The 70,609-nt window shown below is 32.1% G+C and overlaps 8 protein-coding genes, 1 non-coding gene and 1 pseudogene across 12 annotated transcripts in view; 4 read left to right on the top strand and 6 right to left on the bottom strand.

The window, feature by feature from the left end:
* The window catches only part of LOC18038005 (POC1 centriolar protein homolog A), a 4,012-nt gene extending 2,211 nt beyond the window's left edge, over window positions 1–1,801 (top strand). Inside the window, exons 6-8 of the mRNA XM_006431029.2 lie at window positions 110–152; window positions 572–825; window positions 1,301–1,801. Of these exons, the coding sequence (XP_006431092.1) occupies window positions 110–152; window positions 572–825; window positions 1,301–1,706 (703 nt within the window). The 3' untranslated portion in view covers window positions 1,707–1,801. The remainder of the gene's footprint in view (window positions 1–109; window positions 153–571; window positions 826–1,300) is intronic.
* Window positions 1,802–4,786: 2,985 nt separating this feature from the next.
* LOC18038895 lies at window positions 4,787–7,255 on the bottom strand. The gene is made up of 2 exons (XM_006431028.2): window positions 6,316–7,255; window positions 4,787–6,221 (listed from the first exon to the last, which is right to left on the bottom strand). The coding sequence occupies exons 1-2, from the start codon at window positions 7,177–7,179 to the stop codon at window positions 5,061–5,063; spliced, it is 2,025 nt and encodes a 674-aa protein (XP_006431091.1). The 5' UTR covers window positions 7,180–7,255; the 3' UTR covers window positions 4,787–5,060.
* A 3,485-nt stretch (window positions 7,256–10,740) lies between these two features.
* On the bottom strand, window positions 10,741–12,528 carry LOC18038894 (AP2-like ethylene-responsive transcription factor At1g16060). Its single transcript, XM_024182659.1, has 7 exons — window positions 12,299–12,528; window positions 12,117–12,199; window positions 11,903–12,000; window positions 11,727–11,800; window positions 11,581–11,631; window positions 11,408–11,484; window positions 10,741–11,309 (listed from the first exon to the last, which is right to left on the bottom strand). The coding sequence occupies exons 1-7, from the start codon at window positions 12,526–12,528 to the stop codon at window positions 10,741–10,743; spliced, it is 1,182 nt and encodes a 393-aa protein (XP_024038427.1).
* Window positions 12,529–15,774: 3,246 nt separating this feature from the next.
* Window positions 15,775–21,872, top strand: LOC18039832 (FACT complex subunit SSRP1). The gene is made up of 16 exons (XM_006431026.2): window positions 15,775–15,928; window positions 16,541–16,726; window positions 17,181–17,286; window positions 17,530–17,666; window positions 17,903–17,986; window positions 18,074–18,168; window positions 18,291–18,399; window positions 18,617–18,703; window positions 18,783–18,875; window positions 19,032–19,229; window positions 19,305–19,450; window positions 19,596–19,743; window positions 20,087–20,185; window positions 20,269–20,448; window positions 21,183–21,261; window positions 21,380–21,872. Exons 1-16 carry the CDS (start codon window positions 15,875–15,877, stop codon window positions 21,505–21,507), a joined length of 1,929 nt encoding a protein of 642 aa, XP_006431089.1. The 5' UTR covers window positions 15,775–15,874; the 3' UTR covers window positions 21,508–21,872.
* Window positions 21,873–23,036: 1,164 nt separating this feature from the next.
* Window positions 23,037–25,212, bottom strand: LOC112097420 (annotated as a pseudogene).
* Window positions 25,213–29,871: 4,659 nt separating this feature from the next.
* LOC18039831 (probable pectate lyase 19) lies at window positions 29,872–32,016 on the bottom strand. Its single transcript, XM_006431025.2, has 4 exons — window positions 31,766–32,016; window positions 30,907–31,558; window positions 30,550–30,792; window positions 29,872–30,386 (listed from the first exon to the last, which is right to left on the bottom strand). The coding sequence occupies exons 1-4, from the start codon at window positions 31,951–31,953 to the stop codon at window positions 30,162–30,164; spliced, it is 1,308 nt and encodes a 435-aa protein (XP_006431088.1). The 5' UTR covers window positions 31,954–32,016; the 3' UTR covers window positions 29,872–30,161.
* Window positions 32,017–34,664: 2,648 nt separating this feature from the next.
* On the bottom strand, window positions 34,665–34,771 carry LOC112097464. The gene has a single exon (XR_002904996.1). It is a non-coding gene; the product is annotated as a small nucleolar RNA R71 (small nucleolar RNA).
* Window positions 34,772–35,618: 847 nt separating this feature from the next.
* On the top strand, window positions 35,619–36,836 carry LOC112097419. Its single transcript, XM_024182658.1, has one exon. It carries the CDS (start codon window positions 35,619–35,621, stop codon window positions 36,834–36,836), a length of 1,218 nt encoding a protein of 405 aa, XP_024038426.1.
* A 4,423-nt stretch (window positions 36,837–41,259) lies between these two features.
* On the bottom strand, window positions 41,260–43,403 carry LOC18038004 (probable pectate lyase 19). Its single transcript, XM_006431024.2, has 4 exons — window positions 43,154–43,403; window positions 42,295–42,946; window positions 41,938–42,180; window positions 41,260–41,774 (listed from the first exon to the last, which is right to left on the bottom strand). Exons 1-4 carry the CDS (start codon window positions 43,339–43,341, stop codon window positions 41,550–41,552), a joined length of 1,308 nt encoding a protein of 435 aa, XP_006431087.1. The 5' UTR covers window positions 43,342–43,403; the 3' UTR covers window positions 41,260–41,549.
* A 16,773-nt stretch (window positions 43,404–60,176) lies between these two features.
* LOC18039116 (nucleosome assembly protein 1;2) lies at window positions 60,177–65,773 on the top strand. 4 transcript variants are annotated; one of them, XM_024182462.1, is made up of 18 exons: window positions 60,177–60,626; window positions 60,719–60,762; window positions 60,879–60,929; window positions 61,166–61,258; window positions 61,509–61,593; window positions 61,697–61,758; window positions 61,855–62,039; window positions 62,195–62,318; window positions 62,396–62,436; window positions 62,668–62,752; window positions 62,873–62,938; window positions 63,477–63,569; window positions 63,984–64,071; window positions 64,174–64,235; window positions 64,340–64,524; window positions 64,637–64,718; window positions 64,837–64,880; window positions 65,367–65,773. In XM_024182462.1, exons 1-18 carry the CDS (start codon window positions 60,590–60,592, stop codon window positions 65,479–65,481), a joined length of 1,542 nt encoding a protein of 513 aa, XP_024038230.1. In that variant the 5' UTR covers window positions 60,177–60,589; the 3' UTR covers window positions 65,482–65,773. The 4 variants fall into 4 exon arrangements, with proteins under 4 accessions (XP_024038230.1, XP_006431083.1, XP_024038231.1 ...); XM_006431020.2 differs by having other exon boundaries at window positions 64,637–64,745; XM_024182463.1 differs by having other exon boundaries at window positions 64,637–64,737; window positions 65,367–65,388.
* Window positions 65,774–70,609: the final 4,836 nt, after the last annotated feature.

Here is a 70,609-nt window from a genome sequence, read left to right as displayed (position 1 = left end):
TATTTTATCAACTCAAGAGGCTGGTAACTGCCTCTAGTTTGTTGGAGCGCCTTGTCCTCAAGGTTTATCATCACTATACTGATTCATGTTTTCATTTTTCTTTTTCCAGGCACAAATCTTTTCTTTTGGTGACCATTTCAAAAGATTCCAAGGTATTATTCACATTTCTCTTTCCTTTATGAACTACTGTCTCTCGTAATTTCCTTATTTATTTTTTACATCCGAGGACTGTACAGTCAAGCGTATAATTCTTACTGCATGGATGAATAAATTGTGCCTTCTCCGTATCATAGCTTACTGTTATGATATGGCTGGAAATTTATTCCATTCTTAAGTTTGCAAACTATTTTCTTAGTTGCTTTTGTGCCATTAATTCATTTATATGAATTGTCAATTCCAACTGAAGTTTTTTTTTTTTTTGGTGAAATAACGATTGCATAAATATGATTTGTTTGACTAAATATGTCGATAAAGTTAAAAAAACAAGTTTCTATGTTTTTGAGTTTTTTGTTTCCTAGTATTTTTCTATTTTGTTATTAGCTTCTTGTTTGATGAGCTGAAATCTATATAGGTGAGGGTTTGGGATACATCTACATCATCTGCTGTTCGTTCTTCATGTTGTGTGGGAATGACTTCTGTACCTGGAGTACCAGTGGACATGAAATGCCATGAATCAATGCTTTATATTGCTTCTGGTTCCTCTGTTGTAACAATTGATTTGAGGACAATGCAAAAGGTTATGACTCCAGCAATCTGTAAACCAATATTGCACTCCTTTTCAATTATGCCCTCAAAGTCCTTGATCTGCACCGGCGGAATTGGCAAGTAAGATAGTTTCTAATAAGATTCATATCTAGTTTCTTTATTATGATTTTTTCAGTTCACTTAGGTCATGATTGAATAATGAATACCAAATAGTCTTCATGAAAGTACCTTTATATTCGTTTGATGCTACAAATGGAAATTAATATATTCTAAAATATGACGATTCAATTCATTTCCATGGATACCCAAAGTCTGAAATTCCTACTTGTCGAATCTAATAATAATAATAAATTTGCTGTCAAGCTGTGCAGCATCATAAGGCACCACTGGAATGGACAAAGTAACCAATTAGTTCTACTTAAGTACTTCTGCATTGAGACTTTGCTCAGTACAATACAATTACTTCATCATATTTTTCTCAAATAGGCCTTGCTAATTGCCATCTTGGAGATTTTGTAACTTTGTGTTTGGAAGATAATGTTACCAGATTTCAATGTTAATTTAGTCTCAGAAAAACATATGCTTGATACTGCAGAGCAATGACATGGGATATTAGGAGAAGCCAGGATGCAGTAAAACCACAACCGATGGCTGAGTTGGATGGACATGTGGGTTCAGTGACACAATTGCACATGGATCCATACAAAATAGTGACAGGAGGGCGAGATGATTTGCGCATCAATATATGGGAGACGGACACTGGTATGCTAGCAAATTCCTTGCTTTGCGATTATCCTGAGGAAGCAGATATCAGCACAGGGTGTTCGGCCATGGCTGTTAGTGGGTGTCGAATTGTGACTGCTAGTTATGGTGAACCCGGACTTCTACAGTTTAGAGATTTCTCTAATGCTACTTGTCCTGTTTTGAAACATGAAGTTCAAAATGATTCAAAGTTTTGGGGTCCACAATGCTATAGTGACACTGATTGCTCGGATGGCTGAACATATTTGCCTGTATTGCTAGAAAGGATTATTTGTATCAAATTTTTTTCTTTTTCCTATTAATAGTGCAATTTTGCTTGTGTTTCATTGAGAAATGGAGAAGATTTCTGTACAATACATCAAGTTGCACCCAAGTTTGCCCAAGTGATATAACTGCCATTGCTTTATCATACGTTGAGCAATACAATGTGAAATTCAATGGAAGACAAGATCCAGATCAAGAAAGTAAGGCCAGAGATGAAATTGGAAGGCTTCATAGCAGGCAGGTTCAGATGCTTGGAGAGTCCTCTTCAACCTTACTCAATTTGATCCTTTGAAATGCCATTCCCTCCGGCACATGGGGCAATGAGCTTCAGGAGTTTGAGAATTTACCCATTTCACGATGCACTGAAGATGGAACGCATGGTTGCAAGCACCTCAAACTGCAAGGTTATGACAGCACACAACAATCATCAGTAAGATAATAACCAGTAATCGTTCGTGTACCTCATTGGAATTTGAAGTTAACTAAATGGAAAAAACTGATCAATGGTCAAACTGTAGCACATTAAATCAATTGAATGGCAAGAAGTAGCTACTTTTTTATTTATGTTGTGTTTACTTGCTGGAGTGGGAGTGAGGAGTGTGGATTTCTCCCACTCCAGCGTTTACTTACTTAAAATGGGGAGGGATTGGGAGTCCCACTCCATGGACCCCACCCATTTTTGGAGTGGGGAGTGGGAGTGGGACTCCCATTGGGGGAGGTGGGAGTGGGAATCCACTCCCACCTCTCCAATTTCTACCTTTTTTTTTATATTTTATGTTTTATAATTAATAAAATAAATAATATTATATTTATTTAAATAATAATATTATATTTAACTAAATAATAATTTACATTTATTCTAAGTTAAAATTATTTTAAAATAATATTATTATATTAATAGAGAATTAATAAATATAATATTATTATATTTATTTTAAAAATAATAGTACTATATTTATTTAATAATAATAATAAATACTTTATTCTAAGAAAATATTAATTTTGTACTAAATAATATTATATTATTATTTTATATAATAATAAATTTAATATAATTATATTAAATAAAATAAAATAACATTTCATTTTATATTAAAATTACAATTAATAATTTATTGTTCATAATTAAGAATATTAATAATTATAATAAATTTACAAATATAATAAAATAAATATTATTCATTAAATATATTTTTTATTAGTTTTGTAATTAAAAATTATAATTCTTTAAATAATGATAAAATTGTAATTTGAAACTATTTACTCCCAATCCAAGACAAAGTAAACACATAAATTGGATTCTGATCTCTATTCCATGCTTCCATTCTAGTGTAAGTAAACAACCTACTTCCACTCCCACTCCACACTCCCAATCCTAGGATTCCCACTTCCCAGGATTCCCAATCCAATCCAAAAAATAAACGCTACCTTAATGGGTAATCATCACCAGGGAGTTTACAATCAGGACAACAACCATCGAAAGCCATCCGGCAAATTCCACATGTTTCATCATGTGCATCCCACGTCCATGATGCAACAGCATGCCACCTAGTTTCACAAACCACAAAAGTCATGTCTGCCCTCAACGTGGAAACCAAGCTATGATATAGCAGCACACCAAGCAACAATATATGCAAGTTGATCAATGCTGTGCTGAAAATAGTTTGGATATGGGAGAAATGAAGAGAACATACTCTGGTTAAAGCCCGATGGGCATTCAGAAAGGAAGCAAGTCAAGGAGAAACTCTGGTTCTTTATTTATATATTTGACACACAACAAACGTCCTATCCAAAGTGATTGATAAAAATAATAATGTCATCCTGCAGCATATTAATTGAGCAAAAATCATCAATATTTTGCACTGAAGTATACGCCTAATTACAACCGCAAACTAAAAGTCTAAACAGTAGTCACAGAAGGAAAACTGTAATTAAACTTCTGAATATCAGCTTAAACACAAATATGGTGTTTGCTCAGCATAATCTTATCAACGCTTTACCAGAATACTGTAACTTCAGTAAAATTTCTTTCATGTTTTCTTATGCAGTACTAGTAAGGTAATATGGGATTTTCGTGAATCAATCAAAGCTTAAAATCAAATGAGCCCAACTAGCAACAATCCACAAGCTAGCCAATAAAAGTTTAAAAACTTCAGCAATCAAGAAATCAATCATAGTGACGATAAATATGTGAATCACTAAAAAGGATAAGCAAGATCTTGACTTTCATCTCCGTCTCCTGCAAAATAATAATACAAATGCTACAAATTCGTAACACAGTTCTTCAGGCAAAACAGATAAAATATTGACAGTAATTTGGTGAATTTTAAAAAATTTGTCATGTTGCAATACTAAGGCACAAAATTTGATCCGCATTAAAGAGAAATTCCATTCCAAATTCAAAATCTAGGGTTTGTGATTGAATTTTGGTGGATTCTAACTAAAAACACATGTTTGGCATTCAAAATGGGCAGCTCACTCGATCGGAGAGCATCAAAGCTCCACACTTTTCGTTTTGACGGCAAACTGGAATTATTTAGTATAAGCCCATTCTAATAAAGCCATGGCCTAAAGCTTTTCCAAAGGGTGGGCCTATTTCATGCCCATCGCAAGAAACCGATAGTGATTGATAGCTCCCATGCTAAATAAATTCACTCCCAAGTTTAGAACACTAAATAATGCACCATGTAAGATATATCAGGATGAATTTCCTGCAATTACAGCGGACATGTAGATATAGGTTCTCCTTCTGCAAGCCCAAATGGGACTTGTTCATGTAGTTCTTACGAAATAACTAGCTACTTGCATTCATCAATCAAAGCAGTGGATTGGACCTACAGGCTCAAGCTATTTCCAAGTTGGAAACCAAGATTCAACAGATTAATTTCTGTCATATCTGCTGCAGCAAGCTGGTACCATCATTGTTCTATCAATCATAGGAATTAGTTCTGTGATTTCTCATTTGTGGTGTGTGAGCTGAAAGCCAAACTAGCATCAGGTAGCTACCGAAATACACAAATTTCAAGAGTAAATAAATAGTTCCCACCTTCCAAGGATCTGATTTCAGTGAAAGGAGAAAAAATGAAAACTGCATTATAACCATCATAGATGTCCACACTGAACCACATGCATTCTACAAACATTCATCCAGCAATCATGAACTTACAACACAAACCTGACATATCTTAGAAGTTACAAAATAGTTTTGAGCAACGGACAGCTTGAGTCACATCAAATATTTTAAGAAACTTTGATCTTTTTACTTATCTCTCACAGAAAAATTGTGTGGTTTGAGCTCAACTATTAAAAACCTTTGTTCCTCTAAAGATTCAAAATTGCTTTCTTTTGTTTCTAAAGAGTTGGTCTCTTTTTGTATAAACATAGGAGAGAGCAAGGAAAACTACTGCAGACATTGAAATTGAAGCCCATGGAACCGGTGGGTCCTTGAAACAAACAAGTGATGCTTCCAATTCTTGAGTCGCATGGTAAACAAGAGAGTGCATGGTATACAGATCATGATCTGACGACCTCAAGTAGTACAACGCCATTTCAAAGTCCATATGCGATAATGCAGTAACTGCTTTGTCCAGCTTGTACTTGAACAAGTTCCACCTCTGAACGAAATCAAGATATCGATTCTGTTTAAGAAGTCTTCTCTCTCCACCATGTGCGGCTATGGATTCAAGAACATCAACAGCACTCGATATACTATAATTCAATGATGTCAAAAGAACATTCCTCCGAGCTGCATCCTTCTGTACAAAAGACAATGATGAAATCTCTGAAAACGGCCCAAATGGTGTCTGCCCAATACTCCACGTGTAATCCACTAAAGTATTGTTATGCATCGAACTCCACAACAAATGGGTGGGCGACACCCCCCACATGCTCTGCAGAATCGAACCAACAAGTGGTCGCTCCAGCTCCCTCGTATGCGTAAACACATGACGACCATTACAGCTATAATCACTCACAGTCTGAGAATTCCTCGTCCTAACCGCAATAACCATATCTCTAAATGCAACAGATTGGTGAAACCGGTCAAGCAACAACAGTGAATTAGAGTCCAAGTCAAACACATAAACAGGAAGGACCCGACCAGAATCCTCCTCAGGGATCCCTGCCACCCTCCTAAACTCCTCAGCTAACTCAGACATTATCTGATGCAATTTCTTAGAGTCCAAATACTCACTCACAATCATGGTATAATTATCAAACAAGAACCTTGACGTATATGAATTAATTGACTTGGAAATCGCAAAGGAACAAACAGAACAGTCAGCAAAATTCACCTTGTAAGTCCTGAAATTCAAAGACTGATCTCCCACCAACAACCCATTATCATTAGCCTCATCCATAAACGTCCTCTCAATCGATTTCCAATCCAAACCACTGGAATCAGCACCTTCCAACCCATAAATATGAATAAACTGAACAATCAACGAGTTTTCAAAATACACAGGAATCCTCAAAGAAGGCACAACGAGCACCTGAACGACAGCAACAACAACCCAAAACCACCATTCATTCAATAGAACACTCAAAACCAATCACAAAAACACTCAAAGGTAACAGCATTTTTACCTGATAAGCACTCCAAACGAGTGAAGCTAAATCAGCAAGCAACGCCTTTTGCGACTTGGGACGACCGTGAAAGGCCGCCAGAGGATGGAACTCGCCTTTGGGCAAAACCCCATCTCCGGATAAAGCCGGGCCATAATCCACAGGACCAGCACCGAGATCAATCCACACGTAACGTTCCTTACCAGTCCAGATACTCCCCAAACACTTGGTAAACCCCGGTGAAGACTCGCCGGGGGAGTAACTATAAGCATAATTCTTGGCCTTGGATCCCAAATTGAGCAAGTAAATGTAAATTCCGTTAACGTGTTTCTCCTTTTCGAAGTCTTGTTTGACAATTTCGTCGATAGAGGAGTAAGGGATGGAGAGGAGAGGGGAGCGGAGGGAAGAGGGAGTGGAAGCGAGGAGGGAGTCGAGAGTTTGGGAGAGGTGGGAGGCGAGCGAAGGGGAGACTGAGATGTCGAAGTGAGGGGAGTGGGAGATTGCGAGGGAGTGAGAGGAGGTGGTAGCGGAGGGGGAGATGACGTGGAAGCGAGATGATGATTGGGCAGCGGAGAGGTAGGAGTGGAGGAGGGAAGAGGAGGTGGATGGTGGGAAGGACGAGGTGGGGCCCACGAGGCGGATGTGGATGGAGATTGGGAGCGAGAGGGAGAGGAGGGAGTTGATGAGTGATGGGATTGGGGGAGGAGTGGCGGCGGAGAGGGAGGATTTGAGGGAGGACTGGAGGGAGGTGAAGGAGTCGTTGGATGAGTGTGGGTCGATTTGGGATTGCCGAGTTAGAAACGTGTCGAGGCCGGGGACTGAGGCGGAGTTTGTGGTGGTCAAGAGGAGGAGGAGGAAGAGGGAGATCGCGGTGGTCCAAGGCATTTTCGGAACTGATGACTGATCCCAGCTGTCGACGGTGATATATGCGAGAACAAAATGATACTGGGATCAAAGTCAAATCAATTACATTTACGTCCCATATTTTTTTATAAAATTACGAATAAACATAACTGTCATTTTCATTTACATATTGGTCCCTGGCACAGGACGCGTATGGTATACAGCAGGACCAAGGCCCCTCCATAGAAGGAGCCCGCACGGAAGAAAAAATGGAAGGGGCTAGGAGTTACAGATTATTATTATTATTATTATTTTTTTGGGCAAGCTTTGTTGAACCGTATGCAAAAAAGATGCATGTACGGCTCTGAAGGGATGCTGTTTTAAAATCATTATTTTCATTGTTCATTGTTGAAAAGTGGAAGAAGTAGATCGAGTAAAAACCTCCCCTTGTCATCCGCTCTTTTTGAAGTTCAGATCATATGGTTTTACAAAGTGTCTAAACACAATTCATTCCCGTTGATCAATCAAGAGCTTTGTTGCCACTCCTTAAGATTATTGTGGGCGTATTGTAGACAGTTTATGATACCCACAGGCCAATAATAGACCAAACAGTTTCATCATTGGATGAGAAATTATGATTAAGTTCAAAAAATAAGGAAAGAAATATATATAGAAAGATGAAAGATATTAATAGAGTCTCGTTCTATTAACATTCTAAGCTAGAAACTCTTGTTCTTACTTCAGTGCCGCCTATTCACCTTGGCTATAAAATCACGGGGTTTCTAGAAATTTAAAACCTGATTTCCTCTATAAATTCTCCAATTTAAATGGCATTGTATTTTGTTCCACTGAACCAATATCCAGGATCCATACGTGGACATTGCTTCGAGTGCAGGATTCTTATTTTGGGTCATAGATCGGATCCATAATACTCGTCTATTGACACATCAAGTATACATAGAGTTACGCTTCGATCATATCAATAGTGCTATACCCATAAATTTAAATATAAGTGATCAAATGTTTTATTAATAGGATGGATAATTTTGTGGGTAAGTATAAATTTATATATTATTTTAATCAATAATAGGATGGATAATTTTGTGTTAACACATGAGAGATCTCTATACTCAATTATAATATTTAAATGACGATCGCCCATTGAAAGTTACTATTCACACAATTGATACTCTTGCGATTGATACTTGGCCAAGAGTGTTGAAGTTTCTCTCCTCTCTCTCTCGATTTTGCTGGCTTGTTGGTATGCAAGCATTGAAGGCTTAAAGCTGCAGCAAATTACAAGAAACCAGAAGCCATAATAAGAGCTGAATAATAGTCCGATTATGACTAATCAACGTTAGAAATCTTTACTTTCTCTTAAGCATTTAGAAAATGTAAGATCATGCAGTTTTAAGCATAAATTATTTGAGCACCATTTTCTTCTAAGACAGGAAAAGAAGCCTCAACTTGTATCGGGGAACGGGACTTGCCGTCCAACCTTACCGGTCGCCCATGATGGTTTGACCTGATCAGATCCAAGTATGCAGTATTAGAGGGAAATTGATTTTGAATCAACTTCCCCAACCGTTGTTTAAATAAAAAAAAATTATAATATAACATTTTTAATCTATCGAAGGCAGAGACTTCTCCTACTTCTTTTTTAACTTCTTCTCTGATTCAATATACAAAAGAACATAGAACAACTCATTAAAAAGAGGGCATTTATACATTGGTATAGAAGAAGATTTTCACCTGTAATTTCTTTCCGACTATTTGCGTGATCCAACACTCAAATATTCCAACGCTTAATTTCTTAGAAAAAGGTATGGCTTCTTGAATCCTCATAATTTCCTTCACTTACCTTGGATAACATCCCCATGACGAGTAGCATAAAATTGATCTTTGTAGTAAATTACATCATCGTGCCTGTATATACTTTTAGTCCTTTCCAAACTCGGTCACCTGGCCTGGCTTTGGCACAGGCCTCTCTGTGACAGTATCCGTAAATAATCATCATAAGCACTGGTGCCGAACCCGAATCTGGCGGATTGGACGATGATGATGATGATAAAGCGCACTTGCGTATACATCGAGAATAGCATCTATAAATATCTCTATTCCAAATTCAAGGTCCTTAGTCTTGTCTGGCAAGGGTTTGATTCTATATTCAAATGCAAATTTCTTTATGCTTGGGAACTCAGGTTGTTGAAGTTGAAGAAGACGGGAAAAAGGGTGCAAAATACAGACTCTGAGATCAGGGGAATTTTTAATAAGCCAAGGAATCTGCTGACAACATTTGTATCTGAAATTGTTTTGCGGATCTGCTGCCTCTATTCTCCATGGAGTGCAAACACCAGCAAAAGATTCTAAATCCTCCCACATCTGTATCCCGCAGTATACCAATTGCGAGTTTCGGTTTCGGCCGTGGTTGTTATTATTAACTTTAATATTCTTATGCGGCAATTCCGGGCTTTATGTGGATTAGGAGTTCACTACTTGCATGCAGATTTCCAGTTGAATTTGGTTTCCGATTCCGATTTCCACTCTATATAATTAGAAAATGATGGTTGGACCCTAATATTTATTGCTCAAACAGTATGTCACATTAGGAATGACACAGTCCAGCTTATAAAGAGATGATGTTGCTTGCCCCATCAGAAAATTTCCATGCACAATACTTCCATATGTTTGTAGGACGAGGTAAGAAAGACAACCTGATAAGTAAATGCAAATATTACATGTATAAAAGTGCTTTTGCTTGGTCCAAGTTCAAAATAAATAGTCACAACTCATAATTTAAGATATAAACAAGTATTTATATTTTCTGACTTCAAATTTCTTGCTAAAGCATATTATAAGGGTATAACAACTAAACCATTAATTTTATTAACATTTGTTCAAGAATTTAACAAAGTTGTTGCAGCCATGCTGGGGGCTCTTATGAAGAAAGATTATTAACTATATTTTTATTTGTGATTTTGTTGAACTTAGAGATCAAAATGTTATTATATCCCTTAGCCAATTCTTCTTCTTGCATGCTCCTGGTTTCTTTCAGATTCAGTACAGTGTTTTGATAGGTATTAACTACTAATTAATTTGGTAATTTAGCACAATTGGAGTTAAATGTACAATTGAAAGAGTTGTTACTTGATAAGATAACTGAAAAGAATTGTTAATTTTGATTATTATTGAAGTTGTTTTGATAACAATGATGGAATTTTGAGGAAAAGTATTTCATCAGCAGTAAGAGTGTGATGGTGTCAAGTTGATAGATATGAGATGATAGAGGGAGCACATCTGCACATTGCATCGTTTCAGATGACTTATTTGGCGTTGCAAGTGCTTTTAGTTTTATTTATCTATATATATATATATATATATAGGCTTTCTGATCTGGAGGAAAAACAAATTCATCTCATGCTGGTTTGTTTACACAGCAGAAAAATCTAGGATTAAATTACAAAAAAAGGAGGGTCTTCCTCAAACATATATATTCAGAGAAGATTGCTTATGCTTACAAGTTTCTTACAACAAACCACTGCAAATATTCACATCTTAAGTTTTAAAACTCAAGTCGACAAGAAACAAAACATATTTTAAAATTCAAATAAAATGTTCTCTTTCTTGAAAATCTATGCTACCCCCGTTGGAAGAGCAAATGAATGGAAAATCAGCAATTCCATCATAAAAGATCCCTCCAAACTCATCATCACAAGCTGTGCCATGTTGATTTTTCTTCTCATCTCCTTCACTTTCATCCTCAGACACATTTGAATTCTTCTCCACCAGCTCTTTAAATATCGATGAACGAAGGAGCAGGCCTAGTGCAGATGGTGTTGATGGCTTCTTGTTATTGTTGCCTGAGTTGACAGAGACATTGCTTTGGAAACAATCTTCTTGCTTTTGCGGCGAATTCAGGAAATCTGCAGTAATTGGATTGGATTGGAAAAGCAAGTATTTTGGTTCTTCCCTTGGGCTGAAATCTGTTGGAGATGGCAACACTGACTGAGGCTCTGTGAGTGTGGGCAATTCATGACCAGCAGTCAGGATATTGTTTGTTCCAGGCTTTAACCATCTGATGTAAGAGCTCAAATCAAAGTTTGTCACAGCATTGATCCCTCGATACTCAATTGCTGCAATATCATAGGCTCGAGCAGCCTCCTCTTGTGTACCTGTGATTCGACAAGGTTTGTTGATTAAGTAAACAGAATCCTTCTGCTAAGTTAATTTTTATATGTTTGTTTGACAGTGCTATTGCTGTAACACTCACTGTAAGTTCCCAGGTAGAGGTATTTGTTTCCGAATACTCTCCCAATTCTTGCTTCCCATCTTCCATTATGATGGTGTCTGCATATGTCAGCAAAAATATCCGTCAGAATTTTCTTCACATCAGAAATATTTCAACAAGTTGGTTCATCAAAATATTAAGAACGTTTTGATTACCTTGCAACGCCTCTGTACTTGGATACACCTCTTGAAAAGCCACTACTTTTCCTGTCAAAAGTAATAAAAAATATTATTAATTTAGACAACTTTAACGAACACCTTGATATTAATCTATATACTTGATAAATAAAATCTTATGGTACCGTCTTAAAGAGGCCAAATACTCCTCCTTTGTTACGGTTTGCATGAACTCGATTTCTTTCTCATAATCGGATATCTGTTAAAATTATTGAGGGGCTTTAGAGACATGTTGATGTTATGTGTATGTTTTACTGAATAGATGCATATATAGCTCAAATGATTTTACAAATATTTGTACCGGAAAGTTGGTGAAGGTTGATGTGCCCCAATACTTGAGTGCAGCTAAATCATATGCTCTTGCGGCAGCTTCTTCTTCATCATAAGCTCCAAGGTAGACTGTTCAGTCCGGATAATGATGAAATAAAGTTGAAAGTTAGTATCGTGAGATGGAAATACAAGAAGAAGAGAAACGAAACCAGGAAAAAAAAATAATAATAATAGCGATTATGTACCTTGTTTCCCTTTCTTCTTTTGTGTGACATTCCAGGATAGCTTATCCCACAAGTGAGCTTCATATCGACCAGTCCAGCGATGCCTGTATTCATTTTCAGATAATTAATGGAGAGTTAATGATTTGCACACAATGGACATACACAAACTAAGTTGTACAAATGAAGCAATTTCTTGTTTCTACCTGCTGACTCCGCGGAATCTTGAACTTCTTTTGACAGTGGTTGCCGCGGCCCCAGAAATTTGATCATTCTGCTGCTGCTGACTTTGGTTATCATCGCAGCCATGTGAAGTCACAGCGGGATCTCTTCGCCTTCTTTTGACACATCTAGCTGACTGAACCTCGCCATCTACCACGACCAAGGCCCGGCGTCTCCCTTGAGTTTCTTCTTGTTTCACCATCATCATTTCCATCTCTTGTTTCCTTCTTTTTTCTTTCTTTCTTTCGTTCTTTCTTTCGTTTGTCTTTCTTTTTCTTTGGTTACTTGACCTGAACTGAGTTGGTGATGTGTGTATATATACAAGAAAAGTCTAGATTTTGGACTTTATTATTTTTTGTTTCAACTGACAACTATTTTCAAATTAAAACAATTTAAACGATGCTAACTAAGAAGATTAAGACAAATTGACAAGGTACATACAAATTTTAGATGTCCATATAATGTTTTTCTTCCCGAAGATCCACCCGTTCCATTTTAACTGATTGAAAGTTGTTAATTTCATTTGCAATTCCAATGGTTTACAACTGAAGTGCTTTTGGAGGTCAGAACAAACTGGAAGTGATCTCTGAAGAAATATCAATGACGTTCACTTGGTTAAAATTGCTTTTAAGTACTTTTATGAAAAAGGGTTTATTTAAAAGCACTTAGTTTTTCCAATCACCTCTAGTCAGTCTGATTAACTTTAGAAGCTGCTTATTTAAAAAAAAAAATAAAAATTTAGAAGCTGCTTTTTGGTTAGTGCTCGATAATGATTTATAAAATGCCAGCTTAACAATATAACTTGTCAATGAAGAAGCAATTCCAACAGTTAAGTCCATAGTGTTCAGTGTTCACAACATAACTTTTAAGTTTTCAAATGATCACCGCGTAAGCTTTCGATGAACATAAGCTATTTAATACACATCCGATCCCACCATAGCAAAAGCACTTTTTGAAAGATTGCTTGTGGAAATGCAGGAAACAATAAAAAAAACAAGGAATAAGAAATGATATCAGATACCGAAACGGACAAGCTTGCCTGAAACAAATTTAATCTGGCACACGCTGTCGAAAAGAACACTCCAGAATTACATGATAATAGCAATGAAAGAATCATTATAAAATATGGCACGTCAACGCGGGCGATATGAGACTGCAACATAGAATTTCTTGCATTCTTCGCCAGATTTTGTTTAAAGAACTGTCTGTTTCTTGGATTCGTTATGTTTGGTTTTGCTGAGTTTTTGTGGGCGGAAAATGGAGCTTCTTTCCTCCACGGGGGCTTATAATATGGCGATGTTTACAAAGGAATCAAGAGATATAATATTCCTGCAAACTGTTTGAACTGTTTATTTTATAAAATAAAATTATTTGGTGGAATGAACAAGAAGTGCTTTTGGAATTGTGTTGTGAAAGCAGCAGGTAAGCAGAAGCAGTCTTATTTGTTTTCTTTTGCAACACGTATCTAAATCTAACTACTGTTTTACTGCAATGAAAAAGAATAAATTAAGCACTTCGTCAACCACCCATGGATTAGAAACATGGTAGCTAACTCAGGGGATGGCAATGGGTCTACCCGCATCCATTTGATAGGAAATTTTCTCGTCACTCACCCTTACTTGCTGTGGGTTTGAACAGGTATAAGTCAGGATTCTCCCGTAAAAATTAGAGATGCCCATCCCCTTCCATTTTCTAACATCTGTATATATTTAAAAAAGAAAAAAAAATGATGCCTTAACAATTTAACTCTAGATGAACCTATAGCACTCTTTTCTAAAATATTTTAAAAAAAATTATTTTTTAATATTAGGTAAATAGTAATTATAATTTGATGATTATTAAGTTCAATTTTAACTATTGTAATACTAAATATTTGGATCGGAAACAAAAGTCTGACTTTGACACTTCCTTGTCCACCGTTCACTTCTTTCTACCGACCCTAGTTTGAATATTCTTTTATCGTCATTTGTTTTCAATTATGATAAGATTTTAGACGGTCCGGTAAATGGCTAGTTCATTATACAACTAAAATCTCCAAGTAAATGTTTAGAACAATATCATATTAGATGGTCGTTCAGATTATTGAGCTACTAAGAGTTTATGTTTATGTTTTAGGGTTTAATATCCATTTGATTTAGTTGTTAATTTTAACCTTTAAAACGTTAAAAAAATATAGTAAAAGAAATAATCGTCAATAGAATGGGCTTAGTGAGTGGGTATATATTATAGGTATTAGTTTTTTATACTCATACTCGACTCATCCAATCAGCTGGGGATAAAAAGTCATACCCATGCCCTTTTTTTTTAATAAACAAGAGTGAAATTAAACCCAATTCTAAATTAACGAGCTCTTGTACCCGCAGAGATTTTTTTGCCATCCTTACTTACCACCACCGTATTTGGCTCTTTTGGTTTTAGATATAGGCTATGTGCTTTCAGGAAAAAAATTTTATTTGGTTATAAAATTATCCTTATTGAAACCCCTATAAAAATTTTTATTTTAACTAATTATGCCACCTCTTCAACTATCATCAAAATTTTATTGAATTCATCATTTGAGGGATATATGTGTTATCCAAATAATCTCCAATGACATTTAAAACAAATATTCTAAGAAATAAGGTTAATTATGTCTCCTTTTATTAGGTGTATCTTTAATTTTTTTATTAATAAAATTATCTTGTAAAATAAAAAATCGTTGAATTAGAGAGGAAAGAAAAAAAAAATCAGTATCCACCTAAAAATATGTTGTTAGCTTTTCTATTTACGTGCATTCTTCAATAAGAAACCTGCTATTAAATGGTAACACACTCGTGGGAAGAAATTTAAGTTAGTGTCTCATTTTTCACATACATATTTAGATTGTATCACAGCAGACCTAATTTGGACAAAATTTTGATAAACCCTTGAATATTAGCGTACAACGATAAGAACGTAACCCAATATTCGAGTTTTCCCATTACAGAGCTCATCTAAGCATGAGCTAAAGCCCGACAGATTCCTATCATGATGTATATTATTAGTAGTAAAAGAAAAGAAAATATTAAATTTAGCATAACCAGCAGCATGATTATTTTCCACGCAAGCTGCCACTTACAAATGGTCTCTTATTATCTTCTAATTGTTGTCCTCATTAAAATTAAATTAAATGACGTGGGAAAATCGCACTTGCAATTGGCAAAGATGCTTACCCTTGGCATTTTTCTGCTCGTAATATAATTAAAAATTTACGACTGCATATGTTTATTTCCTTCTTCTGTGGGCTGGGCCAGATAATGAATTTATCACACAGTCAAAAGTCAAGACTCAATCAGGCCCTCGGTTTGGATCCAAAATCCAATCAACGGGCCTCCAATTGGGCCGGACTGACCCGCCTCGGCACAACAATACCGCCTTAACTTCCAGGTAGACTACTAAACGGTGACGCATAGTGATTATTAATCATTTGGCGCCACAAAGCTGTACGCACCCTTCCCTTCCACTTATAAAAAGGCAATCGTGCTCTTTCAGTTTGCAGTTGCACACGCACAGTTTCATCATCGTTCACTCAATTTGCAGAGATGACCGACGGTCCCTCCTTCAATAATATATCGCTCGGCGGCCGAGGTGGCACGGTAACGTACTATTCTCCCATTGTGGCGTTCAACAATTCATCGAAGCTTTGTTTTCTTATTGTTTCCTTGAAACGCTGTCGTTTTACCCGAGAGTTCTTCGAAACCCTTATTGTAGGTTGGTTAGGGAAATTTTTGGTTTTTTGACTTTTTTATGAAGGATCGAGGGGAAGTTGTGTAGTGATTTTAGATTTTTCTTGACGTTGGTGATCTAGTGTGTCATTGGAAACCCTAAACTTTTAGTCATAACCCTAATTAGTCCCTGCTGTTTTTTTTTTTTAAATTTTCTCGAAGAGGAAAAATGAGGGAAGAAATTGAAGGATTATCATTGTATTTTGTTTTTTCAGATTTTTTTTTTTAAAGGAAACCTTAATGTTATATTAAAGCTATATTCAACTTCATTAAAGAAAGGCTTTTTCTCTGGACAATTAAGTTTTGATAATTTCGTATGGTTCTGTTCCAAAAGGAACCCTAATTGCTTGCTTTCTAATGTCTTTCTTTCGTCGCTTTGATTTTGGTTATGAAACATTGCTGGAAATTCAGTGAATATTTGGAGATTGTGTGGCTTTTTAGAATATTAAACATCATTGTTGTTGCCATTGCTGTGTAATGCAGAATCCTGGGCAGCTTAAAATTTACTCGGGAAAGATTTCATGGAAGAAGCTGGGAGGTGGTAAAGCAGTGGAAGTTGATAAAGTTGATATTGCCGGGGTTACATGGATGAAAGTCCCTCGGACAAATCAACTTGGTGTTCGAACCAAAGATGGGTTGTACTACAAGTTCACAGGATTTCGTGACCAGGTATTTTAACGTTCTCTCTCTCTCTCTATTCTATTTTGTTTTTTTGTCCGATTCTGAAAGTTGGAATTGAAGGTTTTCAAAGTATTTGAAAACCTTAGTCACTATATAGAGTTATTATGATGTATATTTTTTTAAAATCCTATGTAGAGCTGTTATGAATTTAATGTAAATGAATGTAATTAACATACCTATTCTTATGGTTCCTTTTTCATTCTTCTTGGTCACTTGGTCACACCTAGTCTATTTTGACATTGATGATCATTTTCCAGTTTTGTTGCAAAGTTGCTTTATAGTTTGCATTTTACAAAATTCATAGTAGTTTTAGTTTTGTCTTCCACGTCCCTTGTGGTTGTCAGTGACTGTTATGGAGAGCTTTGATATGGGTTTATAAAATTCATAGTAGTTTAGTTTCATATTCCATCTAGTCTCACTGTTTTCTGTCTTGTCCTTGTAGGATGTTGCTACTTTGACCAATTTTTTCCAGTCCAATTTTGGAATATCACCTGAAGAGAAGCAACTTTCTGTCAGTGGTCGTAATTGGGGAGAAGTTGATTTAAATGGTCAGTGGCTTTGTTTATTTTTTCAAGTTGATGGTTCTAATGGGTTTCTTTTATTTCTTTTTATGCTTCTTAATATCTTTTATCTTATTGTGTGCTTTTGGTCAAATTTTGCACAATATTTCCCAAAGTTGTAACATTTTTGTGGTTACATGTTACGTTTATGTTTTGAGAGTTGGTCTCTTTGGTTGTATGGTCTGTGCCATTGTACTCATAAGTCAGTTTCCAATCTCGGGCTATCTTCAGGGAACATGCTGACTTTTATGGTTGGTCAAAAGCAAGCTTTTGAGGTATCTTTAGCAGATGTCTCGCAAACCCAACTTCAAGGGAAAAATGATGTCATCTTGGAGTTCCACGTCGATGACACAACTGGAGCTAATGAGGTTGGTTGGTTAACTTGTGTTGCTTAGCACATATTGTCTGAATGATCCCAGCAGTTTTTCTGCATTTGATGCTGATGGGATTCTAGCTACCAATGGGGAGTAAAATTTAGGCTCTTTTAATATGACGGCATAATTAATCGCAACTGTTTGTTCGTTTAAGCCTGCTGTTCAGTTGCAAAGTTATTGTGTTTCTTAGTATTTTATTTATTTCATTTTCCTTCTTTGTAATATAACAGAAAGATTCACTGATGGAGATAAGTTTTCACATCCCTAATTCCAACACGCAATTCGTTGGTGATGAGAATCATCCACCTGCTCAAGTGAGTTTGCTCTCGTCATGTGTTATGAGTTTGTGGGGGTAATCTTGTAATTGCTTGCTGATGTCTGGTGAATAAACCATTCGACAGGTTTTTCGTGATAAAATTATGTCAATGGCTGATGTTGGTGCTGGAGGCGAAGAAGCTGTTGTTACATTTGAGGGTATTGCAATCCTCACACCAAGGTATACATAAGAATACTCGTGTGCGACATTTATAGATGCATTTTATCAGCTGGGCCTTTCTATTATTCTTGCCTGCTTCGATTTTTCCTGATGGAAGCAATTTTTTTTATTTTTATTTAAAGGGGTCGGTATAGTGTTGAACTTCATCTTTCATTCTTGCGGCTCCAAGGACAAGCTAATGATTTCAAAATTCAGTATAGCAGTGTTGTACGGCTATTTTTGCTTCCAAAGGTAAATTTTCTCTTCTTTTCTTTTCTAGAATGTGCTTCAGTACTATTGAAAATATTTCTTACAATTTATTATAACTCCTAGGACAGAAGGACGTCTGAATCTTTTGCAAGTATTATTGTTGAATAACTATTTGATGAATACTTTGATGAATTCGAGTGTTCCGTGTTCAATACTGGTCCTTATAAAAACTGATGGGATTGTCTTGTGTTTTGAGCAGTCTAATCAGCCTCATACCTTTGTTGTTGTTACTCTTGATCCACCAATTCGTAAAGGGCAAACCTTGTACCCGCATATTGTCTTGCAGGTATAATTCATTTCATTGATTGATGCCAGCTCTTTGCTGTGTTTAAGTGTAATAATTACATTTACATTGATTTGTACAGTTTGAAACTGACTATGTGGTTCAAAGCGAGCTGTTGATGAGTGAAGAACTTCTGAACACAAAGTACAAGGACAAATTAGAGCCATCATACAAGGTAATTACTATTTTTACTATTACTTAATTTCTCAAAGCTTTGAGCTATTGCTTGGTAGGGGTTTCCTTTGTATTGGGACCATAACTGAACTATGGGGATCTGGGTTGCTAATATGTTACTTTTCCTTATATATTGCTGGGTGCTTTAAACTAACAGGGGCTCATCCATGAAGTGTTCACCACAATATTGCGTGGTCTGTCTGGTGCCAAAATTACCAAACCTGGAAAATTCCGTAGCGCTCAAGACGGTTATGCAGTGAAGTCATCATTGAAAGCTGAAGACGGTGTCCTGTATCCCCTTGAGAAGAGTTTCTTCTTTCTGCCTAAACCACCTACTCTTATCCTTCATGAGGAAGTTAGTTTCTAACCCCTCCAAATAGATGAGTTTTGTAGTCATGTGGTATCTGACCTTTCTAATTTCGTGTACTAGATTGACTATGTGGAATTTGAGAGGCATGCTGCTGGTGGCTCAAATATGCATTACTTTGATCTTCTTATCAGACTTAAAACTGAACAAGAACATTTGTTTAGGAATATCCAGAGAAATGAATATCATAACCTTTTTGACTTCATAAGGTCAGCACAAGTCTCTCTTACTCTTTCATGGATTGAATTATCGATCTGCTATATTTGGATTTTTTTTAATATTTTATTTGGATTTTTTTAAATATATTATTTGGATTTTTTTATATATATATTTACCTTGTAATTATTGGTTCAGTGGGAAGGGCTTGAAGATTATGAACCTTGGAGACATGAAAACCACAGATGGGGTGGCTGCTGTTCTTCAGGAAGACGATGATGATGCAGTTGATCCTCATCTTGAGCGAATTAAGAATGAAGCTGGTGGTGATGAGAGTGATGAAGAGGTAAACTCTTCAATCCATTTCCTAAAGCTTTTGCTCATGAAGTTTGCAGATGCTTCTGCTAAGTTTATATTGTTTGTCCATACATTTGTTTCTGTTATCTTTGGCAATAACTTATTACATTTTATCCCAACTGGAAAGATATTTATAATTTGAGACCCGATCTTTGAATTAATTACAATAAAGCGGATTTTTTTTTTTAAACGTAAACTCTTATCTCCTCCCTTCCTTCCTCTCTTTGTATTTCTCTTTCCACTTGATTGAAGGTGATTCAGCTATTAATGCTTTGCATATCTCCTTGTATTGGTACTATTCTTGCTTATTAAGACATTGTGAAATTATGCAGGATTCAGATTTTGTAGCTGATAAAGACGATGGAGGGTCACCAACTGATGATTCTGGGGAGGAGGATTCTGATGCTAGTGAAAGTGGAGGAGAGAAAGAGGTATTTTATCTCAAATCTTTTGGACTATAACTTATTTATTTTATTTTTTCTGAATCTCACTTGAAATTAATTGTTTCTTCCAGAAACCTGCCAAAAAGGAATCAAAGAAAGAGTCTTCATCTGTGAAGGCATCTACTTCCAAGAAGAAATCCAGGGATGGAGATGAAGATGGGAAGAAGAAAAAACAGAAAAAGAAGAAGGATCCGAATGCACCAAAGAGGGCAATGTCTGGTTTTATTTTTTTCTCTCAAATGGAAAGAGAGGTAGGTTCTTTTCTTCTATAGTTTCTGTCAACTTTTTATTTCTTGGCATTATGATCATACTGCTTTCCTCTCTGGGAAATGGATGAAAATAGTTGGAATGAATGGGTCTGTTAGGTTTGGTTGTGATGTAGTTTCTTTCTTGTAACTGCTCTTGGATGTCAAATTCTCAACTGCAATGAGCACTAAACTGTAGTATTATATGGCCACTAAAAATTATGGGAAGATAATGAGATAACTTTTGATAAATTTTTGGTTCATGTCGGAATGTTTCATTGTGTCCATACATTGTTCTTTCAGTTTGTCTAGAGAATGGGTAAGATGATCTGGTTAGGGTTTGCGTGCCTGATGGATTGTCGAGTACTCGTGTTTGAATATGATAGAAGTCCACTTATACGCTGCCACCATGGTTTTGCAATCACAGTTAACTGAAAAATTATGAAGAAAATATATGATGACTAGTATTAAATATGCAAAGATAAAAGATATCTATTTTTTCATTAGGTCTTTTAAATAATGGTCAGCGTCTAACATTACAATTTGAATGAGGATGGGTGATTACTAATTTTCTACTGTTGTTAACAGGATGAGGAAAAGTAATCCTGGAATTGCATTAACTATTCAAGTATCAAAGATATCTACTTTTTATTAGGTCATTTAGGTATTAATGGTCGGCGACTAACATTACAGTTTGGATGAGGATGGGTGATTACTAATTTTTTTAATGTTGTTTACAGAATATCAAGAAAAGTAATCCTGGAATTGCATTTACGGATGTTGGAAGAGTCCTCGGAGAGAGGTGGAAAAAGATGAGCGGTATGTAATAAATTTTGGTGATGCATCACTTGTAGCTGCACTTAATTTTGATGTAATTCTTAATTACAACTTTTAGAATCTGGGCTGTTTTACTGATGTGAAAAAATTTTCTATGCAGTGGAAGAGAGAGAGCCATATGAATCCAAAGCTCGTGCTGATAAAAAACGTTACAAAGATGAAATCAGTGGTTACAAGAATCCCAAGCCGATGGATATTGACTCTGGAAATGAGTCTGACAGTGCATAGATACCAAGAGCAAAGAATCACTAAATCATCAGTTTAGGATTGTCATGGACTTCTATCTTATTATTATGGGCTGCATTTTACATCTACCTTAAGCGTCTTGGGCAATCATGTTGTATAGGTGATTCTAACTGTGCCTAGATTACGGGAAAAAACTGTTACCTCTACATTTTGTTTCTAGTCTTGATGTATTTTTGCCTGTAGTAGCAACACATCCTTTGGATGTATGATGTGCTTACTGATTTCACAGTTGGCATGAGGGGGAATCAGTTCTAGTAGTTCTAAATATTAATGGGGTATTTTCCTGCGTCGAGCGTTCGTCCACCCCCCATAAAATATTACCCACATTTAGGTGGATTTTTTGTTTTTTTTTTTGTTTTTTGCTTGAATTCTAAATATGAATAGTTGAATTAGTCTGAATTTAGATAGAGTTGAATGTTTGAATTTGAATAATGTATTTATTTTTTAATTAAATAGTTAAAATAAATATTAAGTTTTTTTTTACTTAAAAAATTTAAAAATTAATATTTTTATATTTGTGTCGTTATAAATTATAAATGTTGAACAAATAATAAATATTTAAAGAACATAAATAAGATAATATCTTATGATTACATCATATCAATATACTATTGTACATAAATCACGTTCAATTGAAAATAATTTTTTAATATTCTAAATTAGTATATGTTAATTAGTTTTATTGTAGTTTATAATTTTTTTATATGAGAAATATTAATAAAAAATTATAAAGATAAATAATGCTAATTTAAAGAAAATAAAAAGATAAAATAATGAGTCTCTTATTATATTATCACAAGTTATGGAAATAGGTAATGATGTTAATTATTAAATTATATTTAAGTAAGGATGAAAATTAATTAATTAAACAATGATAATTTAAAAAATATTTTTTAATGATATCATCCTGACTTTTTAAATTAAGTAAAAAATAATTTAATGATTAAAAATTTCAATTAGTTAAGTAATAAATGAGTTTAATGACTTAACTAATTGAAATAAAATTAATTAAGTCATTAAATTAAAAAAAAAAAAACAGCCCCATAGTTATTTATTTTGCAATTGATATGTTATGGATGTAATAAATAATAATGATGATGAAATAGAAACTTTGAACCACGTGAGTGATTTTATTTGATGAAAGGCTGTATCAAGGTTAGATTATTTCTCCGAAGGCTTTCTTTTGGTGGCTCTTACTTATTTGATATAAGAGATTGTGGATGTTCCATCAGGATGTATATTTATATCTTGTATATAAGAGTTATCTATTTATATTATTAGTGTCAGATATAATGAATAGAATAAGTTTACACGTCATAGAGGGAAAGTTGGACACTATGGCAAACACAAGAGAAGGCACTAGTAAGAAACACAGGAGTCACAGACCTTTAAAATCAACGTAAACAATTGAATAATTGTTCCTTATTATCCTCCATTTAAACATATAAAATCATCAAATATGCACCTAAAATCAATCATTTCGGGTTCTATCTTAATTCAAGAGGAAGGTGCTAGCATTCCTTGCCAGAATAGCAGTTAAGTGCACCAGGAAAGCGTGTGAGCCTGGTTACATATGTTCCTGGCCTTGATTTGAATAGCTGCTTCCTGCTGAATAGCAGCTTCTGTTTTGTATCACCAGATTGATTGAAAAAAGCTCCATTCATGAATAAATCTCCCTCTGATCTCCAAATCCAGTGCTTCCATTCATCATATATTCATTTGCAGCGTAGTCTCTCTTGGTCACCTCTTTGGCTGAGCTGTCATCTGGTGCAATGAACCTGTCACCCTGGCTCGTAATGGTTGGGTTTTTGCAGCCACCAATTGCATACATTTGCCAGTGAGTGTAGTCATTGTTCACAACATGGAAGATTCCCAATCGACATCTTGGCATTCTTTGAATCAGGCCCCGACCAAAATGGTTGTATGCAATTGTCACTTGCATCATTTTATCTGGTGCGTAGCTATCGCTTGCACCCAGTAGAATCACCTGCACTCGCAGGAAAAATATAATGAATGCTATGTCCATGAAGGATCACATTCTTCACATGCTGTATCATAATTCCAGCCCCATAAGCAATGTGCACATCAGCTCCACGAGCATCAATGGTCTTGTCATTAGTCATTATAAGCTCTTGTGACAACTTAATGTGCATGTCACGAGCAAAGATAATCCATAAGGGTCCGTTTTGGATCACTGCGTGGCATAAAGTCCCCGGTTTAGAATTTATAAAATCATTGTCAGAACTATCAGTCACTATATAGATTGGTCCTTTCTGTCCTCCAGTGATCTTGTGGCCGAAACCAGGCACGCAGTCAGCGAGCTTGGGGCGGTAGTTGGCCCAGTCTTTCCAACAACGCCAGCAACGGTCTACTGGGTTTGTTGCTTGGCATGGTCCCCAATATTTCCCACGCCTCAACATGCTCCTCATTGTACTGTTTACTTCCAAGAATCTGTACAAACCGGGCTCCTTAATATAGGGGCTATATTGTTATAATTATAAACTAAAGTGGGTTAAAGTGTAGATAATATTACTTTGAAGGTTTGGTTTTATGAAAAGACAAACATAACCTAGCCGGATGATTTTGCATTAATTGATAACTACTATAGAGGTGAAAGTATAAAAAGTTAAAAACATCTCATTTTCTGATAAATTTGTGAACCTCGGTATGGTTTTGTTACGGTACAATACTGATAGATTATAATGATATTCAGGTTACTTCTAGTACAAATTAAAGTGATCATTGATAATTGCTTGGGGATTATGATCATAGGCCTCAATGGTGGTGTCCATGGCTTTTTCATCTTGCTGCCGCTACACGTCATCAAAATCAGTGATATTAACCGACAGGCAGTGAATGGAGGTGGCAAGAGAGAAGAGCAAGATCAATCTTAACCTGGCCAACTCCATAATTAATTTATTAATTGATTTTACTCGCGGGATTTTTTACATTCTCTTTATATATATATATATATATATATATATAAGTTTTGTCAGCAAACTTAAGTTTAACTTACAATGTATTACCATTAGATTGTGAGTAAGTAATAACAAAATTAATTAAACTGTTTACTTTTGATAGTATATTGACTTCATCTTTTGTTGAAACTTAAAAATTTTACTAAAAATTATTCTGTTATTTAAGTAAATTGCTATAAATTTAATTTTTTTTAACATTAACAAGAATTAATAAGTTAATAGATGCATAATATTAAATAACTGAAATTAGTTGTAGAAAAATTTAAAGTATTTTGTTTATGATAATAAATTAGCTACTATTGTTTTACAATTTCTTTAAACTTAAGTGGAGGATAGGAAGAGAATTCTAATTCAAATTTCTAAATCCAAATCCTGAAAGGAAAAACATTATATATGCATTTGACTTTTTGTCAGAAAATTAATAAACTTAACTCCTCTTACTTTTTCTAAAAAATAAGAAATTGTCTATCCAAAAACATAATGGTTTTCTTTATAACACCAAGAATATACGATATATTCTTTTATTTATTTATTTATATTTTTAAAGAAAACCAAATCTGGGAGTGGGATCGTCAAAATTGTCAGAAGGATCAGTCACCTTATAATTTTTTTCACCCTTTCCTTCTGGTAGCTTTATTGCTGAAACCAAGCACACAACCTGCCAGCGCCTATCGATCTTTTGCCCAGTTTCTCTTTGCAATGCCAACATTTGTCAATTGGGTTTGTTGCCTCACATTGCCCTAATTTTGCATTCAACAAGCCCTTTTCTAACAGTAACCTACTTTGAGAAGCTGCAACCCATAAAAAAGAGCATTGTAAATATTAGGCATCTTGTCGGGAGGAAAGGCTACATCTAATATCGAACAAATGATTTGAGTGATAAGTCCTAGTTTTTTGTTTGCGAGAGCGGAAATCCCAGGACTAGAAGCAGTAGGATTTATTCTCATATATATATATATATATAGAACAGTTTAGTTCGAAATCTATATTTTTGAAACGTGCTAACGCCTATAGGTAGAAGTTTTTAGTCTTGGTAGTATTGTTCACGTACTCTTGAACTTTCATGTTCAAGTTGCTGGCAACAGCTACATGGTTTGAATCATAGTACTACTTGGTGGTTTGCATACCTCGTCGACCTCGGCGATATTAGCCGATAGGCAAGGGATCAAAACAACAAAGGAGAAATGAAAGATTAATCTTAGCCTAGCTAGCTTCATTTTTATTTTTTATTTTTCAAATATTTTATTCTCATGTACAAAAGTTCGAGATCTGTAGGATTGAACTTCTTGCTTATGATTTGATGAGATGTGGTTAGTGTGCTTATATACTAATTTTGAGAAATTTTTTTTGTGGCTCTAAGTTCTAATTGCTGCGCAAAAAAATGAGAGCCAAGTTCACTTAATGGTTATAGTATAACATAGTAATTAAGATCCTATTTAATTGAACGAATAAATCTCAATACCATTATTATTAGAATTATCAGGAATCAATTTACTTTCTTTTAAAGAAAAGCATCAAAATTATAAAATTTATTTAAGCACGCTAGTTTATCATTAATGATGATTCTTAATTATAGGTTAAGTTTTTCTTAATGCCTAATTACTTATCCTATGATGTAAGTTGAACCTATCAATTCGTTAGTATTTAAAATCTTGAAGACTTTTAATTTTAGCTCTAATATAGGCTTGCATATGTAGTTTAGTATTGGATTTGGTCATGGTGATAAATTCTTTAACAATTGAAAGAGAGATAAGAGAAAGGAATCATCATTATTATCTTAATATGATACAACAAGCAACAAATAAGAGAAAATGAGGGAAACTATTTTAACACATAATTGATAAATCTTGATTTTTTGTTTTTCAAGAAGAAGAGAGTAAAGAACTAAAGAACTAATTAAAAGAGATAACATTTGTATTTAAAAAATTTCATAATCTTGGAAGGAAATTTTAAGGTATTTAATGATAAGTTGATTGTTAAAACAACTTCAATTTTTTTTTTTCGAGTCAGCAGGGGCTTCGGCCTTCTTGGCACGATATATTACGCACCAATGCAAACCAGGCTCTTCAATATAGGGGCTACATTGTCATAAATATAAAGTAAACGAGTCAAAGAGCAAAAGCTATTACTTTGAAGGTCCAGTTTTATGAAAGGACAAAAATAGGGGCATGTTGTGCTAAAAAGTTTAAAACATCTCGTTTTCTGAGAAATTTGTGTATCTCGGCATAGTTTTGGTTGTTGTTAATATCGACAAATTATGACGATATTCAGCTGATTTCTTATGTAAATTAAAGTCATCGATGACTGCTTTAGGATTAGGATCATGAACCTACATGGTGGCATTTTGCCACATTTCATCAAAATGGATGATATTTGCCGACAATCTGTGAATGGAGGTGGCGAGGGAGAAGAATAAGATCAACCACAACCCGGCCAACTCCATAATAAATTTATTAATTGATTTTACTCATGTAATTTTTACTTGCCAGCAAGCTTAAGCTTAATTTAACTTACAGTGTACTACCATTAGATTATAAGTAATAATAAAATTAATTAAACTGTTTACTTTTGATAGGATATTGAATTCATCTTCTGTTAAGAATTTTAACTAAAAATCATTTTGTTATTTAAATAAATTACTATAATTTTTTTTCTTTTGACATTAGTAAGAATTAATAAGTTAATAGAGGCATGATATTATACAACTAAAATTAGTTATAAAAAAAAAATTAAAGTATTTTGTTCATGATAATAAATTGGCTACCATTATTTCACATTTCTTTAAACTTAAGTTAAGGAGAGTAAGAGAATTCTAATTCAATTTTCTAATTCCAAATCTTGAAAGGAAAAACATAATATGTGCATTTGATTTTCTTTCAGAAAATTAATAATCCTAACTCCTCTTGACAAAAATATGTTTCTAAAAAGCAAGAAGTTGTTTATCCAAACCATAATGATCTTCCCTTATAACCACTAAGATTATACGATATATTCTTTATTATTATATTCTAAAGGAAAACCAATCAAGTGGGGAGTGGGATCGTCGATATTCTAAACTCATGTATAGGATTCCTAATTGGAGTCTCATTAGGATTAATCATCAAACTACATAATATAAACTCAAAATTCTCCTTTATTATAACATATGTTTGGAACTGAGAAATATTTTCCGATAACTTTGGTGCTCTTTATTTAATAATTTTCTTAATTTTTATTTTTTAGGTTATGTCGAGCGAAGTTGTGATAAAAAAACTAAGTGTGGTCGAGGTAGACTGTTGAAGAATAAACAAAATAAAAAAATAAAAAAAATGCTCTAAAAACTTATTGTAAAACAAACTCCTAAACATCCCTTAGGTTTCGAAGCAGCTACGAAAGTTTTGGCACAATGGCATTATAAGAAAGGAAGAACTAAAAAAGGAGATTGTGAGAAATTTGTTACATCTTCATTACCATCATTGTCCAAAAATCGTTCATCATTTTTGTTGAAGGATTTTGAGATTCCGGGACCAATACCAAACCTCGATGAGTTGATTATGAATCATAGTCTCTTTGCAAAATTCTATGATGACTTACCCGAAATTGAGGATTAATTGATGTAATTTTCATTATTAATTTCTTATATATAATTCTCTTAATCCCCTAAAGATTGAAACACGCATGATTGTAGTCATTAATTTTCTTGTTTCGACCCAAAAATGTATAAATATAATATAAAACTTGTAAATTAACAATAAGTATTAAATAAAACATAAATTAAGTTAACAAAACATAAGATTTATAAATGAGAGGTAAAACAAATAAATTAACATAGAAATGGTAAATTAACGTATTATTAGTAAAAAAATAAAAATTTATAAATTTAACATAAAACTTATAATCAATGTTAAGTGTAAAATAAAACATAAATTATGTAAAGAAGAAGTAATATTTATAAATGGAGGGTAAAATAAGTAAATTAACATAGGGTGGTAAATTGGTGTATTATTGGTAAACAAAACAAAAACTTACAAATGTAATATAAAACTTGGAAACCGATAATAAGTGTAAGATAAAAAATAGATTGTTAATTAGAATATAAAACTTGTAAATGAAAGCAAAAAAGAAGTAAATTAACATAAGAGTGATAAAATGGTATATTATTTGTAAACAAATAATAAAAAAATACAAATATAATATAAATCTTGTAATCAATATTAAGAATAAAATAAAACATAAATTTTGCAAAATGGAACATAGGACTTTTGAATAAAAGGTAAAAAAAAAAATTAACATAGGAGTGGTAAATTAACATAAAAAAAAATATAAAACTTGTAAATCAACAATAAGTGTAAAACAAAACATTAATTGCGTAAATGAAATATAAGGATTGTAAATAAAAGGTAAAATAAGTAGATTAGTATAAGAATTATTGAAAAACTAAAAACTTACAAATGTAAAATAAAAACCCTTTTTTAATTATGATTTTCTTATAAATTTTCTAATTTTGTTTCTAAATTGAACATGATAGTTTAAGTTGAGGTAAAACATGCGATGATGTACATAAAACTTTATGCAGGATAAAACTTGTTCTCAAAATAGGATTTCAAAAAACTATTATTTTCCTGTTTTCAAAGTTGTTTGTAAGATAAGGTATTTTGTATCTATCCAAAAGCCCCCGACAGTAATTCCAAATGATCTTTAAGTACAAGTAAAAAATAAAAAATTAAAATTATATGAAGTATGTATAAAACATAAAATCAAATCCAATTTTATTAATATATCATATATGTCTAGTAACATAAGAATATCTTTTTTTTTTCAGCTTAATCCACATAAAAATAATTTTTCTTAATTAACCTATGTAGTGAACAATACTATGATAGAAAATTAAGAAAACAAATATGGTAAAAATTAAAAAATTAATGTATTTGTAAAATGAATTCCGAAATTATGGTTAGACAAATTCAATAAAACTTATTCCAATTGTTTTCATAACAATTTTTTTATTTTCAATTGAAGAGTGGTTTTTCTTTAATTAAATCAAATTGATAAACTATTTTTTGTTTACTGTTGTTTTACTTTAATGTTGATTTATAAGTTTTATAATATTCTTACAAGTGTTTGTCTTGTTTGTAATTTTAAAACATCAATTTACCACTTTTATATTAGTTTACGTCTTTTCCTTTCTATTTACTAGGTTTTATATATAATTTACAAAATTTATGTTTATCATGATATTCATGCTGTAATTTTAATCACGGTATTATAAAATTTTCCCTAATGAAAAGAAGTAACACTCACAAAGTAATTAATTAAACAAACAAATTAATTATCAATGGTAATGATTAACTATTAAATAATGAAAAATTTTATTAATTTTGTACATCCAATAAAGAAACACGGTTACCATTATGAATAAGCACATCAAACACGTTGATTGATTGCATTGGACAAAAAAAAAAAGCCTTAATGTTGGATATGGTTATAGAAACTAACCAAATCCATGAAAAAATTGGACTAAATGAGAGGATTACTGTTCATTTATTTTCTTCATCCTCTCATTTTCCGTCCCAATTTTCTGTCTAATATTTTGGCCATCATTTTGAACCAATAGCAGTGAGCTAGCCTTAGGCTATGGCTAGGTCACTGTTTCTCTATCAATGCAAAAAATCTAGTAAATTAACATTGCTGGCCTGGCTTGCAGACAAGTGCTCCAGCAAATTTTGTGATCCTCTGAACTTCTGTTCCTGGCGCTGGTTTAATCACATCATTCAGTTCGTATTTGATTTGCTTTTTCGGGTCACCGGATGCATTGAAGTAAGCCCCATTCAAGAATACATCTCCCTCTGATCTCCATATCCAACCATTCCCTTCTTCAGGGCTGCAGTCCATTCTCTTTGTCACCTGCATGCAAATAAATAATAAAGATTAATTCATTACGTGCACAACCTGGATTCTCTTTAGATACGAACTTTATGTCTTTTGTACGTTTATTGAAAAATATTGTTTATACATTAAGTGAACTCTAATCAATAAAGGATCTTGTCTCTTGTAGAAAATACATTACCTCTTTGGCATTCTTGTTATCTGAGGCAAAGAACCTATTACCCTGGCTAAGAATGGTGGGGCCTTTGAGACCACCAATTGCATACATTTCCCATTGATTGTAATCATTGTTCACAACATGAGCGAAACCAAATCTGATGCATGGCATTCTTTGCACCAATCCCTTATCAAAGCGGTTGAATGCTACAGTCACTTGCATCTTTTTATCTTCCGTGAACGTATCGGTTGCGCCTAGCAAAATTGCCTGCAAAATTTTATAGCACAACATGGCTCATAATAGATCAAAAGTTTGAAATTATGTTTGATGATGACCTGAGCTACGTCATGTAAAGTCAAAATTTAATTAAATTATAGTCACCTTATCATGGTTGGAGAGGTGGCAGTTTGAAATGGTGATGGCTGTAGATCCTTGAATGGCATCAATAAGCCCATCTTGGGCTTTAGATAATGTAAGATGATCAAGCCAAATATTTGACGAACTAAATACTGAAACAGCGTCCCCATCACTTGGACCTCTATTTCCCACATGATCCACAGAATCCCTAATCATACCACCACTGGCAGGAGAAATGTTATGAATATGAATCCCATGAATGATGACATTTTGCACAAATTGCAGCCTAATTCCAGCTCCATTGGCAATGTGTACATTGGCTCCACGCCCATCAATGGTCTTGTTACCCTGGACAACCAATTCTTGTTGCAACTTGATGTTCATGTCCTTGGCAAAGATGATCCATAAAGGTTCTTTTTGGATCACTGCATGGCGTAAAGTACCAACCTTAGGGTTCTCCATATTATTGTCAGAAGAATCAGTCACCTCATAAATTTTTCCACCTTTTCCTCCGGTAGCTTTACTGCCGAAACCAAGCGCGCAACCTGCTAGCGCCTGCCGATCTTCTGCCCAGTTCTCTTTGCAACGCCAACATTTGTCAATTGGGTTTGTTGCCTCACATTGCCCTGATTCTGCATTCAACAAGCCCCGTCTGGCAGCAGTCTGCTTTGACAAGCTGCAACCCATAAAAAATTTATATAAATTTCATATCCATATATATCTAACTTTAAAACATTAATAGGATGTATTATACTTTATTGGTAACGTTTTTCACCTTTTTAAATTAAAATTAAATAGAATAATCTAGTTTAAAATCTATATTTTGAAACATGCTAATGCCTACAGGTACGAGTTTTTAGTATTAGTATTGTTATTAACATACTCTTGAACTTTCATGTTCAAGTTGCTGGCAACAGCTACAGGGTCTGGATCATAGTACTGCTCAGTGGTCTGCATGGCTTCTTCAGCTCGTCGCCTCCATACCTCGTCGGCCTCGGCGATAGCCGATAGGCAAGGGATCAAAATGATAAAAGAGAAAAGAAAGATTAATTTTAGCCTAGCAAGCTCCATTTTTACTTTCTTTTTCAAATGTTTTATTCTAATGTACAAAAGTTCGAGGTATGTAGGATTGAACTTTTTGCTTGTGATTTGATGCAATGTGGATGATGCGTTTATATATTGATTTTGAGAAAAAAAATTTATGGCTCTAAGTTCTTATTACTGCGCAGAAAGAGGAGAGCCAAATTCACTTAACGGTTGTAGTATAACTTAGTAATTAAGATCCTATTTAATTGGATGAATAAATCTCAATATCATCATTATTATAATTATTAGGATTTAATAAATCACAGAATTAGTCAAACTGTAAATAAAAAATAAAAAAATGCAATGCTTTGTATTGTAATTTAAAGTAAAAAAAATACTAAAATATTTATTCTTATTCTAAACATTCTTCCAAATGACCAATTTATTATGCCCACAAAAATAGTAATCTAACGACTAAGCCATGAACTTAATTATGGCTGCATATTCTCATTTTTTTTTTATAAAAAAAATGTGTCGTTTTAACTCAATTTTGGGCAAGGTAAGAAACCTAGCTAAACATAATAAATTCGTAATCGAGGTGTATTGCATGTTTTTACTTTCCGTGGAGCTTTAGAAAGAATGGAAGAAATGAGGTTACTAGAAGGAGTTTGGATCTAGGGAGAAGTGATTTCAGGAGTTTTACTTATCTTGTGATGAACATAATTTGTATACATATTTTACCCTTTTATTATATATTTACTAGTTATTTTTATTTCTCATTTTTAATTAATTAAATTTTTTTATTGAATAGGGAATTACTTTGAGATTATGGATAAAAAAGGCGTAAAAGAGCTCAATTTTGGAAGCATTAAAGATTAATTGATTTTTGGAAGCAATTAGACATACATGTATGTGGAAATCAAGCCAAGGAACTGAATTCAACAAGTTAATTCATCATGCACATGCAGACAAAGGAGAGAAATTGATTTTAGCTTTAAAAAGAGACCTGTACTTGGGTTTCATAAATGGAAAAAAAGAATCATATTGCAATTCTAAGTGCCCAGCACGTGAGTGAAGCAAAACAAATAAAAGACAAAGCCTTTTAGCTTTAGAATTGATAAGGTGGGGCCCATTTTGAAGACTATATAAGCAAGCCTTTGGCTTTTGAAAGAAGGGCAGCTGCCAGGAAGAAAAAAATAGTGCAGACGCAATTCGACAGAGAAGAAAATGAAGGGCTGCAGCAGTTAAATATTTCCATGGTTGATTTTATTTCTTTTGTAGCTCACAATTCAAGTATGTCTAACTAATTTTCTTATACTAAAGTTAAGGATGAAACCATATTCAATGAAATAATTATCTTTTTATTTAATTAATTCCCTACATGGGCGTTGTAATATTTATGGTTCTTATTTCACATGATTAGTTGGATGTTATTAAATCTTTTCACCAATTCTGTCATGTATTATTAATTGTTAGGATTAATATTCGATTAAATCTATGCTTGGGTCTATAAAGTTTATATATGATTATTTTTGATTCTGTGTCTTTCATTAAATTGTTTACACATAGCGCTTAAGAAAATTTTGACTTTTTGTTATTCAATATGTTTACATGGGATGCTTAGATATCATACTATTAAGCGGAAAAAGAAACCTACACAAGAATAATTTTAATTGGGTTTAATTGTTATATTTATGAGATGACATAGATTGATTTCGAGTTGTCACTCTAAATTTAGAGATTAATTAATAATTAGATAATTACTAGTTGAATATTGGTGGATTCCAAAACCTTGGTAAATTTTTTCATAATGATTTCTCATTTGCTTTAATTGTTTTCTTAGTTTAATTATTTTTATTCTCTTAAAAATTCAAATTGCTCAACTAGGTTAGGATTAATATTAATTTTAGATTTAAATTAGACTTTTTAATTTATAACAATCCATGTGGGTTTGACCTCGTTACCACTATTCTATCTCTAGATTCGTGCGGTTGCGAGTATATTAAAATTTTTCACAACAAGTTTTTGCGCTGTTGCCAAGGATTGTGCTAGAAAATCAGTTTAATCTAGGTTGATTTGATTCTTCCACTAGTTATAATTTAAGTTGTCTTTTATTTTATTTATTTAATTTTTTATAAAAAATACAAAAAAAATAATTTTTTTTACTTTGAATTAATTGTTTGGTTGTTTGATTTCTTTTATTTTAAATTTTGTTTTTTTTATTATTGTTGTTTAATTTATCTTCTTTGTCTAGTTAGTTTATGAGTGTTTGGGAACGCGATTAAACAAATCGCTTGGTCAAAAGAGAGTAAAAAATTGATAGTAGTCGAGCTAGTTATTCAGAAGTGATGGATGACCCAAATAGACTATTGCCAATATTTCCACCAGTGCAAGCAGAGAAAACCCTTAGAGAATATTTTTCACCACTTGCAGCCAACCAACCATCTTATATTGTGTTGCCACAAACTACAACAACACACTTTGAACTTAAGCCATCTGTCATTCAACTTTTACCATCTTTCCATGGGCTAGAGAGAGAGGACCCATATTTGCACATTAAGGAATTTCTTGACATATGCTCTACATTTCGTTTTCAAAATTTTAATGATGAGTCAATTAAGCTTTGCATGTTCCCTTTCTCATTAAAAGACAAAGCGAAAGCTTGGTTGAATTCACTTCCTGCTGGGTCTATTACTACGTGGGATGAGTTAAGTAACAAGTTCCTCACCAAGTTTTTTCCTATGTTTAAAACAAATGCCCTTAGGAGAGAGATAAATGATTTTTATCAAAGAGATGGTGAGCAATTTTATGAGTGTTGGGAAAGATTTAATGATTTACTCCTCAAGTGTCCCCACTATGGTTTTGAGAAATAGAAACTTATACAATGCTTTTATAACGGTTTAACCATGTCGAATCGTCATATGGTATAGTCTATGAATGGTGAGAGATTTTTGAACTTACATGAAGAGGCTGCATGAGATTTCTTTAATTCACTTTCTGAAAATTCTGAACAGTGGGATTTTTCAAATCAAAGGGAAAAATCATCTCAAGTTTCTAGAAAGGGATTATATGAAGTTAAAGATGATTTTAATGTGAAATCTACTATAACTACACTTTTTAAGAAAGTAGATGCCTTAGCTCTAAACCAATCAATGAATCACCATCCTAGTGTAGCTAATGAGGTTTGTGCTCTTTGTTCTAACTTATCTCATACAACACAGAATTGTCCATCATTATCAGCCTATCCAGAGGCTTATTTTGAGCAGGTACATGCCCTACGATCGTATGAAAAATCCTTCAATAGTCCATATTCATCCACATATAATCCTAATTGGAGGAATCACCCTAATTTTTCTTGGAAACAAAATCAACCTTTGTCAAACTAAGGAGGGCAACAATTTAACATGCTCAATTAACAATTTCTCCCTCATAACCAAGTATATCCCTCTACCCAACAACCTATGTCTCAATTTGTCGCACCTCAACAAAGAAAATCTTTTTTAGAGGATACACTTTAAAGTTTCATTCAGTCAACCCAACAAGCCTTTCAGTCGAACACTCAAACAATTTTAAACGTTGAACATCAATTGAGTTAATTAACAACTACGGTAGCTGAGAGAGAAAAAAGAAAATTTCCAAGTCAACCAATTTCTAATCCCAAAGGAGTGCACGAAGTTTGAAGCCATCAGCATGAAGAAGCAAAGTCTATTATGACCTTGAGAAGAGGAAAATTATTTGACAACAAAGTGGAGGTTCAAACAAGGAAGACATCTGAACCTACTTCTGCAAATTCAGTTTCATCACAAGACTCATCACCAAATGATCAAGAAGAAAGTGGCCCACCAGCTTACATTTCTGAGGCTCATTTTCCTCAAAGGTTAACAAAAGTAAAGAAAAAGACTTCAACAGGTGAGATTATGGAAATCTTCAAGCAAGTAAGTATAAACATCCTTTTACTCGATGTTATTAAGCAAGTTCCTTCATATGCTAAGTTTTTGAAGGATTTATGCACTAAAAAGAGAAATTTGCATGTCACCAAAAAGACATTTTTAACTGAACAAACTAGCAATTTACTTCAATGTAAAATGCCACCAAAATTTAAAGATCCAGGTTCTCCTACTATCTTATGTGTTATAGGGAACCAATTGTTTGATAAAGCATTATTGGATTTAGGCGTTAGTGTTAATCTCTTGCCTTATTCTGTTTACATGCAGCTTGGACTAGCTGAGTTAAAATCAACTTTTATTATTTTGCAACTTGCTGATAGGTCAATGAAAATACCTCGTGGTATTATAGAGGATGTGTTGATACAGATTGATAAATTTTATTATCCTGTTGATTTTATTGTTATTGATACTCAGCATGTACATAATCCTAAGAAACACACCCCAGTTATTCTAGGTCGTCCCTTCTTAGCTACAGCTGATGCTCTTATTAATTGTAGAAATGGAAACATGCAGTTATCTTTTGGTAATATGACCATGGAATTGAATATTTTTAATGTTACCAAGCAGCCACAAGAAGAAGATGAATTTGTCGAAGCAAATATGATAGAGGAATTAGTAGAAGATTCATTCATTTCTAACCACACTGATGATCCATTAGAGGCATGTTTAGCTCATTCTGATTTATCTTTTAATGATGACAGTGCAATTGCAGGAGTCAACGCCTTACTTGATGCACCTCCAATTATGGACACAACTAAATGGAAGACAAAGTCAGAACCACTGCCTCATTCTGAGAAGAAGATTAGCCCATCTGCGGAGACACCACTAAAATTGAAACTCAAAGCACTGCCCGACACTCTGGAATATGCATTCTTGGGAGAATCTAACACTCTACTTGTTATTATTTCTTTTTCCCTCAATCTTGAGGAAAATGGTAAGCTTTTAAGTATTCTAAAAGAGCATAAGGAGGCAATAGGATAGACCATTGCTGATATTAAAAGTATTAATCCAGTATATTGCATGCATCGTATTCATTTTGAAGAAAATGCTAAACCTATTAAGGAGATGCAACATAGGCTAAATCCTAACATGAAAAAGTGGCAAGAGCTGAAGTAATTAAATTATTAGATGCATGAATCATTTATCCTATTTCAGATAGCTCTTGGGTTAGCCCTATGCAAGTCGTTTCTAAGAAATCTGGTGTTACGGTAGTTACTAATGCTAATAATGAATTAATTCCCATTAGAGTAACTACAGGTTGGCGTGTTTGTATTGACTACAGGAAATTAAATTCAGTCACAAGAAAAGATCATTTTCCTCTTCTATTTATTGATCAAATGCTTGATAGACTTGTAGGTCATGACTTTTATTGTTTTCTAGATGGATATTCAGGTTATAATCATATCTCTATAGCTCCAGAGGACCAAGAGAAAACTACTTTTACTTGTCCATTTGGAACTTTTGCATATATGAGAATGACATTTGATTTATGCAATACACCTGCTACATTTCAAAGATGCATGCTTAGTATTTTTTCTGATATGGTTGAGAAATTTCTTGAAGTGTTCATGGATCATTTTTCTGTTTATGGAGATTTGTTTATGAATGTTTGCGGCATCTAACAATATTTTGCAGAGATGTAAAGAAAAAAACTTGGTTCTAAATTGGAAAAAAGTGTCATTTCATGGTAAAATAAAGTATTATTCTCGGTTACATAATTTCTAGCAGAGGCATAGAAGTCGACAAAGCCAAGGTGGATTTAATTTCTAATCTTCCACATCCCAAATCTGTAAAAGAAGTAAGATCTTTCCTTAGACATGCTGATTTTTATAGAAGATTCATTAAAGATTTTGGTAAAATTTCTAGACCTTTATACAATTTACTTGTTAAGGATGAACCTTTTATCTTTGATGAATCTTGTATTGATGTTTTTGCAAAGCTTAAGGATTTTTTGACTTCGTCACTTATCATCCAGCCACCTAATTGAGATTTGCCTTTTAAAATTATGTGTGATGCATCTGATTATACTGTAGGAGCAGTTTTAGGACAAAGATTAGATCGTGTGCCTTATGTGATTTATTATGCTAGTATGACACTCAATGATGCACAGTTGAACTATTCAACTACATAAAAAGAAATGTTAGTTGTGGTGTTTGCACTTGATAAATTCAGATCTTATCTTATAGGTTGTAAAGTGATTAATTTTACTGATCATGCTGCTTTGAAATATTTATTTACTAAGAAAGATGCTAAGGCAAGATTGATTTGTTGGGTGTTGCTTTTACAAGAATTTGACATTGAATTTAGAGATAAAAGGGTTTTGAAAATGTTGTGGCGGATCATTTATCTCACATTGATCTTAAATTTATTCCAGAATCTTTACCTTTGAATGAGTCTTTCCCAGATGAGCAACTTATGAGTGTAAATGTTGTACCATGGTTTGCTGATATAGTTAATTACTTTACTACATGTCAAATCCCAGAGCACTGAACCAAGCAAGATAGAACAAAGTTCTTATCTGAAGTGAAGAATTTCTTTTGGGATAATCCATATTTATTTAAATATTGTGCTGATCAGATTATTAGGAGATGTGTTCCAGAGAATGAAATTCAAAGTATCATCTCTTTTTACCATGAACAAGCTTGTGGAGGCCACTTTAGTGCTAAAAAGACGACTACAAAAATTTTACAGTGTGGCTTTTATTGGCCTACTTTTTTTCATGATGCTTATGGTTTTTTATTCTTTGTGTGATAGGTGCCAACGCATGGGTAGCATTTCAAAGATGAACATGATGCCATTCAATCTTATTCTTGTGGTTGAGATTTTCGATGTGTAGGGTATTGATTTCATGAGACATTTTCCTCCATCTTTTGGTTATAAGTATATATTGGTTGTAGTGGACTATGTGTCGAAGTAGGTTGAAGCTATTCCATGCAAAATCAATTATCATAGGGTTGTAGTGAAATTCTTGAAGAGTAATATTCTGTCTCGTTTTGGTTTCCCTAGAACAATCATTAGTGATGGCGGTACCCATTTTTGTAATAAACATTTCAAAACTCTTTTGAACAAATATTCCATTACACATAAGGTTGTCACCCCATACCATCCTCAAACTAGTGGCCAAGTAGAGATTTCTAATAGAGAGATCAAGTAAATTCTAGAAAAAACAGATAGGTCAGATAGAAAGGATTGGTCTTTGAGACTTGATCATGCATTGTGGGCATATAGGACTGCTTTTAAAACACCAATTGGGATGTCACCTTATCGACTTGTGTATGGAAAAGCATGTCATCTGCCAGTAGAGCTGGAGCACCGTGCATATTGAGCTATCAAGAAATTCAATTTTGACATGCAACATGCTGGTTCTAAGAGAAGATTACAACTAGCAAAACTTGAAGAGATAAGGAATTATGCATATGAGAATGCCAAGATTTATAAGTAGCGAATGAAAGTATTTCATGACAAGCATATTTTAAGAAAATCCTTTACACCAGGTCATAAAATACTTTTATATAATTCTCGATTGCATCTCTTTCCAGGTAAGTTACGTTCTTGATAGTCTGGTACTTTTATAGTTCGTATTGTCTTTCCTTATGGAGCAATTGAGATTGAAAATCCAAAAAAATGGTGATTTATTTAAAGTCAATGGTCAAAGACTAAAACCAGTTTTAGAGTTAAGAAAATCAGAAGTCGATGAGCTACTTTTAGATGATCTTGTTTATCAGGATTAATTAAGTCCATCTTTGCATTCTCGTTTTATTTTAATAGTAGGTTTTCTTTTCATTATTTTTTTTCTTTTCTAGTATTTTTCTTTTATAAATGAGAGGTAAAACAAATAAATTAACATAGAAATGGTAAATTAACGTATTATTAGTAAAAAAATAAAAATTTATAAATTTAACATAAAACTTATAATCAATGTTAAGTGTAAAATAAAACATAAATTATGTAAAGAAGACGTAATATTTGTAAATGGAAGGTAAAATAAGTAAATTAACATAGGGTGGTAAATTGGTGTATTATTGGTAAACAAAACAAAAACTTACAAATGCAATATAAAACTTGCAAACCGATAATAAGTGTAAGATAAAATATAGATTGTTAATTAGAATATAAAACTTGTAAATGAAAGCAAAAAAGAAGTAAATTAACATAAGAGTGATAAAATGGTATATTATTTGTAAAAAAATAATAAAAAAATACAAATATAATATAAATCTTGTAATCAATATTTAGAATAAAATAAAACATAAATTTTGCAAAATGGAACATAGGACTTTTGAATAAAAGGTAAAAAAAAAATTAACATAGGAGTGGTAAATTAACATAAAAAAAAATATAAAACTTGTAAATCAACAATAAGTGTAAAACAAAACATTAATTGCGTAAATGAAATATAAGGATTGTAAATAAAAGGTAAAATAAGTAGATTAGTATAAGAATTATTGAAAAAATAAAAACTTACAAATGTAAAATAAAAACCCTTTTTTAATTATGATTTTCTTATAAATTTTCTAATTTTGTTTCTAATTGAACATGATAGTTTAAGTTGAGGTAAAACATGCGATGATGTACATAAAACTTTATGCAGGATAAAACTTGTTCTCAAAATAGGATTTCAAAAAACTATTATTTTCCTGTTTTCAAAGTTGTTTGTAAGATAAGGTATTTTGTATCTATCCAAAAGCCCCCGACAGTAATTCCAAATGATCTTTAAGTACAAGTAAAAAACGAAAAATTAAAATTATATGAAGTATGTATAAAACATAAAATCAAATCCAATTTTATTAATATATCATATATGTCTAGTAACATAAGAATATCTTTTTTTTTTCAGCTTAATCCACATAAAAATAATTTTTCTTAATTAACCTATGTAGTGAACAATACTATGATAGAAAATTAAGAAAACAAATATGGTAAAAATTAAAAAATTAATGTATTTGTAAAATGAATTCCGAAATTATGGTTAGACAAATTCAATAAAACTTATTCCAATTGTTTTCATAACAATTTTTTTATTTTCAATTGAAGAGTGGTTTTTCTTTAATTAAATCAAATTGATAAACTATTTTTTGTTTAATGTTGTTTTACTTTAATGTTGATTTACAAGTTTTATAATATTCTTACAAGTTTTTGTCTTGTTTGTAATTTTAAAACATCAATTTACCACTTTTATATTAGTTTACGTCTTTTCCTTTCTATTTACTAGGTTTTATATATAATTTACAAAATTTATGTTTATCATGATATTCATGCTGTAATTTTAATCACGGTATTATAAAATTTTCCCTAATGAAAAGAAGTAACACTCACAAAGTAATTAATTAAACAAACAAATTAATTATCAATGGTAATGATTAACTATTAAATAATGAAAAATTTTATTAATTTTGTACATCCAATAAAGAAACACGGTTACCATTATGAATAAGCACATCAAACACGTTGATTGATTGCATTGGACAAAAAAAAAAAGCCTTAATGTTGGATATGGTTATAGAAACTAACCAAATCCATGAAAAAATTGGACTAAATGAGAGGATTACTGTTCATTTATTTTCTTCATCCTCTCATTTTCCGTCCCAATTTTCTGTCTAATATTTTGGCCATCATTTTGAACCAATAGCAGTGAGCTAGCCTTAGGCTATGGCTAGGTCACTGTTTCTCTATCAATGCAAAAAATCTAGTAAATTAACATTGCTGGCCTGGCTTGCAGACAAGTGCTCCAGCAAATTTTGTGATCCTCTGAACTTCTGTTCCTGGCGCTGGTTTAATCACATCATTCAGTTCGTATTTGATTTGCTTTTTCGGGTCACCGGATGCATTGAAGTAAGCCCCATTCAAGAATACATCTCCCTCTGATCTCCATATCCAACCATTCCCTTCTTCAGGGCTGCAGTCCATTCTCTTTGTCACCTGCATGCAAATAAATAATAAAGATTAATTCATTACGTGCACAACCTGGATTCTCTTTAGATACGAACTTTATGTCTTTTGTACGTTTATTGAAAAATATTGTTTATACATTAAGTGAACTCTAATCAATAAAGGATCTTGTCTCTTGTAGAAAATACATTACCTCTTTGGCATTCTTGTTATCTGAGGCAAAGAACCTATTACCCTGGCTAAGAATGGTGGGGCCTTTGAGACCACCAATTGCATACATTTCCCATTGATTGTAATCATTGTTCACAACATGAGCGAAACCAAATCTGATGCATGGCATTCTTTGCACCAATCCCTTATCAAAGCGGTTGAATGCTACAGTCACTTGCATCTTTTTATCTTCCGTGAACGTATCGGTTGCGCCTAGCAAAATTGCCTGCAAAATTTTATAGCACAACATGGCTCATAATAGATCAAAAGTTTGAAATTATGTTTGATGATGACCTGAGCTACGTCATGTAAAGTCAAAATTTAATTAAATTATAGTCACCTTATCATGGTTGGAGAGGTGGCAGTTTGAAATGGTGATGGCTGTAGATCCTTGAATGGCATCAATAAGCCCATCTTGGGCTTTAGATAATGTAAGATGATCAAGCCAAATATTTGACGAACTAAATACTGAAACAGCGTCCCCATCACTTGGACCTCTATTTCCCACATGATCCACAGAATCCCTAATCATACCACCACTGGCAGGAGAAATGTTATGAATATGAATCCCATGAATGATGACATTTTGCACAAATTGCAGCCTAATTCCAGCTCCATTGGCAATGTGTACATTGGCTCCACGCCCATCAATGGTCTTGTTACCCTGGACAACCAATTCTTGTTGCAACTTGATGTTCATGTCCTTGGCAAAGATGATCCATAAAGGTTCTTTTTGGATCACTGCATGGCGTAAAGTACCAACCTTAGGGTTCTCCATATTATTGTCAGAAGAATCAGTCACCTCATAAATTTTTCCACCTTTTCCTCCGGTAGCTTTACTGCCGAAACCAAGCGCGCAACCTGCTAGCGCCTGCCGATCTTCTGCCCAGTTCTCTTTGCAACGCCAACATTTGTCAATTGGGTTTGTTGCCTCACATTGCCCTGATTCTGCATTCAACAAGCCCCGTCTGGCAGCAGTCTGCTTTGACAAGCTGCAACCCATAAAAAATTTATATAAATTTCATATCCATATATATCTAACTTTAAAACATTAATAGGATGTATTATACTTTATTGGTAACGTTTTTCACCTTTTTAAATTAAAATTAAATAGAATAATCTAGTTTAAAATCTATATTTTGAAACATGCTAATGCCTACAGGTACGAGTTTTTAGTATTAGTATTGTTATTAACATACTCTTGAACTTTCATGTTCAAGTTGCTGGCAACAGCTACAGGGTCTGGATCATAGTACTGCTCAGTGGTCTGCATGGCTTCTTCAGCTCGTCGCCTCCATACCTCGTCGGCCTCGGCGATAGCCGATAGGCAAGGGATCAAAATGATAAAAGAGAAAAGAAAGATTAATTTTAGCCTAGCAAGCTCCATTTTTACTTTCTTTTTCAAATGTTTTATTCTAATGTACAAAAGTTCGAGGTATGTAGGATTGAACTTTTTGCTTGTGATTTGATGCAATGTGGATGATGCGTTTATATATTGATTTTGAGAAAAAAAATTTATGGCTCTAAGTTCTTATTACTGCGCAGAAAGAGGAGAGCCAAATTCACTTAACGGTTGTAGTATAACTTAGTAATTAAGATCCTATTTAATTGGATGAATAAATCTCAATATCATTATTATTAGAATTATTAGGATTTAATAAATCACAGAATTAGTCAAACTTTAAATAAAAAATAAAAAAATGCAATGCTTTGTATTGTAATTTAAAGTAAAAAAAATACTAAAATATTTATTCTTATTCTAAACATTCTTCCAAATGACCAATTTATTATGCCCACAAAAATAGTAATCTAACGACTAAGCCATGAACTTAATTATGGCTGCATATTCTCATTTTTTTTTTATAAAAAAAATGTGTCGTTTTAACTCAATTTTGGGCAAGGTAAGAAACCTAGCTAAACATAATAAATTCGTAATCGAGGTGTATTGCATGTTTTTACTTTCCGTGGAGCTTTAGAAAGAATGGAAGAAATGAGGTTACTAGAAGGAGTTTGGATCTAGGGAGAAGTGATTTCAGGAGTTTTACTTATCTTGTGATGAACATAATTTGTATACATATTTTACCCTTTTATTATATATTTACTAGTTATTTTTATTTCTCATTTTTAATTAATTGAATTTTTTTATTGAATAGGGAATTACTTTGAGATTATGGATAAAAAAGGCATAAATAGCTCAATTTTGGAAGCATTAAAGATTAATTGATTTTTGGAAGCAATTAGACATACATGTATGTGGAAATCAAGCCAAGGAACTGAATTCAACAAGTTAATTCATCATGCACATGCAGACAAAGGAGAGAAATTGATTTTAGCTTTAAAAAGGGACCCGTACTTGGGTTTCATAAGTGGAAAAAAGAATCATATTGCAATTCTAAGTGCCCAGCACGTGAGTGAAGCAAAACAAATAAAAGACAAAGCCTTTTAGCTTTAGAATTGATAAGGTGGGGCCCATTTTGAAGACTATATAAGCAAGCCTTTGGCTTTTGAAAGAAGGGCAGCTGCCAGGAAGAAAAAAATAGTGCAGACGCAATTCGACAGAGAAGAAAATGAAGGGCTGCAGCAGTTAAATATTTCCATGGTTGATTTTATTTCTTTTGTAGCTCACAATTCAAGTATGTCTAACTAATTTTCTTATACTAAAGTTAAGGATGAAACCATATTCAATGAAATAATTATCTTTTTATTTAATTAATTCCCTACATGGGCGTTTTAATATTTATGGTTCTTATTTCACATGATTAGTTGGATGTTATTAAATCTTTTCACCAATTCTGTCATGTATTATTAATTATTAGGATTAATATTCGATTAAATCTATGCTTGGGTCTATAAAGTTTATATATGATTATTTTTGATTCTGTGTCTTTCATTAAATTGTTTACACAGACCGCTTAAGAAAATTTTGACTTTTTGTTATTCAATATGTTTACATGGGATGCTTAGATATCATACTATTAAGCGGAAAAAGAAACCTACACAAGAATAATTTTAATTGGGTTTAATTGTTATATTTATGAGATGACATAGATTGATTTCGAGTTGTCACTCTAAATTTAGAGATTAATTAATAATTAGATAATTACTAGTTGAATATTGGTGGATTCCAAAACCTTGGTAAATTTTTTCATAATGATTTCTCATTTGCTTTAATTGTTTTCTTAGTTTAATTATTTTTATTCTCTTAAAAATTCAAATTGCTCAACTAGGTTAGGATTAATATTAATTTTAGATTTAAATTAGACTTTTTAATTTATAACAATCCATGTGGGTTTGACCTCGTTACCACTATTCTATCTCTAGATTCGTGCGGTTGAGAGTATATTAAAAATTTTCACAACATCTTGCAAAAATGAAGAAAAGTGATTAGATGTAAAGCTAGCGGTGGTCGGCGACTACAAGTTAGCTGAACCAACTTGCCAAATTCCAACACATCTATGTGTTGAGAAATCACATGAATAAAAAACCAACTTATTTTATAGGCATGCTTCAAAGGCTTAGAACTACCATAGGTATAAAAAGACAAGAATATCCCTGCCTAAGGAAGGAAAAGCTCCAACTAGTCCTATAGCAGCTAATGTGTTAGATAGGGCTAAATGGTCCCAACTGCTTTAAGTGACCTATTTTGACTCTTTCAAGCGTGGCAGCTTGTTGCTTCCTTTTTTTCAATAAGTTGTCTCTTTATCGGTTCTTTATTTTAGCTAAGAAAACAATTTTCTTTTGGTGACAATGGCTCCACACTTGCTGGCTAAGAAAACAATTTCTTTTGCCTAGATGGATTTTACTCAGCAATAATTAACCTAGTCTAAGTAGACCACTAATTTCTTACAATAATCTTCTGACTACTTTAAATTTTTCACCCACAATTAAACTGTACATAAAGATTGACAAGCAAAATTCTTCCATTGAGTTCCCCTGTCCTATAAATTAAGATTAATTTTAGGCTTCATTTGATTATATAACACAAAATGAGTTGCTAGCACTCTTTCACAAGAGAGCATTTAAGTGCACCAACAAAGCGAATGAACCATTCAACATATGCTCTTAGCTTCGCTTTAATCATCTCATTCTCAATATGGAATAGTATCTTCCAACTTGGGTCACCAGATTGATTAAAGAAAGCCCCATTGTCGAATATATCTCCCTCTGATCTTTGTATTTCATCATATTTAGAGCTAGCATCTCTCATTGTCACCTGTTTGGCATAATCATTGTATAAAGCAATGAACTTGTTACCCTGGCTAATAATTATTGGTTTTTGAGGTCACCAATATTTTCCAATGAGTGTGATCATTGTTCATAACATGAACGAAGTCAAATCTGATGCATGGTATTCTTTAATGGTGCGTTTACTTCAACGAATGGGAATAACGTGGAATGAGAATGGGCTGGGAATATGAATGGGCTGGAATGAGAATGGATTGGGAATATGAATGGGCTGGAATGAGAATGAGGAATGGGAATGAGATTTCAATGTTTACTTGGCAAAAATAAATAGAAATGAGAATGTGCTGGAATGTCATTGATGTGTTTACTTGACAAAATAAATGGGAACAAAGAAAGGGAATGAGAATCAATTTACCAAAATACCCATAGCATCAATAATTAATAAAAATAATTAATTTATCATTATTAACAATATTATCATTATTGTTGTTGTTGTTGTTATTATTATTATTACTATTATATTATTATTATTACTATTACTATTATATTATTATTATTACTATTAAATTTTATTAATTTTATTATTTTAGTTATTATTAATTATTTTTAATATTATTTTATTAATACTATCATTATTAACATTTATTATTATTATTATTAAATTTTATAACTTTATTATTTTAGTTATTATTAATTATTGTTATTATTATTTTTATTAATATTATCATTATTAAAATTTATTATTATGATTATTAAATTTGATTAACTTTATTATTTTAGTTACTATTAATTATTGTTATTATTATTTTTATTAATATTATCATTATTAACATTTATTATTATTATTATTTAATTAATATCATTTTTATATCTAGATAATGAAAATTACATTATTATTATTATTATTAAATTTTATTAACTTTATGATTTTAGTTATTATTAATTATTGTTATTATTATTTTTAATAATAATAATAATAATAACAACAACAACAACAACAACAACAACAACAACAACAACAACAACAACAACAACAACAACAATAATGATAATATTGTTAATAATGATAAATTAATTATTTTTTATCATTATTTTTATTGTTAATAATGATAATATTAATAAAAATAATTAATAATAACTAAAATAATAAAGTTAATAAAATTTAATAATAATAATAATTATTATTAATGGCATTTAAAATAATAAAATTAATTGTGATTTGAATGAGGGTAATTTGGGAAATATGAAAAAAATTAGAGGGATACAAAAGTAAACATATATTCTATTCCCATTCCCTCTCCCTCATTTTCATTTCCAACCCCCCCATGAGAATGAGATTCCCATTCCTTATTCCCAAATTGTGTGGGACCCACACATTTTATTCCCATTCTCAAATTATATTTTGCCAAGTAAACATGAGTTTCATTCACATTCCCCATTCCATGAAGTAAACACACCATAAATCAATTCCTTATCAAAATGGTTATATGTGATTCTCATTTGCATCTTTTTATCTTCCTCAAAAGTATCGCTTGCACTCAGCAGTATCACCTATAAAATTAAAGCACGCATACAACTTGAATAAATAATCTTTTTATTGTTAACCTATAATTTAGCTTAATTAAAATTAGATTATTCATATAGTTTCCCTACTACAGTTTAGTACTACCTATTCAGGTCGTATTTAGAGCTTATCATGAAAAGGCACTAAAATTGAACAATTTTAAAAAGACTAGAATATAAAACTATAATTATGCTATAAAGATTAATTAATTAATTACCTTATCATGCTTGATGAAGTGGCTGTTTGAAATGATGATGGCAATAGATCCTTGAGTAGCATCAATGAGCCCATTGTGGCATTAGGATATTGAAACATGGTCAACCTAAATATTTGATGAACCATATATTGAAATCCCATCTCCATCGCCACTTCCATGAACATGAACAATATTATGAATATGAAGTCCATGAATGATCACATTTTTCACTTGATGTGTACCAATTCCACCTCCATGTGCATTATGTACATCCACTCCACGACCATCGATGGTCTTATTGCCTATCATTTGACAACTTTATGCAAGGCCAGCTCTAGAGTACTAAAGGCTTTAGGCGAACTATTTTTATGAGGCCTGCTTATATTTAGTAGCTTTAACACTCAAAGAAACATAAAAAAGCTTAAAATGTAATCAATTTTTAATTGCATATTGAATATAAACAATCAATAAGATGGTAAGAAATTTCAAAAAAGAAAAGTAATTAAGAATTATTTTTTTTTAATTCCCTGAGACTATTATTTCAAGAAACCATTTTTTTTCCTTCAAAAGTGAGCCAATAAATGTAATAGTTTTCTTTAAAGAGAAAAGTGCAAGAAATTTTATAATATTAAATAATCTTGATTTTTTTTAATAGATAAAGATTTTTTTAATATTTTTCTTGAAAAACCTAATAATGACTTAATTTTACAGCTCTTTAATGTTAAGGTTATCAAATATAAAATTTGTGCAAAAAAGACTTAATTGTAAAATAATTATCGATTAAAAAAAGCCTAAAAATAGGCTTTCTTATCATAAGTAAGTTCTAAAATATTAATTTAAATATATAAAAAAATACAAAAGAAGGGGTCTTCCAACATATAAGGACTTGATGGCCACAATGAGGAATTTCTAATATATGGGACCTTAGGCGATTACCTAATTCGCCTATAATTAATGTCGCCATTGACTTTATACTTATATTACGTTCAAAGATGATCCACAAAGGTCCTTTCTGGGTCACAAAGAGGCGTAAGGTCCATAATTTAGGGTTTTTATGATCACGTTGGTTATTAGAACTATTAGTCACCATATAAATAGGTCCATGCTTTCCACCGGTGGCATGTTTGTCGAAACTAAGGGTGCAATCGGCCAGTTTATGGCGGTTGTTGGCCCAGTCATTTTGACACCGCCAGCACCAGACTATTAGGTTTGTTGCAACGCGCGGTCCATTGTGTTTTTCATGCCTCAACAATTTCCTCCTTATAATGTTCCCTCCTAAAAATCTACGTGTTGCAACATAATGTAACAAAATTTTATTCTAAAAATTGGGGTCATAAAATTTTTTCTTAGCATGTGCTCTAGAAGTTAGCACTATATGTTTTAAAATAAAAAATAAAATAACGTCTTAAAGATATTGAGCTTACTTTTAAACATGCATTTTATAGTAATTAATCACTACTTCAGGATTGTAGGCTTCATTGGTGGCATTTATGGCTTCTTATGCTCGTCGCCAAAACGCTTCATTGGAGTCGGCCATATGGGCCGAGAGGCATGGAACCAAGGTGGCAAGGAAGAAGTAAAAAATCAAGCTCAACCTTATCAACTCCATAATTGATTTTTTTTTTTCAGGTTCTAGTGAATATTTCTTCTTTTGTTGTGCATATTTCTAGATTAATTAATAGATTCTAGTTATGTTGGTAGGCTTAAGCACAATTAACATCGCATTACCAATTAAATTACCATTAGATTATAATGAGTAATTAGTGACAACAATTTATTTATTATGACTGTGCACCACTCCCTCTATCTCATTGAGCTGAGATTAGTTACTAGACTAATATGATACAAGTTTGAGAATATTCTAAACTTATAGCTAGATTAATGGTGTGAATGCCCACATGTACTTTCTAAATGGGATTAAAGTATCATTGTCTCATAATAAAATCAATTAATGTGGTTAATTATTGATGTTTTAGACAGATTTGGGGTGCAAAAGAAAAGAGGAAAACCTAAATTTATTTTTTTGGGAAAATCAGGGTATCTCACTTGATCATTGTGTGCGATATTTTTTAAAATTCAAAGGAGGTAAGGAGAGTGGGAGGACGGTGATGATAGCGAGAGGTTAAAATCTGGAAAGGAGGCTCTTGGAGATAATCTTTTAGCCAACAAAACAACAAAAAAGAAGTTAGAGGTGGAGCCGGGGTGGCTAGTATCCACACTCCGATGATCAAGCCAGCTACTCAAGTTTTTTACGGTGGCAAGAGTTTGCCAGCCCTCTAAAATGGTGGTTTGAGGTTAAAGAAGATCTCAGCCTTCTTTTTTAAGGAGTGTGTGTGTGTGTGTGTGTGTATTTTTTTAATGAAAATTAGAACTAGATGCCTTTATATATGGAGTAGATTGGTTGTCACGTGGCGCATTTCTAATAGTTATTGGTTATCCTTTTCCAGGCTTTTTCTGTCCTTTTACATTTTTTATGATTTTTGGGTCGTTTGGAGCATGCTTGGGGAGTAAGAATGCGTTCATGGCGTAATTTATCCTTTTGAACAAGTGGTGTACGCTGGAGGGTGATCAAGGATGCCTCAGTAGAGGTTGTCTGGCAAGGCTACTAAAGACCATTGTCCTTGGTACAAGGTCCTTAACTTTTTGGCAGATGTGATAGTCAACTGTCACCGCTTTTTCAGCAAGATATTTAATATTTGATTTTGTAAAAATCAAATTTTATCTTTTAGGCGATGGAAATGTCTCTCGTGACTGACTTTTTAGAGATTTTTCCTTAACCATTTCGTGTCTGATTTGTGGTACCCCTCATACCTTCTTAATCTACAGGTGTACTTGGTGTATGTTGCAAGTCAGGTACCTCGGGTATCTGAATTTATGGCGTAGGCCTAGAGTACCCGAATTTATGACGTAGGTAGGGTACCTTGGGTACCGAACTTATGGTGTAAGTTAGGTATTTCGGGTACATACAGTGATTATTTAAAGCCATGGCACCCTTTATCGACACGTGGCGTTTTATTACAAGTTTCTATTTCTCCCCGGACAATTTCGACAACTGAAGCCTTTAATGGAGAGAAAATATATATAAATCGAAGGATGTGTGATATAGAGAAGAGAGGACATTTGTAAATACAATCAAGAGAGTCCTAGCTAATTGAAATTTGCAAAAAGAAAAATCATTTTTAAAATTAAGCCTTTTTTCCCTAATAATATTTATGAAATTAAGTTAAGACAAGGCATTTGCCTAGTGTTCCTCCGAGCCTGTCTCTCCATTCTTGATTGTTAGATTCATATTAGCATGTTGTTAGGCATTGTGATTATGGGACCCATGCCGGACATTGATGCATTAATGATAAGTGAGGATGGTAATCTCTTCAATTTGTTCATTTCATTGTAGAGTATCTTATCATTTCATTTGTGAGTAGAGTATTTGATCCCCTCTTTTGTTCTCATTTTTCTTAACGAACACCATTAGTTTTTACAATATTATTACTTAAAAATCTCATTAATATCCCATTTAGTTCCTAGTTATTTATTTGCCCTTATTATCACTAGCATCGACATTTTGTTCACAAATACTATGGACATATAGCTTAAATTTGCCTTAATAAAAATTCAACGGACCTGAATAGAAATTACTTTTTTATGGTATAAGTCATATGTGTAAAATTAATGTGTCAATGTATTAAAATTTCTTTTTTTTTATTTAGTAAAAAAATGATATTTAACCATGAAGAAGACACTACCAAAACATAAATGAAAATACTATATAAATAGTGTTATAGTCTCGTGTAGTGTAGCACGAACAACAGCCTTATTTCTTTTTTCATGGTATATTTTTAATGTTCAACTATCAATGCTCTATTTAGTATTTTATTATTTACAAGGTATCTTTGGTGGCACTCTCACCTTACGAGTTTCAAAGCATCCTTTTCATTTTCAAAGGAGAAAATGGCTTTCCAACTTATAGATTTTCTTGAACCTTGTTCTTTTTTTTTTTAACTATTTAATGGCTTTTTGCTTATTTTTGCTTATTTTCGTATGTTTCAGCTTTATGCTTATTTTAAGGGATCCTCCCTCCCCCTTAGGGTTGGCAATAAAATCTAGATTTGGCTTGGATCCACAAAAATCCGGAAAAATCTGGATCTGCATGTTAAATAATGCGAATCCGGATCTTAAAAGTCAAGATCCGTGCGGATCCGAATCTGGATCCGTATGCAAGTGCATCCGGAAAACTGAATATCCGGATCCGTATTATTTTATAATTAAATTATTTATTTAATTAAATTTCAATTGAAAAATATATAAATTAAATTATTTATTTAAATATATAAGAATAATTAACTCTATAATCTTCATTAACTATGAAAATATGTTAAAAAACTAATAATAATAATAATAATAATAATAATAATAATAATAATAATAATAATAATAATAATAATAATAATAATAATAATAATAATAATAATAATAATAAGAGAATATTGTAATAAATCGGTTTAACTTAGATTTTTTTTTATGTTTGATTTATATTGTGAAATTATTGTTTGTGAATTTATGGTGTTGTTGTATTTTTTTTATATGTTGAATTGATGTTAAATTGTTGATTGTTAAATTATAATTGAATTTTATTTAATATTATTATGTAAATTATTAAATTTAAAATTATTATCATGTAGATTCGGATATCCGGAATATCCGCCCGCAATCCGTGCGGATATTACCCGCATCCGGATCCACATATTTTTTGCAGATCCGGATCCCAAAAATTCATTCAAGATTCGGATCCGGATGCACCTACATCCAGATCCGGATTCGGTTTTTGCCATCCCTACTCCCTCTAATTAGTTGTCAATGTTTTTATTTAAAATAAGTTGCCTCTTTATTTTGTTTGATAGTGTTAGATGCAGTCCTTTTTATTATTCTCAAAGTGGAGCTCTTAACACCTCTCTAAAATTTTTATAATACTTATTTTAAATTTTATTTTCCATAATACCCCCAATTTGATTTATAAAATAAAATCTCATAAATTAAAATCAACCATCTTGATATAAAATTTCACTCTAAAAAATTATTTCTCAAAATTTTTTATTTATAAAATGGTATACGAATTCTAAAATTTTTAAATTATCTTCTTCCATTACATAGTTTCTATCTCCATAACTCTTTATAAATTTATCCTAAAAAATATTTTGAAATTTAAAATAAAAATAAAAATTATAAAATGGGTAGAGTGTAAATTTTTTTTAAAAGAATAATTTATCTAAATTTTCAATTGAATTAGTTTCTTTAGTTTTCTCAAAGTAATTTTAATTAAACAATAATTTTAAAAAGAATTTGGAAGTGCGTGAAAAGGGGTCCAACTACGTTGCCACAGTTATACCTTACAACACTTTTTGTCTTTTTCCATCAACATCGTAGGATGCTGTCAAATTTAATCTGACGGTTGAAATTAATTATTGGATAATTTAATCAGCCACCGGCAACCTTTACAACATGTTATATTCTCACATTTCTCGGCTGCCGAATAATCCTTAAGAAAATGACGAAGTGAGTAACTAACACACAGACCCAGAGGCGAAGCTAAGCTTTTTGAAAAAATTTTATAATTTATAAATTCATTTTTATTAATATTTATGAAAAAAATAAAAACAAACCTAATAATTATAGGAATCTTTATTTTCTCCAAATCACAATTCATAAACTCACCAGTATCTAACTAAATCTGAATTTGAAATTCACCAAAATTCAATTGATCAAGTCTCTTACCGCTGCTGAATACCCAGTCTCCTGCGCTCGAATTGACGCCCAGTTGCTGCCTCATGAGTGATGCTGATCCACTGCCGCAAGGTCCACACCCGCAGGCTGAATCTCTCACCACTGAGCTGACGCCGAATGCCCAGTCTCTTGATGCGGCCCTTGGTACAAAGCACTTTGCCTTTTAAAATTTAGTTTACATAATAGAATATGATTTTATGATAATGATGGTTGGCACACGAAGTGGAATTATGGAAGCCTAGAAGTTGTTGATTTTGTGAACTGTGATTCATCTTTTTAAAATTATAAAATAATATAATGTGATAATAGACTAGAATATTATAATATGACAAAAATTGATATGGAAGTGTGAAAGGTGCTAATTCATCTTCTTGGAATTATAAAATAATGATGGCATGAAAGAATGAGTGAATAATATAGTAAAATAATTAATTTGAATGCTGACTTTTTTTAATTAGCTTTTAACTTGTGATTTTGTCAAATTTTTTATAAAATAAATATTAAATTTTTAATGTATTTTATTACAGATTCAATGTTAAATAAACCAAGAAAAACTCTACGTTTTTTTTTTTTTTAAAGAGAGTAGGTGAAAATCAATCATCCACCAAGTCTTTATCTCCATGTCAAGTTAATGCTCAAGATTTCAGTGAGCAACATACTTCCAAGTTTCAAAGGGTTGAAGTTGAAGAAATTAAAAATACTTATCTGGAGTGTGATCCTGGATTACGCCATCAAATAAGGATATATTCAGTAAATCAACGTGATGATATTCGAAGGGAGTACATCAAAATGAGACCTTATCAGCCTAAACTACGAGATTATCAACTAACTAATGATGGCATGCAAGAACATAGGTTTCAGTATCACTAGTTTAAAAAATTTCCATGGCTTGAGTACTTGAGGTAAAAGATAGTGCATTTTGTTTTCCATACTTTCTTTTTGATGAAATTCCATCAAACAACCCAAAATTTGTTATTGAAGGGTTTTCTAATTGGAAGAGTCAACACTGGAAAAAAAAATGTCCATTTTTACAGCATGAAGGGGGTCCATCTTCTCATCATAATAAGAATATGCAGAGTTGGGGTTGTTTGAGGAACCCAATTCAACACATTGAAAGATTAATTAATGCCCAAACTTCACAACAACTTTTGGAGAATAGGCTACGATTGAAGACCTCAATTATTGCTGTTAAATGGTTAGCAAAGCAAGCATGTGCTTTTAGAGGTCATGATGAATCAGTTAATTCAAAAAATCGGGGAAATTTCATGGAGTTGATAAAGCATTCAGCGGAGTGTAGTAAAGAAATTGCTCAAGTTGTCTTGGAAAATGCTCCATCATATGCTAAGTATACATCGTCTGACATTCAAAAAGAGCTTTTAAATATTCTTGCAAACAAAATGCGAAACAAGATACGCAAAGAACTTGGAGATGGTAAGTTTTGTATTTTAGTAGACGAAGCGCTTGATGAATCTGATAAAAAGCAAATGGCTATTATTTTAAGGTGTGTTGATTGTGAGGGGTATATTCGAGAACTTTTTTTTTAAGTTGTCAATGTCATGGAAACTACAGCAGTAACATTGAAAAAAGAAATATGTAATGATCTTGCACGATATGATCTTTTAATTGAAAATATCTGAAGGCAAGGGTATAATGGTGCTAGTAACATGCGGGGTGCATGGAATGGATTACAAGCATTATTTTTGAAAGATTGCCCATATGCATATTATATACACTATTTTGCACATCAACTACAACTTACTTTAGTGGCAGCATCTAATGATGTGCCAGATGTATGACTTTTCTTTTCAGCATTGGGTTCAATTGTAAATGTTTTGACTTCATCTGTTAAACGGCGTTCTGAGTTAAAATCTGTTTGGGAAGCAGAAATAATAGATTTGATAGCTTCAGGAGAAGTTCAAACTGGTACAGGGGCCAATCAAATTCATACTTTGGAACGGCCTGGAGATACTCGGTGGAGCTCTCATTTCCGCTCCGTCAGTAGGCTGCTTGATTTGTTTAGTGTTGTCCGTAAAGTTCTTGGGAAGTTGGTAGAGTGTGGGTCTAACAATAGCATACGTGGAGAGGCTAAAGGTGCGTGTGAATCAATGACATCTTTTAAATTTGTGTTCATTTTGCATTTATTAAATAAAGTTTTGGGGGTGAGTGATTTACTTTGTCAAGCATTACAAGTTAAATCTCAAGATATTCTAAATGTTGTGCACTTAGTCTCAACTACGAAAAAACTTCTTCAAAGGCTGGGAGACAATGGTTGGGAAACTTTTATTGAGAACGTAATTCTATTTTGTGAAAAGAATGAGATATATATGTCTGATATGAAAGCTCGCCATATGAAAGGTAGAGGACGTTCTTGTCAGCAAAATAATTATATTATAGTTGAGCATTATTATCATTATGATATATTTAATGTTGTGATAGATTTTCAATTGATAGAGTTGAATAATAGATTCACTGAATAGACTTTGGAACTCCTCACTCTTAGTTCAGCCTTAAATCCTATTGATGCATTTAAATCATTTAAAATTGAAGATATTTGCAGCCTTGCTGAAAGATTTTATCCTGAAGATTTCACTAAGATTGAGGTACAGGCTTTGAGAAGACAATTAGAGTGCTTTGAGATATATATACACTCTCTTTAAGAGTTTCAGAATATTACTTCCCTTTCTGAATTGTGTCGAAAATTAGTTGAGACTAGAAAGTTACAGATTTATTTCTTGTTGGATAGATTAATTCGTTTAGTGTTAACCCTTCCTGTTTCAACAGCAACAATAGAGAGAGCATTTTCTGCCATGAAACTGATTAAGACAACACATCGAAACAAGCTGGAGAATGAGTTTCTTTCAGATTGAATGGTTATTTACATCGAAAGAGAAATTGCAGACAATATCGACTCAGATGCGATAGTAGATGAATTTTCTTTTTTGAAGAACCGCAGGACACCGCTTCTTCAATAGTGTTTTTCTTATTTACATTGTATTTTTATAGTTTTATGGTTAAAATTTTGTTTATATAGTGTGCTTAACTTCATTTGTATAAAATAAATTTTTTGAGAAGTAAATTTCATTTTTTTTTTTTAAATCTAGCCCACCCAAACAAATGATGCTAGCTTCGCCACTGCACAGACCACTGAGAAAAGAAGACGAGAGAAGAGATGAGGATTGGCCCTGCTAGCACAAAGGTTCTTCGATTGCTCTATTTCGTCGGTGCCGGATTTATTTGCACAGTTGCAATCAACAAGTGGCGGGAACTCGAGCAAAAGTCATTGCAGAAGAAACAGTAAGAGAGCGATCTACGGATTGCTGATAACTCGGCAACTACGGTACAGAAAACCATCAAATGATCTTTTTGTCTTATTTTTTATGAATTTTCAAAAGTTTGGTGGTAATAAAATCTCTTTTAATTTTTCGTTTCAATGGCCTATTAAAGAGCTCAAAAGTTTCATTATTTCCCATATATCCCACCACTATTCACCAAGTTTTCTCACAACTTTCTTGCAAAACAAACACAAGCACAAAAGCTACAAGAAACGAGAAAATTAATCAGGGAATAGGGTAGAAAAGCTAGAAAATTGGTATAATTTTCTGAAATTTTGTAAAAGATGAAATACCGGAAAACATCCTGAAGATCCAAATCAAGACCGCTACTACTATTAAGACGAGACGAGACAAGAAAAAAGACATCATGATGAATAAACAACACAATTCGCATGCAAAACAGTAAAAGGTGACCCGTGGAGGGCATGAAGAGTACCGTTGTCCGTTAAGCCAAAGAAACAGCACACATGTTACTGTTGTTAAAAAGAAACCCAGATTCTAAAGGAGACGCCAGACGAAGCGAAACGTAACTAGCGCGTCTCCCTCTTCCCATCTCTTCCCCTCTCTTGGAGTCTTTCATCGTGTATTTTGTTGCGGAGTTGAGCTTACATAACATACGTGGCCTACGTTGAATTGCAGAGGATTAATGAAACTGCCACGTGGTGTTGAAAAATCTCTTCAGCTGTGGGTGAAACCTAGGCGCATACGGTTGGTTGTCGTGTCAGAAGAAAGAAAGTTTCTCTGTCTTTCTGCGGCCGCGACCTATTTTCAATGAAACTTATACTCAACATGGCGTTTCCTTGAGTCGTTTCGCAGTTCGGTCCAGTACGTACATGCATGTCAATATTCAATTGAAGCTGTGTGCTAACATTTTCACGACCTTTTCATTCTCATCGAATAACAGTTTATTATTATTATTAGGGTTCCTCTATGATGCTGTAATTTTTTTTACAGCATCAATAATGTATTAATGTGAACCATTAGATCTAATCAATAGTATACAATATTTGTACTAAAAAATAATTTAAAAATAATGGTAATCGTTCAAGTGGGTAGATAATTTTTGTAAAATAATTGTGACCACCCTTAGAGTTTGAAATAATTTCACTTAAATAGTATATTTTATTTAAAATTACGTTTCACCTCTCCTTTAAATTTGTAATATGATAATCTCTTTTAAATAAATCTTCCAAAATCAGTTACCATTAAGTATAAAATATAATATCAAGTAGGTTATTTAACACAAAGTCTTGTAATAATTTGTATTGTATGAATTTAATTACAAACCATTAATACCTAAACAATAATGATAATAGAAAGCATTGTAATAAACTATATGAGTCACAACAAATGAGAAATATTTTATTCACCAATTATTATTGAAAAATATATATATGTCTATATAACTATAGAGTGAGAAATATTTTGATTTAAATTTTTTATAAAAAAATAAAACTATTTATTTCATGCAATTTAATGGTGGATGATATAACATTATGAAATGTTATTTTGACTTTCAATATCAACCATTAGACTATGAGATATTAGTGGCTCAAATATTGTGCCCAAATTTTAAGTTAAAGTATCCCAAACCATATCTTTATAATGGAAATATAAAAATATACAATGATTTTTTTTCCTCATTTTGTCTATTAAATATTATTTGATGTAATATTTTATTTATAGTCACTATTAATTATCATAATAAAGGTAATGACTTTTCGTAGCATAAAAATTTTATAATTACTATCAAAGAATAACAATAATAGAATCTTTCATGATTCATAAACTAAAGTTAATTAGGAATATGTGTTAGATTTAACTTTTATGAAATTAACAAAGTGACATTTGAAAATAAAATGAAAACAAGCTTATGAAAGTTAAATTTTATAAGGCTGAGATAATTTCGTACCATGTCAATCAAAATCTAAAAAAAATGATTTTCTTTTCACTTTTTTTCCCACGTAAATATTATTGGAGGCAATATTTTATTTATTGTCACTATTAATTATCATAACAAAAGTAATGATTATTAATAACATAAAATTTTATAATTACAATTAAATGATATCAATAAAATTATTTTTCATGATTCATAAACTAAAGCTCATTAGGAATATATATTAGATTTAACTTTTATAAAATTAACAAAGTGATATTTGAAAATAAAATGAAAATATATAGGCTGATAAAACTTAAAATTCCTACCATGTAAGATATGAATTGTAAGATAAATATAAAGTTCAGAGAATAAGTATGTTAAATGGATGTTAAAAATAATACTTCATGATCAATTATACGATGGTCCTTAATATTATATAAAATAATGAGTATTTTAATATACAATATTAAATTTTATTAAAACATGTGTGATCAAGTAATTTTTATGTTACAAGCAATCTCAACAATGAATTTATTGATGTAACTATGACATTTACTTAAGTATATGTACTTAGTTGTGTTATTTATTACTATTATATCATATATAAATTTTGTAATTGTAACTTATTTATTTGATTTATGTTAAATAACCTACCATTATATTTTATACTTAATGGTAATAGATTTTGGAAGATTTATTTAAAAAAGATTATCACATTTTAAATTTAAAAGGAGGATTGAAAAATAATTTTAAATAAAATATGCTATTTAAGTGAAATTATTTTAAACTCTAAGGATGATCATTGTTATTTTACAAAATTCTCCAACTATGTTAACAGTTTACAATTGTTTTTATTTTTATTTTTACTATAAATATTGTGTACCATTGATTAAATCTAATGGTACACAATTAAAAATATTATTGATGATTACAGCATCATAGAGAAACCCTTATTATTATTATGTCGTTTCTTTTTAGATATATTATTGGATATGGAAAAAAAATTTGGATATGGAAATTCATGCACACGCAAACTTCTTTTTTTATAATTTTAATTCAAAAAAACCTTTTTTATAATATCAATTAGAATTATTTTAAAAAAATTGGACAAAGTTGAAATTATTTTCCGAGTAAGATCCTATTTCTCTAGACTTTGAACACAAATGACCATATCGAAAAAAGGCAAGTTGCACAAAGCGACGTGTCGGAAATTGAAGTTTGACTTTCCATAGATAAAAATATATCCTTTTGCCTTGTGGAAAACGATTTTAACTTTCTAAGAGCGGCCACGTTTCTACGTTTTAAACCAAAATTCATCTTTTCCTTTCGCCATCTAATTAATTTTAGGGTTTTAACTTTCTAAGAGCGGCCACGTCTCTACTTTTTAAACCAAAATTCATCAACCTTCCCACGGTATCTCTTGATACGCTTACCTGACGTGCTTTTTTTCATCCTATTTCTCTTGCCGCGCTTATTCGCTTATTCTTCTGGTTAACGTGCCCCACTAATAACTGATTCGAGGCTAAGCCCATATCCAGGCGGAGGGTCTCGATTAGTCTTATTTAGTTCCATGAGCGGTGTACGATAGGCTCCTGGATGTTGTTGCGCATGCAAGTGAATTTCCTTTCGCCATCTAGTTAATTTTAGGGTTTTAGCATTCTAATCCTTTCTCTGAAAATCCGTCATTTATCCTCCACGATGTGCAGTGACGAGAAGGATAACGATCTCCGTGCATGTAACCTTAGTCTTCAAAACTCTAATTTCGGTTTAGTTCATCAATTATTAACTATCTGATCTGACTCTCGTTTTGTTTTGGTTTCCGTGTAGCCCTTGACAAAGGGGCTCGAGCCGACCTCCTGGCCGTTCCAAAGGTAATTAAGTAATGATTGTCTCATTTATTTTTTGTTTTTTTTAGTAAGATTAGTATTATATATGTTTACATTTAGGGCTTTGATTGTTTAATGGACGATTAATTGTTATTGTGTAGGATAAACTTGAGAATTTGACGCAGAAAATTGAGGCTCTCAGACAGATACAGGCACGTGCATGATTTGTTATTTATATTTTCACTGCCACATTGTGTACGCTATAGATTATGTCATCACTATCTGTGTTATATATATATATATGTACATGTTATTCTGTTGCTACTTGGTAGTGCAATAGCAGATAATTGACCGTTTTGCCACTTCGTGTTGATTACTGATGGTTATAATTGCTGAAAATCTTGACAAGGAGAGGAGATTAACATCATGATTCTTCTATAAGTTACAGAGTCAACGTGATGAATTGGAGGCAAAATTCCTTGAGGAGAGAGCAAGGCACGAAGCGGAATGTGAAAAACTGTATCAGCCTCTGTTCACCAAGGTATCATTTCATGCCGTCTAATCTAAAAAATAATTTGGGTTTCTTCCTTTATAGTCTGGTGTGCTCTTGATGCTCGGTGTTTAAAATAGTGCCATAACTATTCTGGCTGTGCAAGGGCATTGTTGCCCTTTGGCTTTTAATATTTAACTTGTATCATGTGAGCCTAATTAATTTGTCTGGGAGAATGCGGAAGATTTGTTCATCTAATTTCCTTTAGACACATTGATTGTTGCCTGTACTCTACTTGTAGAGATTTGACATTGTCAGCGGCCTTGATGGAGTTCAAGGGGCCGCAAATGGAGCAATGGACCTCGGAGAGGATAAAGCTAGCAAAGGTACTCTTTTAATATCAACATCGGAATTGGGGTCTTTCTCTAAGATGTATTTTGGCAAATGATGTTGTGGATTTATATTTGATTGTTTGCATGCAAAATGAAGAGAAAGGAGTGCCTAATTTCTGGCTCACTGCAATGAAAAATAATTCCTTACTAGCTCAAGAAGTAAGTTATTTGAGCGTAATTTTTTTTTTTAGTTGCTGCCACTATCAAGGATTTGCGTTCTTAAAAACTTTTTTTTCCAATATACCTTGAAATCAGATTACTAAGGCTGATGAGGAAGCTCTCAAGTATCTTATAGACATTAAGTCGTCCAGGCTTGTTTGTTGTCCCGAATTCAAGCTTGAATTCTTCTTTGGCCCTAATCCATACTTCAAGAACTATGTCTTGGCAAAGAAGTTCATCATGATTGATGAAGTTAAGCTTATTTTTGATGAAGCAATAGGGTAATTAACTTCTATTCTTTCCTTGCAATTATGTCGGGAGCTATATCGTTTGGGATCCGTAGTAAGATCATTGAGATTTGAGAAGTCTTGTTCCCTACTGTTATACCTTAGATGATCAAAATTTTTGTTCTTGTTGTTCTGTTGGTGTTTTGTAGGTCGAAGATTAAATGGTATCCAGAAAAATGCTTGACAAGAGAATGCTCAACACGGAAGCCAAAGAAAAGTTTTTTTAATTTTTTCAAATCACTTGAATTCCCTTTTTATGACGAATCTATTGATGTAAGATTCACATCATGACTTGTGGATAATTGGTTGTTTTATTTTCGGTTCCTTATCTTTTTCAATTTCTTGAATAGGTTAAGCTTCTTCATCAATTGGAACATGATTACGAAATTGGGTATGTAGTCTTGATACCTCTTTTTTTAAGCCATGTAAATCTTCTTGATAATGCTCCTTGTCTGCTGTACAGTGGTTATGATATTAGGAATTGAGATTTTATAACGAGCATGGTGATTATATTTCACAAATATGTAGTTTAGGTTTGAAGGGTTGAACGTATTGGAATACTTTGGAGTTTTTAACTTTATGGGGCTTGTAATGGATTCCAGAGTTCTATTTTTTTATGTAGTGTGACAATTAAAAAGGAGATTGTTTGCCATGCTATTTCATGGTTTTGTGGGGATGCAACTTGTGGGAGACGGACCAAAAGGAAGGTATGTTACTGTAGTCTTTTGGGTCAGTGAAATCCTCCAATAATTCTAAGATCAAAATGAGGTCAATAGTAGACCTGAGTATTTCATCATTACCTGATGTAAGGATCATTGATTTTGCAGATTGAATATGATAACCCTGCAGCTGGGAACTTGGTTCAGAAAATTGAGTCTCTCAGAAAGATTGAGGCAAGTTCTTTTTTATTTAACTGGGTCATTGATATGATGTCACTTTGTGCTATTAGTATGGTGTGGACATGATAAATTGTGTATTTCAAAAATCTTTATTTTTGGATCTATTTGGTGGGTAATAGGAGTTGATTGACATGTTTGCCACTAATTCAATGTAGTAAATGGTTTATGATTATCTTGTTAATAATACTGACCAATGCCTTAAAATGGAAAGTCATATTGAGTACGGCAGGCAGTTCTCATTAACCTCCCTCTGCAATGTTGATATACATTATATTGCTAGTTTCTGACTCACTTTATAATGGTAATCAACTTGGTCAGTGCCTCAAATGACAATTTGACATCATTATAAATATCATGTTTGTTTATTTCATAAAATTTGCTGTGAAAATTTCCACATTTGAGGAAATTTCTTCAACTTTGGTTTTCGTTTATGTTGTTGGGTGTATTTTGCACCCTTCATGGTTTTTCATTTCTCTAATTGCTCAAACACTCGACAACAAGATGAGGTTGATGACTCTTTAATGATTTACAGATTGAGCTTAATAAATTGGAGGCAGAATTCTTAGAGAAGAGAAGAAAAGAGGAAGCCAATTATGTTAAATTGTGTCAGCCTCTAGACACCAAGGTATCGTACCATCTTATCTAACAAATTTTTCTGCTTTTGTATAGAAAGGTGAATATATTTACTTGGGAATTAAGAATATCCTAACCCATGTAATGTAACGATGGGGTAGTCTCTTTTATGGGATATTTGAAGAGAAAAAAAAAAAGGCAAAGAAAAGGAAATTGTACATATCTTTTTGTGTTTTACAAAAAACTGCATTGGGTTTCCTCTTCTGTGGGCCACATACTGATTAGCCTGGTGTGCTCTTGAGGCTGTGTTAAAATAGTGCCATAGACATTCCTGTGTGAGGGCATGGTTACCCTGTGTCTTTTTACATTCATGTGTATGTTATGCATGACAGCATGAGCTTTCTCTCGGATTATTTGAAGCTTGATTCATGCAATTTCCTATAATCCAATTGGTTGTACCGTACAGAGGTATGACATTGTCAACGGTGTTAATGAAGTGAAAGGGGCTCCTAATGATGGTGCAATGGTCCAGTCAGAGGATAAAGCTACCAAAGGTACCCTTCGAATATCAACATAGGAATTATGAAATTCCTTTAAAATTATTGTGGCAAATGTCCTTGTGGATTTATATTTGATTGTTTATGCTCCTAATGCAGAGAAAGGAGTACCTGATTTCTGGTTTATTGCGATGGAAAGTCACCATGAGCTTCGTCAGAATGTAAGTTACTAGAGTATTTAGGTTTTTTTTTTCCATTTTTTATTTTTATTTGTTTTTGGCATGGTCAAGGATTTGTATTCTTGAAATATTTTCTTTCACATCAGATTGTCAGGCATGATCAAGGAGCTCTGAAGTATCTTACAGATATTAAGTGGTGTAGGATTAATGATTCTGAGGGGTTTAAGCTTGAATTCACCTTTGGCCCCAATCCTTACTTCAAGAATTCTGTCTTGGAAAAGACTTATCGCATGATTGATGAAACTTATATTGTTCTCGAGGAAGCTATTGGGTAACTTATTTTGAGAGCTATAGTGTTTGCAGTAAGATTATTGAGAATAAGTCTTTTTCTATATTGTTATACCTTGATCTAAATTTTGCTTGCTAGTGCTGCTGTTGTGTAGGACGGTGATTGATTGGTATCCAGGACAATGCTTGATAGAGAAGGCAGAGAGATCCTTTTTCAATTTTTTCAAACCACCTGAGGTGCCTACAGATGTTGAAGGTTTTGAAGTATGGTTTTCATCATGCCATTTTTACAATTAATTGATACTAATTTGTTGTTTTATTCTCCATTTCATTTTATTTCCTATCTCATGAACAGGCTGAGAAGCTTCGATATCAATTGAGATGCGATTATGACATTGGGTGTGTACTTCCGATAACTCTTTAAGCCATTGAAATCTTCTCGATGGTGTGCTGTGTTGACTGTATAGTGGTTGTGACATTGAGATTTGAGTTTTTATAACATGCATGGTCATTTTAACTTTGCAAATATGTAGTTTAAGTTTGAAGTGTGGAACTTATTTGAAGAATGGTGCTTAGGTATGGGGATGTCCAGATGATTTTGAAAAGCGAATGGAGCTAAAAGATAAGGAAAAGATGGACTGCAATGCACTATGTTTTGTCGCTTAGTGCATTTGAGATTTTTTTTTTTTTGGGTCTTTTAGCTCCGTTTGAATGATTTTAAAGTGAAGATGTCTGCTCCTTATCGCTACTCCATATTTGAATACTTTGGATTTATTTTACTTTGTGGGTTTTTCCATGCTCTTTCTTATATTTGGACTTATAATAAAATTTGAACTGCCATTGTGCATTTGTAACTGACTGCCCAGTTGTATTTGATTTTTCTAGAGTGGCATTTAGAGATGAGCTTATCTGCCATGCTGTTGGATGGTACACTGGGGATATTATTCGGAAGAGGATGGCCAATCTTTGCATTTGTAACCGACTGCCCAGTTCTATTTGATTTTTCTAGAGTGGCATTTAGAGATGAGCTTATCTGCCATGCTGTTGGATGGTACACTGGGGATATTATTCGGAAGAGGATGGCCAATCTTAAATTTTTGGGCTGATCTTAAATATTTCTAGTGGCAGTTCTCCAGAATGGCCAGCTGTGATAAATGTTTAGTTGTGTGGCTCAGGAGTCTTAGATTGGAGTTCTTTACATTTTTTTTAATTCAGATCTTGAGAATCCTTATTACTGTACTTTGTTGGGTTGAGAATGATAAGTCTTTTAATTTCATTCAGGAATTTCTCCATGTTAATGTTTCAAGAAACTTCATTATTATGTAGGCAAACGATTCCTGCCAAAGGCCTGTTACCTCAGTACATATGGCAAGGCCTGCTATGGTGCCTTTTTGCTATATGGTGATTGAGCGAGGATCATGTGGTTTTTTAAAAGGATAAAGATTCAATGTTGAGTTGAGTTTTTGCTGAGCACTAAATCAATGTTAGTTAGATAAGATAAAAAAAAAAAAAAATTAAATCAATTCTAATCATTGATTCAGTAATTTAGCTCAGTATTGAATCTTAAATCTTTTTTAAATTTTTTCTTGATTGTTTGTCTTCATTCAGCCAGGTTTCATCGACATCTATTTTTGAATAGTTATCTGCTACAATGCAGATACAGATGGTGCAAAACTTGACCGGGTTCTTACTGGTTGATAATTGAATAATTTATAGAAAGTTATTTTTAGTGCTGAGAAAATAAAAGAAAATGAAAAAGATTTAAAATGAAATAGAAAAGATTAAGGAAATTGTTAAATAATTAACATCTATTTAACATAAAAAATATTTTAGCATAATTATAATATTGCAACTCTTTTAGTTAAAATACTAATATATCGTCGATGTTTCAAGTTGATTTCTCGTCTTTAATTTTGATTTTTTTTTATTTATTCGCATTTTTTGTTTCAAACTTATAATTCACTAGTTTTGTATTTTATATTTTCATAAAATTCATTCAATACTAGTATTGCTGGTTAAATTTTAAATAATTTAATTTTTTGTTAAATGTTTTATCTTATTTCAACTAATAATTAACTAATTTTGTTTTTAATATTCTAAACTTATAATTCACTAGTTTTGTATTTAATATTTTCACAAAATTCATTCAATACTAGTATTGCTAGTTAAATTTTAAATAATTTATTTTTTTGTCAAATATTTTTACTTATTTCAACTAATAATTAACTTTTTTTTTTTAATAGTCTTACATTCTATGTTAATATTTTGGCTAAATTTCAAATAAATTCATTTTTTATTGGATAAATTTTATGGTTATACCTCCATTGGACTCACATGTTTCAATTAGTTATTCCACTGTCATTACGTTGAATATTTCAATTACTCGGATAAGATTCTAATTAATTGGGTTAAATTGTTAAATTTATTTGTATAATTTTACTTTGGTTGGACTAGTTCTTGAGTTTTGTTAAATTTTTCACTTATAGAATAAAATGTGTTAATTTATTAGTCCACCAATTTTGTGTTTAATATTTGTATTGAATTCATTAAATACCAATATTCTATATTAGATTTTAAGTTAATTCATTTACGTTGAATAAGTTTTTAAATTTGTTTCTATTTTCTCCTTTTGGGTTTAATGTGTGTCAACTAGTTATTCTACCATTTTTGTGTTGAATATTCTGATTTAACTGAGTAATATTTCAAATATTTGGGTTAAGTTTTTTTTATAATGTTACTTTTAGTGAGCTACTTTCTAATTTAGGTTAATCTTTTTGTGTGATAGGAATGTTACAGTTATTTGTCCATTAGTTTTATATTAAATATATAAGTAAAATTATTAAAAATATTTATTAAATATTTTTGGGTTAAATTCTAAATAAAATAATTTTTCATTGAATGAGTTCCTAATTTTGATAAATATTCTCCCTTATGGGTTTATGTATTTCAATTAATACTTCCTCTAATTTTCTCTTAGATGTCCCTATTAATTAGGTATGATTCCAAAAATTTAGCTTAGATACCAAATTTATTTTATAAAATTTCATTTTGGATGGATTAAACCTTAATTTGGGTTGAACTTCACTATTACAGGTTTAAATGTTTCAATTTTTTTATCCATCAATTTTATGTCCAATGTTCCTACTAAATTCGTTACTGATATTTTTTATTAGAATCCAAATAATTTTATTTATAGTTGGATGAGTGATGAGTTCATAAGTTTGCCTAAACTTTCTCCCTTATGAGTGTTGGTTAAAATGCTTTGTAGTGGAAATTATTAGATTAGAATTCTCACATAATATATAAAATTATTATAATTTAGAAATCGTATCTTTATTTTTTTGTACTAATAATTTGGGCATTCAAATCACTATCTAATTGGATGAGTTCATAAGTTTGCCTAAATTTTCTCCCTTGTGATTGTTGGTTAAAATGCTTTGCAGTGGAAATTATTAGATTGGAATTCTCACATAATATATAAAATTACTATAATTTAGAAATCGTATCTTTGCTTTTTTGTACTAATAATTTGGGCATTCAAATCACTATCCGTCACCCAAAGATTTTTCAACTTATATCTTAAGTTTGATTTGCACTTAACGTGTGAGCGCCTCTACCACTACTAAAAGCAAGTAGCAATAAATGAATTTTTTTTCTTAAACTTAGAGAAGAAAATTTACTTTTTCTTTGATTTTGTATATTGCGGCTTTTTTTTTAAGTATTTTTATATCTTTTGGTGGAAACCTTGGGCCTTATATATATATATTTTTAAATTCTACTAAATCAAACTAGTTTGATTATTTAATTCTAAATCTATTTCGCTAAAATATTAGTCTCAAATAATAATTCGACTCATGTCACATTGATTTCTTTACAATACTTCTTCTTATTCTATCGTTAATTAAATTGATATAATTCTTTGATAGTTACTGGATTTCTCTAATGATTATTTTTAACATATTAATTATGTTGACGCATTTTGGCTAGAGAATCATATGATCAAGTACCAAAAACTTGTCAAGAAATGTATTGTACAAATTTTATTTTGTTAATCGATAATTTCATTGCTCATAATTTCCCCCATTAAGATACCAATAATCTAAATTATCAATGTATGTTGCACTCATTTGTAACTCAATTGGAATAACATTATAATCATGAAATTATAATTAACTCTAAATTGAGATTGCAATAAAATCATTGCTCATGAGATTTAATAGGTCTGACAGTCATTTCGAGGCTAGTAAAATGTCATAGGTGATCCAGTTCAATGTAGTCAAACTATATTAATAAATTTATACATGATTAAGACAAATTGCTTAATGAATTACTACAGTTAAAACATAAATAGGGAATCCGACTTCATTTATCAATTATGAACTCAATTTATTTAATCATAAGATAACTTGTATTTATGTCTTGTGTGAATCTATATGATCACATAAATATATCTAATATGATTAAACGGATCTTATGCAAAATATTTATGCGACTAAAATATATGAAAAATGAATTACTACAGTTAAAATATGGGAGATTGCCACTTTCCCCTACAGTAATTAACATATACCATTTACCCCCTTATTATTTTTATAATGGCCAAAAGCCCCCCTGACAACATAAGTTTACAATATTACCCTTATTTTTAATTACTCTTTTATTTACATTTATTTTAAATTAAATAAATTACATGAATAGAAACTAAATAAAAAAATTAAGTATTAAAAACAAGAAATATATGTTTTGATATGAGCAAAAAAATTAATAATAAAATTTTTTTCTTGTCATTATTTATTTTGTGAAATTTCCTTATAAAAACATTTTGTAATATTTTAAAATTAAATGTAAAAAGTACAGGTAAAATATTTTATTATTTATCTTGTAATAAATTTTTATTTTTCATTCAAATTTTCTTATAATAAGTTTTTTATCATTTTATAATAACTTTCTTATATATTTATTATAAGAAAAATTTCACAAAATAAATAAGTACAAAAAAAATTATCATTAATTTTTTTCTCATATCAAAACATATATTTCTTGTTTTTAATACTTAATTTTTTATTTAGTTTCTATTCATGTGATTTATTTAATTTATAATAAATGAAAACAAAAGAGTAGTTGAAAATAAGGGTAATATTGTAAACTTATACTGTCAGACGGGGATTTTTGGCCATTATAAAAACAGCTGGGGGGAAAATGGTATATGTTGATTACTGTAGGGGGGAAAATGGCAATCTCTTTTAAAATATAAATAGGGAATCCAACTTTATTTATCAACTGCGAACTCAATTTATTTAATCATAAGATAACTTATATTTATGTCTTATGTGAATCTATATGATTACATAAATGCATATAATATGATTAAATAGACCTTATGCAAAATATTTATGCCATTAAAATATATGAAAAATAAATTACTATAGTTAAAACATAAATAGGGTACCCAACTTTATTTATCAATTGTGAACTTAATTTATTTAATCATAAGATAACTTGTAGTTATGTCTTATGTAAATCACTATGATCACATAAACAGACCTTATGCAAAATATTTATGGATTAAAACATATGAAGGATATCTCAAATATTTTATCAATAAAAAAATGCATTTATTATAAACAATAAATCAACATGCTTTATAAAGCATATAATCCCAACAATCTCCAATTAGCTCTTAAAGCATATGTGAGAACTCATATATGCCTATACATTCTAAGCGTAAGTTAAAAAACTTCATGAATATCGCCTTTGTAGAAGGATCTGCTAGGTGGATTTTACTCAGCAATAATTAACCTAGTCTAGGTAGACCATTAATTTCTTACAATAATCTTCTGACTACTTTAAATTTTTCACCCACAATTAAACTGTAAATAAAGATTGACAAGCAAAATTCTTCCATTGAGTTCCCCAGTCCTATAAATTAAGATTAATTTTAGCCTTTATTTGATTATGTAACACAAAATGAGCTGCTAGCACTCTTTCACAAGAGAGCATTTAAGTGCACCAACAAAGCGAATAAACCATTCAACAGATGCTCTTAGCTTCGCTTTAATCATCTCATTCTCAATATGGAATAGTATCTTCCAACTTGGGTCAGCAGAATGATTAAATAAAGCCCCGTT

Source organism: Citrus clementina, unplaced genomic scaffold (genome assembly GCF_000493195.1).
Source record: "Citrus clementina cultivar Clemenules unplaced genomic scaffold, Citrus_clementina_v1.0 scaffold_6, whole genome shotgun sequence".
Classification (NCBI taxonomy): Eukaryota; Viridiplantae; Streptophyta; class Magnoliopsida; order Sapindales; family Rutaceae; genus Citrus; species Citrus x clementina.
The sequence above is the reverse complement of the archived record's forward strand: the minus strand, read 5'-3'. Positions and strand labels throughout refer to the sequence as shown.

Excerpts from the sequence above, each read along its gene's own strand:
- LOC18038895 (XM_006431028.2), bottom strand. The coding sequence starts at position 7,179 with ATGCCTTGGACCACCGCGATCTCCCTCTTCCTCCTCCTCCTCTTGACC. Across the intron at positions 6,222-6,315 it reads TCGTTTGGAGTGCTTATCAG|GTGCTCGTTGTGCCTTCTTT; the intron begins GTAAAAATGCTG and ends GCTGTCGTTCAG.
- LOC18038894 (XM_024182659.1), bottom strand. The coding sequence starts at position 12,528 with ATGGAAATGATGATGGTGAAACAAGAAGAAACTCAAGGGAGACGCCGG. Across the intron at positions 12,200-12,298 it reads AGATTCCGCGGAGTCAGCAG|GCATCGCTGGACTGGTCGAT; the intron begins GTAGAAACAAGA and ends AAATGAATACAG. Across the intron at positions 11,632-11,726 it reads TATTTGGCCTCTTTAAGACG|GAAAAGTAGTGGCTTTTCAA; the intron begins GTACCATAAGAT and ends TACTTTTGACAG.
- LOC18039832 (XM_006431026.2), top strand. The coding sequence starts at position 15,875 with ATGACCGACGGTCCCTCCTTCAATAATATATCGCTCGGCGGCCGAGGT. Across the intron at positions 20,186-20,268 it reads AAAGTGGAGGAGAGAAAGAG|AAACCTGCCAAAAAGGAATC; the intron begins GTATTTTATCTC and ends TGTTTCTTCCAG. Across the intron at positions 21,262-21,379 it reads GAGGTGGAAAAAGATGAGCG|TGGAAGAGAGAGAGCCATAT; the intron begins GTATGTAATAAA and ends TTTTCTATGCAG.
- LOC18039831 (XM_006431025.2), bottom strand. The coding sequence starts at position 31,953 with ATGGAGCTTGCTAGGCTAAAATTAATCTTTCTTTTCTCTTTTATCATT. Across the intron at positions 31,559-31,765 it reads TTGAACATGAAAGTTCAAGA|CTTGTCAAAGCAGACTGCTG; the intron begins GTATGTTAATAA and ends TATGGGTTGCAG. Across the intron at positions 30,387-30,549 it reads ATAACAAGAATGCCAAAGAG|GTGACAAAGAGAATGGACTG; the intron begins GTAATGTATTTT and ends ATTTGCATGCAG.
- LOC112097419 (XM_024182658.1), top strand. The coding sequence starts at position 35,619 with ATGACCTTGAGAAGAGGAAAATTATTTGACAACAAAGTGGAGGTTCAA.
- LOC18038004 (XM_006431024.2), bottom strand. The coding sequence starts at position 43,341 with ATGGAGCTTGCTAGGCTAAAATTAATCTTTCTTTTCTCTTTTATCATT. Across the intron at positions 42,947-43,153 it reads TTGAACATGAAAGTTCAAGA|CTTGTCAAAGCAGACTGCTG; the intron begins GTATGTTAATAA and ends TATGGGTTGCAG. Across the intron at positions 42,181-42,294 it reads ACCTCTCCAACCATGATAAG|GCAATTTTGCTAGGCGCAAC; the intron begins GTGACTATAATT and ends AAAATTTTGCAG.
- LOC18039116 (XM_006431020.2), top strand. The coding sequence starts at position 60,590 with ATGTGCAGTGACGAGAAGGATAACGATCTCCGTGCAT. Across the intron at positions 61,594-61,696 it reads AGAGGATAAAGCTAGCAAAG|AGAAAGGAGTGCCTAATTTC; the intron begins GTACTCTTTTAA and ends TGCAAAATGAAG. Across the intron at positions 62,437-62,667 it reads GAACATGATTACGAAATTGG|TGTGACAATTAAAAAGGAGA; the intron begins GTATGTAGTCTT and ends TTTTTTATGTAG.